This window comes from Mustelus asterias, chromosome 18 (assembly GCF_964213995.1).
Source record: "Mustelus asterias chromosome 18, sMusAst1.hap1.1, whole genome shotgun sequence".
NCBI classification, from domain to species: Eukaryota; Metazoa; Chordata; class Chondrichthyes; order Carcharhiniformes; family Triakidae; genus Mustelus; species Mustelus asterias.
The window spans coordinates 77621858-77693946 of record NC_135818.1 but is presented as its reverse complement, the minus strand read 5'-3'; positions in this window follow the sequence as shown (position 1 = coordinate 77693946).

The following is a 72089-nucleotide window of genomic DNA, read 5'->3' as shown; positions in this document are numbered from 1 at the left end:
TTTGTCAATACATTACTCATAATCAAAGTCAGTAATTCCCAGAATGGTGGTTATTCCATCCACCCACCAAATGATCTTCCAGGTTGGTTCCAGAATATATAAGGGGAATGGGGAGTTCCCAGCATCTCTGTTTTACAGCCAGCATTTATTGAAATTCCCACAAGATCTCCATTTAATAGACAAAAGAAAGATTTATTTTATAATGGAGTGATTTCAAAATTGTAATACGTTTAGTCCAGATAAAACTCAGATCCAAACATGTCTGTTCGACTGTTTGTGTTCGCTCCCATGGCATAAAATTTCTGGTCCACCATTTGCTTCTATTCTCACCTGTCCATCTTTCCTAACTCCTCATGGAGAGCAGTACCTCATCTAAGTGATCATTATTCAATGGCAGTGGAAGCCTGAAAATAAAACTGAATATCATGTGGAAGGAGTAAGCTATAGCCAGAGCTAAGCAATCCCACAGCCAAAAAAAGCTCCATGGTCCTGCCACATCCAGTTACAAATGGTAGTGGACAATTAGCAATGAGAGGAGCAGGTTCTATGAACGTCACCAATTTCAAAGATAGCAGAGTTCAGCACATGATTGGAAAAGACAAGGCTAAAGTTTTCACAACCAACATAAGCCAAAGTATGGAGTAGATTTCTCTTCTCAGCCTCACTGTCTTCAGGGAAATAGATTCACTCCACATAATATCAAGAAACAGCGCACTGAACACTGCAAAGGGCCCCATTAACTTTCCAGTTGCAGTGCTGAAGATTTATGCTCCAGAAATAGCTGTGCCCCTAGCCAAGCTATTTCAGTACAACTAAAACACTGGCACCTACTTGACAACAAGGAAAATCATCCACATATGTCTTGTCCACAAAGAAAGCAGGACAAATCAAATCCAGCAAATTACTGTCTCAATGAATCTGCTCTCAATCATTAACAAAGTGAAGAAAGGCGTCGTAACGTACTCACTGGGTGGAATTTTCCTGTCCCGCCCTCCACGGAAATTGTAGCAGGCGTGGGCGGATCATGAAAAGGTCTGTTGACCACAGGTGGGAATTTCCGGCCTTGGGACAAGCACAGCCGGAAAATCCCATCCACTATGTTATGTCTGGGCTACTCGGCTCAAAACCCCCTCATAGCCTTGGTCTAAAAGTGAGCAATGGAGCTGAATTCTAGAAATGAGTTAAGAGTGACTGCCCTTGACATCAAGACAGCATTTGACTGAGTATGAAATGAAGGAGCCCGAGCGAAATTGAAGTTAATGGGGATCAATGGGAAAACTCTGCCGTAGCAGGGGTGCGGCAGGCCACACAGCAACAACTTGCTAAGGCTTCTTCAACAGCACTTTCCAAACCCATGAATTCCACCATTTAGAAGGACAAAGGCACTATCCCCTAGCACTTCCAGGTCGCACCCCATCCTAACTTTTTTTTAAATTATTCCATGGGGTATGGACATTACTGGCTAGGTCAGCATCTATTGCCCATCCCTAATTACTTCTGAAAAGGCAGTGGTGAGCTGCTTTCTTGTACTGCTGAAGTCAATGCGGTGTAGGTACACCCAGAGTGCTGGTAGGGAGGGATTGGAAACATATCAGCATTCCTTCAGCATCACAAGGTCAGAATCCTGGAACACGCTCCCAGCTGCACTGAGGGTGTAACTACACCACATAGACTGCAATGGCTTACCACCACATTCCTGAAGACGATTAGAGATAGGCAATAAATGTTGTCCTAGCCATCGATGCTCACATCCCACCAAAGAATTAAAAACAACTGTTCCAACTGGTGGGGGTAAAAAATACAGCTCAGTACAATCGTGTCCTTGGCCACTTTTAAAGATCTGCCCCAACGAGGGTTACCTTAGTCGAAAGTTCCCATATCCCTGCCTTTAGTGGGAGCAGTTTAACATCAGTGGTTTTGCACCTTTTCAGAAAGTTATAGCTAGTTCGAGGGTCCAGACTGAACTGCGATCTGCACTCCAAAGATAAACAGGGCAAATCTTTTGCTCCAGTTCACCAGATTTTCTATCTCTTTCCTGCACTGTGTCTCATCATTCTTTGAGATCCGATCTACAACGGTTGTGTCATCAGCAAACTTGAATGGACCTCCCTTGCATTAAGTTGATCTTTCTCTACACCCTGGCTATGACGGCAACACTACATTCTGCACTCTCTCCTTTCCTTCCCGATGTATGGTATGTTTGTCTGTATACCGCACATGAAACAATACTTTTCATTGTATACTAATACATGTGACAATAATAAATGATATCAAAAATCAAAAGTGGCTGTGGGCTACTGATAATTCTTTCCGGAGGACGATCTCCCTGACCAGGCACTTCTTGTCCAAATTCCCTGGCTTCCCTGGAATGCCGGGTATGCACCATTGGTAGGGAATTAAGGCAACCACCTCCAATCCTGGAAAATATTGGGATTGTGGCCTGGACAGGATTTCAGGGTTCTATTATTTTCTGACTTGGTTTTCACTTCAAATTTCCAGGATTTGCTATTTCTCTCCTTTCTGCTTACAGTTCCGTTTGTTCTTTTTATTTATTCCCGGCACCCTTTTGAAATGATTTTGCTTGGGCCATTAATTTTCATTTTCCAATAAAACCGATTCATCCCATTTGCCTCTGTTTTTCCTTTTTATTTTGTTCAATCCTAATAAAGGCCTTACACATCTTCCAGTTTTCCGGTCTGATGAGTAAACCAAACCACAGATTTGTCTTTAACCTTTACAGGTTCTGAGCAACCTGCTGAGTACTTTGAAGCATTTGTTATTTTTCTTCCAAGTATCTATTTGGCAGCTCCCTCGTCTCTGAGTCAGGAGGTTCAGGTTTCAAGTCAGTCCCCCAGGTCTCCAGCACAATATAAACTGAGGCTCCAGTCTAACTCTGAGAGAATACTGCATTCCTGCAAGTGATGTCTTTCAGATCAGCTGTTCGTCCTAGATCCCTTGCCACCATTTGAGAAGAGATTGCTTCTCTAGTGTCAAAGCTAACATTCTCCAATAATCAAAAATAATTTCATTTAGGCCATCAGCAGCAGCAGAATTCTACTCAACCACAATTTGTAACCTCATGGCCTGGCATATCCCCCATTCCACCATTATCACCAATCCTGGTTCAATGAATAGTGTAAGACGTCGTGCCAGTAGCAGAACCAGGAATACTAAAAATGAGTCATCAACCTGGTGAAGCTACAACACAGGTCTATTTGCATGCCAAACAGCATAAACAGCAAGTAATGGACAGAGCTAAGCGATTCTGCAACCAATGTCCTGCCACATCCAGCCGTGAATGGTGATGGACTCACTGGAGGAGGAGGTGCCATTAATATACCCATCCTCAAAAAGGTGGGGTGGGGGTGGGGGGTGCGGAGCCCAGCAGATCAGTGCAAAGTATAAGGCAACAATCTTCAGCCAGAAGTGGCGAGTGCATGATCCACCTTGGCCTCCTCCTTAGGTCCCAGCACCACAGATGTCAGCCTAAAGCCAATTAAGTTCACTCCACGTGATATCAAGAAATAGCTGAAGGCACTGGATTCTGCAAAGGCTACGAGCTGTGAAAATATTCCGGCAATATGCTGAAGGTTTGTGCTCCAGAATTTGCTGCATTCCGAGACAAGCTGTTCTGGTACAGCTACAACACTGGCATCTACCCAGCAATGTGGAAAATTGCCCAGGTATATCTTGTACGCAAAAAGCAGAACAAATGGAACCAAGCTAATTACTGCTCAATCAGTCTACTCTCAATCATCAGTAAAGTGATGGAAGGGTCATCAACAGTGTTATCAACTGGCACTTGCTTATCAATAACCTGCTCACTGGTGTTCAGTTTGGCTTCCACCAGGATCACTTAGTTCCTGATCTCATTATAGCCTTGGTTCAAATATAGACAAAGAGTTGAACTCCACTTGCCTGATTGGTGCAGCTCCAACAACAGTTACCATCCTGATTTGGAAACGTAGAGTGGAATTTTACTAGATTTTTTTTGAAGTGTCCAGCTAGTCTGAAAATGGGAGAGTTCCAAATCAATTTTTCAGGCAGGTTTTCAGGCCCAATCTAATGCACTGTGTCTCTGAAATTTTGGACTAGTCTGTTTCTGGCTACAAGGAGTAGTGGGCAGGGCTTAACTCACCAGACAGCCTGCAGCTTAGATCGGAGCCATAAATTGCGCATGCGCAGATAAAGTGAAAAATAAACCAGCTGTCCTGGCAGAACCCTCCTGGGCCAGATACAACCTCCCCCTCCCCACCACGGACATCAGAGGTCCCCCCCCCCCCAACATTACTGACACCCTCACCCCCAGCAGAACCACTTGCTCATGGCCCCCACATCACCCCCTGGCCCCAATGGCTGCCTGACACGACCAGCTCTCTCTCCCCTACCCCCGATCATCACAGATCCCCCCCGTCTGCACACCCACAAGTGCTGACTTGGCTTCCCCTGCATGGTAACAAGGCAAACTGTACTAAACTTGCTGGAACGGGCACCTGACTCGTCCAAACTGGCTGCAGCTGAACTGCCCTAACAAGGGACAGCTCCACAAAAACCCCAAAGATGGACAGACAGGCAGGCAGTGTCAGAAGAAATGGCCTCCAGGAAGCGATTCTCTGAATCAGACCTGGACAGGTTTCTGGAGGCGATGGAGGCAAGGCGGGACTCTTCCCCCAGTAGGACGTTGTCCCAGGGGAAGTAATGTAAACGCAGCCTAGGAGGCAGTGGCCATGTGTCTCAATGCCACGACACTGGCCCGGAGAACTGGCAAGTAGTGCCAGAAGAAAATGAATGACCAAATCTGGGCAGCAAGGGTGAGTGTTAACCTCATCTAGCATCTTTCCCCTAAATGACCCCCAGATCCCCTCACCCCCAGCACTCTGCATGCTTCCAGCCCCTGACCCCCAAGCACCTCCGTTCTTCACCCCAAGAGTATCACAGCGCTTGCCCTCTGAGAGCCATCTCCTGATACGCTGCAGGGCTTGTGCCATTATATTTTTCATGGCTCCTTCTGTCTCCACAGGAGAAGAATGCCCATAACCGCCTGGAGAGGATGAAGACAGGAGGTGGTGAGCCTGACCTCCGAATCCTCACCCACTTTGAGGAGCGGACGCTGGAGCTTGCGGGAGACGCGGGGATGCGGGCCATTGGCGACAGCATGGTCAGGCTGGAGCATAGAAGTGAGCACCTGCTGATCCTCCACTTTATGGAGAAATGTCAAGTAAGTTGCATGCAGCCCAGATTCCTCTCTCTCCCTTGCACTTTACCTTATGTCCTGTGTTGCAGGAAGGGACCCAACGTTCCTGGGCCAGCTGGCATCATGGCCTCCACTGCTGCCCCACCCATCCAGCCCCTGACAGCTCAGAAAACTCCTCAGAAGGAGCAGGTGAAGGGAGCACCAAGGTTGGCACCAGTTTTGCGCCAGCTTCCATCTCATAACTCACCATCCCAGAGACTCTCACATTGGTGGGTCAAGTTAGTGACGAAGCATTTGGGTCACTCTCTGGCGTGCACGACACATCTGCTGATGTACATCAGGTGAAGGAGGAAATGTCCAAGGCCTCTGGCACGCAGGGTCCTGCCGGAGGCGAGGACTCAGCTGGCCCCAGGCTACATGCTGGGTCACTGCGATCACTTCTCCCTTAGCTGCTGGAAATGAAGCAACAGAGCCAGGGAATGCAGGAGGGGTTGACGGAAACACTGCACCGACTGAGAGACTGTTGGGAGGAACCCCAAAGGTTTAAGGTGGACCAGCTATTGCCTGTCAAACGTGGTTCCCAGGCCAACACTGCGAGGGTTGCATCCTCAGTAGAAAGCCTGGGGCAGGTGATCCTCACCATGAGTGGCAGGTTCCAAGCGATGGCCGAGTCACAGCAGACCACGGCGGACCCCAGAGGGCCATGGCCCAGTCACAACAGGCCACAGCTGAGGGCCTCCACAGGCTTCTCGAGATGCTGCCCATGGCTTCTCAAGATTCAGCCCATGGCTGAGAGGCTTGAGAGCTTGCAGGAGACCCAGAGGGACAATGCTGAGACACAGTGGACTATGGCTGCAGCCTTTGAGAATACGGCCCAGTCGCAGAGGGTCATGGCTGAGAGGCTGCTGAGCTTGCGAGAGACCCAGCGTGCGAGACACAGCAGGCTACAGCAGCAGCCCTTGAGAATGTGGCCCAATCACAGAGGGCCATTGCTGAGGGGCTGCAGAGTGTGGCCCAGTCTCAGAAGGCGCTTGTTGCTGCCATTGACAGGTTGCCCCCGACTCAGGTGGCAATCACAGGGGGCTCGACCACCATGGCTAGAGCGCAGGTGGTCCTCCAGGACTGGCAGTGCCAGGTAATGCTGGAGCTTCTGGAGCTCACTGCAGAAGCACCACCATCCCATGGAGTGACCCAGGGGCCCACAGGAATCCCAAAGGAGAAGGAAGGGCTCAAGCCCGTGCGGGGCCTTCCAGCCAGGAGACTGCAGCTGTGGCTACACCTTCTGACTCCCCCCTTCCTGACACTGGGACATCTCAGGGGCAGCAGGATGAAGAGAGTGTCATGGATACATCCCAGACACCTGGAAGCTGGCCAGGGCCCTCAAGGTCCAGGCCCCCCAGGGGATGCTCTCCAAGGGCATCACAGGCCACAGGGCATGGTAGGCAGCTGGCCACCTCCACCTCCAATGTATATAATGGGGAAACACCAAAACATAGTGGTCAACCACATAAAGTTAGGAAGTTGTAGTGGCACTAAAATAGCATGGGTGAAGGGCAGCACTAGGTAGATAGCATTTATACATTTTAATGTTTCCAGTTCACGTGTTTTTATGTTGGCACTTATCAATGAGACACTTTTATTGTCACCAATAAATATTTTTTCACCACCCACTTGTGACTAATTTGTCTCAGATATGCCTCTAACAGGAATGCTCTTACCCTGATGGTTGCCGGAGGAACCCTTCATGTTGATGTCAGTGGGGGAGGACCCAGAATGCTGTGTCACTGAGAAAATGAAGGCACACAAATAAATCACTGGCTACAGTGGGTGACATGCTTTGGCAGCAACTTGCAGCATCTGCCATGGCATCCCCAGAACACACAAGAGATTCCCTCCCCTTCCCCACCCTACCTGCCTCAGGGCCCTGTATGGGCGTTTAGTGATCCCATAGCCACGACCCAGATGTGGGTCCAGGTGCCAGCATGCATACGGAGCACAGGTAGAAGTCAGAATACTTTACACCAGGGCATCATCACAATGGTGCTTAGCAAGTTGTCATCACCTTTCTGCCTGCCAAAGAATCTCGTTAACACGCCATACCCAGGTCCACCACTCTGGTGTTACAATGTTTCAGGAGATTAGAGGACTTCGGGGAGGGGGGGGGGCAACCATGGGAGGCAAAACTGCCTCCTATTACCCAGAGTGAGAGTTGAACAGGGCCTTCCTCACTGCCCTCATATGCCTGACCTGGCTGCCGCTAGCCCTTAAACGCCGAGGTGGTGTTGCTCTTTCTCCTCCTCCTCCTCCTGCTCGGAGGCCTCCTCCCCAGTGACATCTGGCTGGTCGGCCTCTACATCATCCTCCTCAAGAAGTTCTCCTTGCTGCTGCGCCAGATTGTGTAAGGTACAGCACACCATCACAATGTGGGATGATATCAGGGGGCTATTTTGGAGGGCCCCGCCAGAGCGGTGCAGGGACCTGAACAGCATCTTGAGGAGCCCTGTGCACCGCTACACTATTGAACAGGTAGCAATGCGGGCCTCATTATATCCACCTCAGTCTCAGGCCTCCGCACAGGCGTCATCAGCCAAGTCCGAATCGGTTACTCCATGTCCCCCACGAGCCATCCCTGCACACTGGGCTCCTCCTCAAAGACCTCCAGGATATCCAAACTCCTCAGTATGAAACTGTCATGAACACTGCCCAGGTGACTGGCGTATATTGTTGAGCCAATGGTCACACACCAATTGCACAGTTGTTGAATGGAGGCCCTTTCTGTTCATAAATGTTCCTGAATTCTTGACCGGGGCCTTGAGGGCTTCTTGGGTGCAGTCTATAGCCCCCTGCACATTTGGCATCCCTGTGATGGCTGCGAATCCTGCAGCCCGCACTTCCTGTTGGGCCTGGTCCAGGTCAAATTTGATATACTGGCCATAGGGCATCCGTGACCTCCTTCACACATTTGTGGATGGATGATTGTGAAATGCCACAAAGGTCTCCACTGGTGGTCTGGAAGGACCCGGTGGCTTAAAGGTTTGAGGCGGCCGTCAATTTCACAGCCACCTGGAGTGGGTGCCCCCCCTGTGCCCCGAGGTGCAAAATACTGTAACAAATGGCACAGGCATTGCATTGACTCCTTTCGGAGCTGTGATATCCGACAGTTGCTCGAAGGACACTCGCATGCAGAACTGCCAGGGTCGCCGCTCCCTTCTTCTCCTGTACCACCCCTCCACCCCCCCCGGGTGAATGGCAGCCACATCCTGCCTCCGGTGGTTGACTCCCTCTCCTCCTGCGAGTGGTAAGGCCTGGGCCTCCTCTACCCGCAATTCATCCTCCTATTTCTCCTCTACAGCTCCACTAGCAACCAAAAGAACAGCAAGATCAATGGGTTGCATACCAAAAGTCACCTCGTCAATCTGAAGGGCAGGGGGGGTGGAATTTGGGGAAGGGGAGAGACAGGTGGAGAGGTTAAAGGACTCTGCTCGCCCCACCCCAGCAACCCAGACCCCCCCATTCCTCCCCCACAGTCCCCCAGCAACACAGAACCCTCCATTCCTCCCCCACAGTCCCACAGCAACACAGACCTCTCATTCCCCCACCACAGCCCCCCAGCAACACAGCCCCCTATTCCCCCACATGGCCCCCCAGCAACCCAGACCCCCTATTCGCCACCCGAACACACGCCCAGAGCCCATGCAGCAGTAACCATAAACACTTGAAAAACCTCAACAACATGTCTCTCTTTTCAGCAATATTCAAGTTCTGTATTACCAAGTTTTATATTTCATAAACATAATTTCACTTTGGTCCTTGACTATAATTGATTAAAATGTCCTGTTGTATATCAATTATTGTGATCTCTATTATTTATTCTGACAATTCCTTAATTTCCATATTGTCATTGCTCATAGTTTAAACAATAATATTCAAAAACCAACACAAATGAGGCTCCATCAATAACTTGCATTGTAAAGGTGTTAACCCTGGTAAATTAGAAATGATTCAGGATGCCCAGGTTCAAGTCTTATTCAGTATGACATTTCTTGTCTCTTTCTATGGCAAGCACCTGGGATGTGACTACTGACCTCTTGGCCAATAGAAAGTTCGAATGTTGGATGAGAATAGTGTCAGTCTCAGGTGTTATGTCTTCCTTAGGAGCTTGCTGGTGTCCATTGCAATGAACCCAGCAAGTGGTGGAAATGTTTCTGCTCCTAAACCTGGGTGTAATGGATCACCTGGATATACTTGCCGGAATTCCATTGCCCCGTCCGCCACGGGAATTGGAGCTGGCGAGGGGCGGACAATGGGAAGGTCCATTGACCTCGGGTGGGATTTTCCGGTCTTGGGTCAAGAAGGCCGTAAAATCCCACCCATTAGCTGACCACGAGTATTGGACCATTCGGTCTATAGCATCACTTGATGTTTTAGATCACTGGGAGCATTAGACCACTGGGGCATTAGATCACTAGGACTATTGGATCACAGGGTGCATTGGATTGGCATGGTGGCACTGGGGCAGCACAATGGCACAGTGGTTAACACTGCTGCCTCACAGTGCCAGAGAATCGGGTTCAATTCCGGACTTGAGTGTCAGTCTGTGTGAAGTGTGCACATTCTCCCCATGTCTGCGTGAGTTTCCTCCGGGTCCTCCTGTTTCCTCCTATAGTCCAAAGATGCGCAGCTTAGGTCAGTTGGCCAGCCTAATTGCCCCATTAGTGTCCAAAGATGTGTATGTTAGGGGGATTAGTGAGACAGATGTGTGAGGTTACAGGGTAGACCTGGGTAAGATGCTCTTTCGGAGAGTTGGTGTACACTCAATGGACTGAATGACCTCCTTCTGCACTGCCGGGATTCAATAATTCAATGAATTGTAGAATAAATTCACCAGACTACTGGGAGGAAACCAGAGCACCCAGAGGAAACACCCGCAGATACGGGGAAAACATGCAAATTTCACACAGTCGCCCAAGGCTGGAATTGAACCTGGGTTCCTGGCGCTCTGAAGCAGCAGTGCTAACCATTGTGCCACGATGCCACTTCGTTCTGTGAGAATGAGGCCAGAATTCTCTCACCTGTCCGCCACTGCAATTGTAGTGGGCGGGTTGCAAGCAATGTGAAGACCCATTGACAGTCGGGTGGGAACTTCCGGCTTTTAGACTAGCACGGCTGGAGAATTCCACCCTGAATGTGTTTGTTAGTGTAAGAATGCACTGTGAGTGTATGTCTGAGTGTGTGGGAATGGAGTATGTGTGGAAAAATGGTTCTGTGTGTTTGTGGGTAGGTGCGTCTGGGTGGCTGGGAGATGTGGGAGTTAATGTGCGTGGGAATTAGTGTGTGTGAACATGTGTTTGTGAATGTGTGGTGATGGGATCTTATCCTCACCTTTTCATTCATACTACAGTAATTGTCCAAAAGCACCTCTTCTCCAAACAACTATTCTGGATATTACAATGGGCTCATTCACCTATATATAGAGTATGTTTACTTTTGTCTGTAATTATCATGCATGAAAAATCCAGACAAAAGTTCTTAAGTTACGCCACAGGATCGTTGCCATCAAACACGAGACTCTGCATGTCTCTCAATTCTGAAGCCAGTTCCTGTGTTTTTGTGATTGTTTTTTGGACGGTTTGCAGTCGACAGAGTTTGCTTTCCAGGGCCTCCCTGTAAATCAGCTCCTGGCTCTGTGCACTCCGCCCTCTGAAGATATGTGAAACATTTTAGTTAGTTTCATAACCAATAAACTAGGGAGGTGTTCCAAGGAGTAAGCGGATAGAACGGCAGTGTCCCTCGTTCAAGTACAGAAACAGCAGTCCTGGTGATGTTCGTGTACTAATACGTAGAAACATGAATTGATAGAAAGCAGATCTTCAGACATAGCTTCTGGCATAGGGTGGTCCTGATCAGGATGTCTGGGAGCTTGGAGTCTGTGAAAGACATTTCCTCAGTGGGGTGGAGGTTGGGGGGGAGAGAGGGGGAGTGGGGGGGGGTGGGGGGGGAGTTGCTAAATAATTAAATATTGCAGAGGTTCTCGAGAAAGCCAGGCTGATGTAACAATAGCTTGTGTCACAGAGCACTCAGATGCTGGTTTCCTGGCTTTCTTGGCATTCGTCATCTCACCCCAAACTGTACCAAGAATCACTGAGTAAAAGCCAGACTCTCCTACAAAAGAGGAGAGGGAAAATCATGAGATGAGTAAGCTCCTCCAGAAGCTGCTTTCTCACACTTCCAATGACTTGGAGCTTTCAGAACCCCACGATTAGCTAAGGAGTCCATTCACTTTGTTGGGATTCGTCTGATTAACCTTCATGAGAGAAAGTGTAGAGACCAAAACAAAACAGTTTTAAAAACTGGGGGAAACTATAATTGCATTAAACAGCCCTAATTATCATATAGTCACTTGATAGTACAGAACTTGAATATTGACACACAACAAACAATGTTCTGATCAGGATGCCAATGTCCCAAAAGATAGCTTTGATGTGCTCGATATATGCATCAAGCTTATGATTCACCACTACTTAACCAATGGCAACACTTCAGCCAATCAGAATCAATTTGCCAACCAATCAGCACCCTTTTCTCCAGTAGTATATATTGTAGTGATCATCTGAAACTTGACATTCTTGTGTTTGTCCTTCCTCCCTAACCAGTGTAGGGACTTACTCTGCATTACCTCTGCAGTTTCCATTGTGTTATGAGGTATTTTGACTTGCAGTGATTGAAAAATTCATAGAGCTACATAGAATATACAGCACTGAAACAGACCATTCCTATGTTTGTGTTTCACACAACGCACCCCCCATTCACCCCCCATCCCCCCCCGCCCCATCCCTCTTAATCTATCCTGATCAGCGTAACTTTTTATTCTTTTCTCTGTCATGTGTTTATCCGACTTTCCCTTAAATTCAAGTGGGCTTTTCATTATACAATAGTAGTACTGCTGGCATTTTAAGGCTTGAATCCTATGTTTGGAGGCCTTTTTGTAAACAATGTATTTGGTAAGAATAAAAAGATTATTTGGTGCAATAGGGAGTATCTCATTATGCTGTTATGTGTTAGGTATTTAAAACAAAGGAAACTTTGGTTAATAATGAAGAAATTAACACAAATTAAAGTTAGACAATGGAGGAATTACATAGAGCTTGAAATAAGATGAATTCAATTAGATTTAAATGATTGTCGAGTGAAAAAGTGAATGTGAATTATAATAAATTAATGTGGACTCACAGAAAATTGCTTGTAGATTGTCTGTTGTACAGGAATGAGGATGTCGAAGGAAATAATGTTCCATAGGAAAATGGGTATAATCTGCTGGTAATGACAGAAAGTGAGAGGGTAAATTAATTAATAAAGATTTGTCTGTCCTACTGTCATCGAAACCAACTTTGTCTATTCAGTATCCACTTCAGACATTAATTATTTATTTGTCTAGCCCACAACCTGTAGTGGAAGTATTCGCTGTACAATGAATATTTTTTAAAGTGTTAAAAGCACAAAAGGAACTTAAAAACTGGTTATCTCACATACCAGTGACTGAATCCTAGGAAGGAAGGAATTAAAGGTGACAGTACCATAAGTACAAGCAAGAAGTAATATTTTTTCTTATACTAATCCAACTCCAGCAGATTGCACAACTCAACCAAGTCCAAGTGTGATTTTCAGGTAAAACAAAATTAGAATTGGTGGAGGTAATGAGAACAGAGAACACAGACGTGATTCAAACCCCTTTCTAAAGTGAGACGTGCTGTATCTATTTTTACATTTCCGCTGTAAATTTGAATGTCCACATTTATGAAAGAAACTGCCTTTTGAAGATTGCCACACTGTAATTATTCCCTCCTGCCATTGATGGCACTGTGATGGGAGGAGGGTGTAATTACAGAGCGACAAGTTCACATAGGCAGTTTTCATTATAAATACAGATCTAAGAACTTATAATGGAAAAGGGTTGACAGGAAATGCATGCAGTTGAAAGATTGTCAATGTTAAATAAACTGAAACAACATAAGGGGCTAACAGAAATATACTCCTGAATATATGCTAGTTAATATAAAGATCCAATCTTAAAATATTAACCAGTCCATTCTCTCTGACCTGTTTTTTTGAGAGCTTACAGCATAAATGGTTTGTTTTACAAGACTTATTATGCCAAACTGTCTCTGTCATTGTACTGGGGTCACTTGGTGTTGATATACAGTACATGGGCTACCTTCAAAACAGAAATGGTCTGGACACCGTCAAGGTATTTTCCCTCAAAAGAGAAAGGTAGAGCAAACAAACCCAGAACACCCTGGATGAAAAACGAGATAGAAATCAAGGTAAGGAAGAAAATGTGTGCTTATGATAGGTGTCAGGTAGAGAATACAGTTGAGAATCAAGAGGAATACAAAGGTGAGGTGAAGCACATCAGAGTAGCGAAGAGGGATTATGAGAAAAGACTGGCAGTGAACATAAAGAGGAATCCCAAAGTCTTTTATAGGCATGTAAGTAGTGAAAGAGTGGTAAAAGGAGTAGGGCCGATTTGACCTAAAAAGGAGCTTACACATGGAGCCAGGGGGCATGGCTGAGATGGTAAATGAATACTTTAAATGTCTTTTTCAAGGAAGTAGATGCTACCCAGGGCATAGTGACAGACAATGAAATTCTGTCCTTCTGAAGTGTTGAATAGACTGTCAGTACTGAAAGCTGACAAGGCACCAGGACCGAATGAGATGCATCCAAGGATATTGAAGGAAGTGAGCATGGAAATTGCAGGAGTGCTGGCCATAATCTTCCAATCTCTTCTAGAGTCAGGAGAGGTGCAAGAGGACTGGAGAATTGCAAATTTTACGCCTTTATTCAAAAAGGATTGTAAGGATAACCCAGCAATTACAGGCAAGTCAGTTTCACATCATTAGTGAACAAACTTCTATTAGAAACAATCATTCAGGATATAATTTGTAGTCACATGGAAAAATGTGGGTTGATTAGGAAGAGCCAGCACGAATTCCGCAGGGCGGAACAGTGGCACAGTGGTTAGCATTGCTGCCTCACAATGCCAGGGACCTGGGTTTGATTCCCGGCTTGGATCACTGTCTGTGTGGAATTTGTACATTCTCCCCGTGTCTGCGTGGGTTTTCTCCGGGTGCTCCAGTTTCCTCCTCCCACAATCGGAAAGATGTGCTGTTTAGGTGCATTAACCCGAACAGGTGCCGGAGTGTGGCGAATAGGGGAATTTCACAGTAACTTCATTGCAGTGTTAATGTAAGCCTTGTGACACTAATAAATAAACTAAACTTTGAAATTTTTTAAGGGGAAATCATGTTTCTCTAACTTGCTGGAGTTTTTTGAAGAGGCAACAGAAAGGATCAATGAAGGTAATGCTGTTGGTGTGGTGTACATGGACCTTCAGAAGGCATGCAATACACTGCCTCACAACAGACTTGTGGAAAAATAAAAGGGACAGGAGCAACATAGAAACAAAATTGGCTGAATAATAGGATAATAGGAAGCAGAGGGTAAATGTCAATGGATATTTTTGGGACTGGAGGAAGATTTGTAGAGGTGTTAGCCAGGAGTTTCGCAAGATCCTTGTTTGCCTGCTATATATTAATGGTCTAGATCTTGGTGTGCAGGGAACAATTTCAAAGTTTGTGGATGACACAAAACTTGAAAGTATTGTAAACTGTGAGGTAGATAGTGTAGAACTTCAAAAGGACATAGACAAGTTGCTAGTGTGAGCAGATAGGTGGCAATGAAGTTCAATGCAGAAAAGTGTGAGGTTGTGCATTTTGGTAGGAAGAATGTGGAGACACAATATAAAATAAAGGGAAAAATTCTTTAAAGGGCTTCAGGAGCAGAGGGACCCGGGTGTATATGTGCACAGATTATTGAAGGTGGCGGGACAGGTGGGGAAAGCAGTTAATAAAGCATATAGCATTCTGGGCTTTATTATTGGGGGCATAGAGTACAAAAGCAAGGAGCTAATGCTAAACTTATATATAAGACATTAATTAGACCTCAGCTGGGATATTGTGTACAGTTATGGGTGCCACACTGTAGGAAGAATGTGAACACATTGTAGAGAGTGCAGAAGAGATTTACAAGAATGATTCCAGGGATGAGAAATTTCTGTTATGAGGATAGATTGAAGAGGTAGGGCCTGTTTTCTTGGAGAGAAGAAGGCTTAGAGGAGATTTGATAGAGATGTTCAAATTCATGAGGTGCTGGACAGAATAGGTAGGGAGAAACTGTTCCCACTGGTAAAAGGGTTGAGAATGTGAGGGTATAGATTTAAAGTGATTTGCAAAAGAATCAAATGTGATGTGAGAAAAATCTTTTCACACAACAAGTGGTTCAGTTCTGGAATACACTGCCTAGAAATGCGGTGGAGGCAGGTTCAATTGAAGCATTCAAGAGGCATTCGATGATTACTTGAATAGAAAGAAAGTACAAGGATAAACAGAAAAGGTACTAAACCATGATGTTCATTTGGAGAGCCAGTGCAGACATGAAGGGTCAAACGGCCTTCCTCTGTGCCATAACAATTCTGTGATTCTGTGACTGCAGTATCCAGCAGACAGGCTGGTTGGCAAGCATAAGTATGGAGAAAAGCAGAAATCAATTTCAATCCAGCGCTGACTAAACAGTTGGGCAGTTAACATCAACTGGAGATTTGACCCACTGTTACATCTCTCTGGAATTTTAATCTGTTTTTCTGAATGTCTATCTGAAACCACGAGGGTCCTTCTTTCAATATTGGGCAATAATTTTCTGTAAGAGTGAATCTAATGGCATCTGCTGTTGGTTAAACTTGTCATTGCATTCTTAGATCCTTGAATGTTTCACATGGAAATTTGGTAAAAGGGCAAGCTGATAGAATCACCAGGAGGAAACCTGGATATCTGACATCTCAGAGAACAGACTAATCAATTGTTTATTTCTTTAACCAAACATAAATTGTGCTGTTGAGTTCAATCAATTAAAGGACCAAATTTTGCGCTCTTGCTGGAGGACATGTGCTTAAGCAGGATTGTGCCATACCTGAACTAAGTCACCTTCCCATTTCTGCTCTACTTAAGTTCTGAGTAGGAAGGTCCATGGTCAACCTTCTGATCCTGTTGCTAATTGAGGCCATTAAGTTACCACTTAACCACTTAAGGCCCCATTGCTTCACTGCTGGAATTAACCTTGCTGCCGACAATCTTGTTGTCATGCGGTGTGCATAATAGTTGCTATTTCCAGGGAAAGGGATCCCTTGATCAGGCATTGAGTGAATTTGATCAAGGAACTGGTCACTGGGAAAGAGGGGACACTGCTGAGAGCCAACCCCTGCTCTGGCTTCTCAAGCCCCTATAATCCTCTCCTCATGAATTCCACTCTGTGAAACTCCCACCCCCACCACATCACTTACCTTTGTCCTGGGTCAGTCTGAAATCTTGGCACTCTGGAAGGCCTTCTTTCTGGCGCCACAGCCTCCTCTGTGGTCCTGCTGTGCACAAGAGCTGCGGCCTCTGGTTGGCTGGGGTCATTTGCTAGGCGAGACTTCAGTCTGCAGGGATCTGATTCCAGGGGAGGCCTATCGAATGATATGTTAATCAGGTAGAGGTAAGGCCTGCTGAAGTTTCACACCAGCTCTTCAGCTGGCAGGAGAGACCCTGACATCTCAACAAGGTTCCGCCCAAAGACTGAGGAGATGGTGTCAATTAGAGCTAGTGAATTCAATGACAAATCAGAAAGAAAAATAAAGCGAAGGAAAAAAGGCTGGAACCATAGAATCCCTACAGTGCAGAAGGCATTAAGCCTGCACCAACAACAATCCCACCCAAGCCCTATTCCCGTAACCCCACGTATTTCATCCTGCTAACCCCCCTGACACAAAGGGCCAATTTATCACGGCCAATCAACATAACCTGCACATCTTTGGAGTGTTGTAGGAAACCAGAGCACCCAGAGGAAACCCATGCAGACACAGGGAGAAGGTGCCAACTCCACACAGACAGTCACCCGAGGCCAGAATTGAACCAAGGTCCCTGGCATTATGAGGCAACAGTGTTAACCACTGTGCCACTGTGCCGCCCATGGAATGTGGAAGATAGATGGGAAAACAAGTGTTTTTAAAATGTATATTTGGACAAACTGCAACAACTAAAACCTGAAGGAATGAGATCCCACATTTGTTAATTTTCAATGCTGGTGAGGGTAATTGGCAGTAATTAACACTCATCATAACATTAAAAACATACTTAGACTGAAATGACTATGATGAGATGAGTCCTTATTAACTATGCAAATATAGCAGCTTCAAACCATTTAATGCCTTTCAACGGTGAACCAGACGATGAGAAATAATTCTCAGGAAGCTTGTGACACAGCAGTGCTTCACAAACAGCAACTTTTGGATTTTCATATTTAGCCACATCTAGCCTGGCCTGAAGTTGTTGGAGTATTTGTGCCAGCACCATTAGTCTCACTGTTCTTTTGATTGCAAATAATGGCTCGTGGAGATCAGAATGCGATAATGTTATTGCGAGTCAACTGCTATTTTAAATGGTTGCTTGTGCAGGAAGCTGTTGTGGCTTTTTGGGAGGTAAGATCAGTTGGAGGGAGTTTGGAGTCTAGGGGCGAGAAGGTGGGGGAAGTGCAGGTGTGGTGTATGGTCAGAAGAGACTCAAATAGGTAAGGTTTGGAAAAAAAATGCATAATTTTCCTTGTAAGGCTAGGAGCAGTGGGATTGCTCCTTTGTGCTTGAAACATTAAGTTTTAGCTTCCTCTCAATTGTGGTAAAATTCCCAAAATACCCTTCGCCAGACCATTTCTTTCTTCAACTCCAGCTAGTGACCTCTTGTCTGGCACTTTGTTGGATTTGGTGCTTGAGGCAGCACACCCCATCACTGCCCTGTCCCCATCTCCCCACCCCCTCCCCCCCTCCCCTGCCAACCCCCTGATCTGAATCATAGAATCCCTGCAGTGCAGAAGGAGGCCATTCAGCCCATTGGATCTGTACCTAGACCCTATCCCCATAACCCCACGTATTTACCCCGCTAATCTTCCTGACACTAAGGAGCAATTTAGCATGGCCAATCCACCTAACCTGCACATCTTTGGACTGTGGGAGGAAACCGGAGCACCCGGAGGAAATCCATGTAGACACGGAGAGAATGTGCAAACTCCACCCCATCATCCGAGGTCGGAAATGAACCCGGGTCCATGGCACTGTGAGGCAGCAGTGCTAACCACTGTGCCACCTACTTGATTCCTGTTCTGTGTTAAAATCAGGGCAAAGAGTGTAATTATCTTAGAAGTAGTGTTGAAAATAATGCACCTCGCAGCAAACTGATGGGAAACATAACAGGAATATCTCTCAAAAATGTCTTCTATAAATTCACAAACAGCATCAGCCAGTTTTTGTATTTCTGATGGTGTTAGAGAAGGGAGGAATGTTGTCCCAAATACCAGGAAAGTGAGCTCCCTTTCATTCTTGGAATAGTGCATGAGATCTTTTACCTGAATGTGTAGACAAATCCTTCGTTTTAATACTCGATATTTCTGATAATGCAGTGGCCCAGCAATCCTGTATTTAAGTTTTGGAGTGAGCTTCTGACTTAACATCAAGTATGCAGCCATCTGTCCACATGCTGGCTTTGCATCTGTTTACGTGTCACATGAGATGAAGCACCATTTCAAGGGTGAAGTATCTTTTTCAGAAATCGCAAATGAACTGTTGACATCCACTCTGCGCATGTGTCAGGAAACAAAAGAGGTGGATCAGAGCTTACACAATGAGGCTGAGCTCATAAGGGAAGTGCCTGCATTCTTTGTACATTTTGTGAATTTATCAGTAACTCTTTGAGAAGTCACAGATACTTTTTTCTCTGGGTCCTGACACTATCTCTACTGCAAAATTGCTCTACCCTCTGCCAAGGGCTGACAGAAACCTGCTGATACACACTCAGATCAGCAGCCCATTCCTTGTTAACGAATGCAGCATGAGTTCCATCTTACAACAGGGGCCACAATGCCTTTGGCTGCCCTGCCGTGAGGGTCACTGCTATTAAAGTAAGCCCTGTACCCGCAGGCTGAGATAGTGCAGGAATCGAACCTCTGAACTCTGCTGCATTTCAGGAATTAACTCTAAGTGGCACTTTTCATAGCCGCACCTGTATCCAATTTGCACCCAGTAACTGGAGTAAGTGAGGGAGGAAGATGCCACGAGGTAATAACATTTCCACAGGACCTAATCCCTGGATGATTTCAGCAGTGAGACAGGTTGGATCTGTGATCACCCATTACTGGGCATCATCAACACAAATCATTTTGAGTGTCATTATCCTTTGTTGCATGCCCTTCAATCCTTGCATACTTCAAGTAAATCATCATTAGTCCTTTTACATCGAAGAAATTAACCATGATATAAGCTCCTCTTTCTGATGCAGTTTTGATGACTTGTTGGGAATGAGCATAACCAGAGGGAACAGTCAAACCCAGGTACACCAAGTTGGCCACTTTGTTTTTTTTTCCAGTCAGGCCTTCCTGAGCTAATGTTTCCATTGAGTATCAGCAGTGCAATGGGTAGTTAAATACTTCCCAACAATGGTGCATAGTGTGATGTGTGGCAGTAATGGAATGAATCACATTATGCTGCATTACTCTGGATTCCAATACTTCCTCCAAGTTGAAAACAAGTTGGAAACCATTAGCCCAGCCCAGAGGTCTTCAATAATCGGAAAATAAATTCTGACCTTGGTATAGAAAGTGTCAACAACTACTATTTGGACAGAATAGGAGCAGTCCTTTGTAGAGAGTCTTGTTGAGCCTTATCACTCAAAATGACTAGTGGAAGCATTTTTAATAGTAATTTACAAAGGGAATTTGATAAATACTTGAGAAATACTGCAGGAAAAAGTAACATGTTGGGATTATTTGTGTAGCTCTTTCAAATAACCAACAAAGACACTTTGGGCTGCAGACTCCTTCTGTACTGGATGTTCTATAATACTGTGGAAGGGCCTTGACTAAACAATGGTATTTAAGAGATTTATGATGCAGATAGTTAAATAGGGTCTTGTAAAAGTATGCACTTATTTCTCAAACTTCAAGGTAATACATTAGTGGTTGCAAAGTAAAATTGAAAGGGACAATTTGGATTGTCCTCATTGAGTTTCTAAAATTGAGTTAGTATTTAAGGGCATGTTCCTATTGCTGCTTTTGCTGTCTCTTGGAACAGGATTAAGCATATGACTAAACTTCCAGCAATTCACTGATAAGGTTGTGTGACAGAAGGGGATACAGGGAGATGAATTTTACATTGGGGTGGGGAATATAAGTTGGGGATGAGCCCACTTGTAATTGGTCAGCTTGCCGCCAGCAGCCATTTAATAGCCGTTGAGCCTTTAATTGGTTTGAGGAGGTGATTCAAAGGAAGTTCCACCTGGAACACCCCCTAGCTCAGCCACAATGCCACAAGGTGGAACTTGAGCACTTGGCATCAGCCTCACCCACTGCAGGGAATATGGTGGGAGGAGGCCCTTAAGTTATCAGTAAATGGCCCACAAGCAAGTGGGCTGCTTGACGACACCCTGCCATGGGGAAATACCTGCAGGGACAGGAAGGTGATGGGCATGACACCAATGCCATGGTGCCCAATTTTACACCCTCCTCCTGCCCCGCAATCCATCATCATTCCACCCTGGGGCAGAGCGTTAACCTCCAGCCTGAGAGTAAGTGTAACCTCTGCAGTATAGGAGTCTGGTTATGTCAACTGTACTGTACAATAGGACTGTTGTTGATTTGCAGAGGTCTTTGTCATCAAACACTCACCGACAGTTTGTAGAAGGCTGACCCAATTTTGGATCTCCTCACGAATGGTGGCCTTTTGAGAGAGATGGTTGCCATGATATGTGAAATATTCAAAGTATTCCAGAGTCCCTCTTTCAGCACATATTGGGGTGGGGTTGGGGATGGAATATTTGGCTGAACAGTTATAGGTTGATATGTGAGTTTTGTTTCAGCAACATTCAAGGACAAGTTGAGATTCTTGTCTGCAGAATTGAACAGAGTGAGACTGGCTTGCAAATCTGGTGCAATGGTACTGCAGTTATCTGTGTTCTGTAGATTATGTATATCCCTGGTGGCCAGTTTAGTTTTTGTCATCGAGGCAAATATGGTTAAAGAGTTTTCCATCTAGAAAGTATTTAATAGGACATTTGAACTTTGATGAGGTGAATAGTGACTGCCAAGTGGATAACTGTAAAAAGTAAGTGATCTATCACACAGCCTTGCTTGACCCCGGTCCACATTTTGAAAGCATCGGTTTCAAATCTCCCACTCAAGTTTATCTGTTTTTGGTTCATGTTATTTCAGAGAAGATGACACTGAGCACAAATGGGAGAGTATGTGCAACAGACAGTGTGAGGGAGAACGCTGAGAGAAACAGCTGAGTTTGAGGAATAGAGAGTGGTCATCTAACTTTGTCTCCAATTGCCACAGTGACACAGCTGAGATCAGCGTACTTCTTCGTGGGAAATTGTAGGTGCAATTCTATGTTCTATCACTATGCAATGGTAACCTCTTGGAGCACTCAATGGCCAAAGGTGTGCGTTTTTGGAGATCAGCAGCTTTGCAGAAAGTTTACCAACATTCTGCAAATACAGGGCTATAGACAAGGAAATAGTTACTCATTGTGAATGGAAATTCAGGGGGTGATTCTCCAGCGCAATGGACTGGGAGAATTACGCGGGGGGGGGGGGGGCGATTCACGGGTTTCCCATGAGTGTTCGCACCCCATTTGGTCTCCTAGTGCCAGACTTCCGGCGCAGTCTGCTCCATGTTAGAAATCAGCGGGGAGGTGGAGCTAATATTTAAATAATAATTTAAGTATCATGTAAATGCTATTGGCGGGCCTGGGATTGAATTTTGCAGGCCCGATAGCCTTTCCCACCCTGCCAGGGTGTTTCACTCCAGCGGGATTAGGAGTAGCTCCCCACTTTCAGGGAACTAGCGGCCTGACCCCGCTGGAGTGAAGGGCAATGGGGGCCCCATAGTGGGTTGAGTGGCGGGAGGATGGTGCCTCGTGGGCATGGGCACTCTGACAGTGCCAGCCTGTGCCCCGTGGCACTGCACAAGAAGCAAAGTGGCAATGCCCAGGAGGCACCTTGTCACTGCCTATCAGGCATGGGGCAGTGCCAAGGGGCGGGGCCTGGGGGCAATCAGTGGGGGTGGGGGGGTTCCTGCTGCCACTCTGCATTGGGATCGACGGGGGCAGGCAGGAGGCCAGCATCAGGGTGGACTGGGTGGGGGTGGGGGTGAGGGATTGGCACTACGGGGGGGTGCTGGTGATCAGGGCATCAGGGCAGTCTGGGAATGGTTGGGGGCGTCGCTGCAATCGGGCTATGGTGGAGTTGGAGGTGCAGCATTTGTGGGCATCCCAGGCTGCCCAGCGATACAGCTGGCCAACAAATGGGTGGCTGACAGTTCGGGACCACTGCGCATGCGCAGAGGCACGCTGGTTTCAGCCTCCCAGGCGGGAATAGGCTCTGCCCCCTAATTTTTAATGCCATTCACGCTGGTGGCCTCTGCATTGCACAGTGTGTGGGCTATTCTCGTGTGAACTTCCACTGAAAATACCAGCGTGAATTACTCCAGTTTTCCCGCAAATTCAACACTTAGAATATTTTTGGGAGAATTCCGCCCTCAGTTTTCAACGTGAGTTTTTAATGACATTTCCCCAGGTCACAGCAAATTTCAAAAACTGAACTGCTTTAGACAGTTTTGGCTCTGAGCTGGGTTACTGGTTTACAGTATATCAAATTCGATTTTTATTACAGTACATTACAGGACTTTTACAAGGTGTTTGGAATACTGCATTCCGTGATGTTTTTCTGTTTATGGTTTGTGGTGGCTGAATCAATAAAAAATTCAATTTTCATTAACTAGGATGCTGAGATGTGTCTGGTATTTGGTGATCAATCTGTGTGCAGAAACCAAAGGTTATTGTTCTTGACTGCATGTCCAGCTCAGCATTGTCAAAAAAGGGTCTAATAATTGAACAAGATTGCCAGGGTACAGATATCCAACATTTTGCCATTTCAAAGGTGCCACTATTTTTTGGAGACGAGAAGGTAAAGAAAATTTGGCTGTAACCCTGAAACATCATTCACCATTTTGACACATGCCAGGCCACATATACAAACTCAGCATAGCAATCATGAACCTACGTGAACTACTGTATATATCATGCTTGAATAATACATCAATTTGTCAGTTTTTCCACTAATGTTATGCCAGTGTATATTCCCTTTATCAATTTTTTGTTGTCGCTATAGTTAGTCAATAGGACATGTAACAGAAGGGGCAAAGACAAACCTGATGTGTTGATTTGTTTGAATGCTTGCTTCTTGTTGTGTTACGTATGTGGTCATATCTTTTGACATCATTGGTTGTATATGTACAAAGGTTGCTTCATTGCTTCAAGAAATATAGGAAGAGGAGTAGGCCGGGTCAAACATGGGCTTTAGCTGTGTCTTAGACCTGTAGCCAAAGAGGTTGTGGATTCAAGTCCTGCTCCAAAGGCTTGAGCACAAGATCTCAGCTGGTACTCTGAGTTCAGTACAAAGGGAGTGTTGCCAGATGGGATTTATCCGAGGATTCTCTGGGAGGCTAGGGAGGAGATTGCAGAGCCTTTGGCTTTGATCTTTATGTCGTCATTGTCTACAGGAATAGTGCCAGAAGACTGGAGGATAGCAAATGTTGTCCCCTTCTTGAAGAAGGGGAGTCCCCTTGTCCCCTTGTTCAAGACGGGGAGTAGAGACAACCCTGGTAATTATAGACCAGTGAGCCTTACTTCTGTTGTGGGCAAACAGAATAGGATTTATAATCATCTAGAAAGGAATAATTTGATTAGGGATAGTCAACACGGTTTTGTAAAGGGTAGGTCGTGCCTCACAAACCTTATTGAGTTCTTTGAGAAGATGACCAAAGAAGTGGATAAGGGTAAAGCAGTTGATGTGGTGTATATGGATTTCAGTAAAGCGTTTGATAAGGTTCCCCACGATAAGCTATTGCAGAAAATACGGAGGCATGGGATTGAGGGTGATTTAGCGGTTTGGATCAGAAATTGGCTAGCTGTAAGAAGGCAGAGGGTGGTGGTTGATGGGAAATGTTCATCTCGGAGTTCAGTTACTAGTGGTGTACCGCAAGGATCTGTTTTGAGGCCACTGCTGTTTGTCATTTTTATAAATGACCTGGATGAGGGCATAGAAGGATGGGTTAGTAAATTTGCAGATGACACTAAAGTTGGTGGAGTTGTGGACAGTGCGGAAGGATGTTGCAGGTTACAGAGGGACATAGATAAGCTGCAGAGCTGGGCTGAGAGGTGGAAAATGGAGTTTAATGCGGAAAAGTGTGAGGTGATTCACTTTGGAAGGAGTAACAGGAATACAGAGTACTGGGCTAATGGTAAGATACTTGGTAGTGTGGATGAGCAGAGAGATCTCGGTGTCCATGTGCATAGATCCCTGAAAGTTGACACCCAGGTTGATAGGGTTGTTAAGAAGGCGCACGGTGTGTTAGCTTTTATTGGTAGAGGGATTGAGTTTCGGAGCCATGAGGTCATGTTGCAGCTGTACAAAACTCTGGTGCGGCCGCACTTGGAGTAGTGCGTACAGTTCTGGTTGCCGCATTATAGGAAGGATGTGGAAGCATTGGAAAGGGTGCAGAGGAGATTTACCAGGATGTTGCCTGGTATGGTGGGAAGGTCTTATGAGGAAAGGCTGAGGGACTTGAGGCTGTTTTCGTTAGAGAGAAGGTTAAGAGGTGACTTAATAGAGGCATATAAGATGATCAGAGGATTAGATAGGGTGGACAGTGAGAGCCTTTTTCCTCGGATGGTGATGGCTAGCACGAGGGGGCATAGCTTTAAATTGAGGGGTGATAGATATAGGACAGATGTCAGAGGTAGGTTCTTTACTCAGAGAGTAGTAAGGGCGTGGAATGCCCTGCCTGCAACAGTAGTGGACTCGCCAACATTAAGGGCATTTAAATGGTCATTGGATAAACATATGGATGATATTGGAATCGTGTAGGTTAGATGGGCTTTAGATTGGTTTCACAGGTCGGCGCAACTTCAAGGGCCGAAGGGCCTGTACTGCGCTGTAATGTTCTATGTTCTATGTTCACTGTGAGTGGTACTGTCTTTTGGATGAGGTATTAAACTGAGGCCACATCTACTCCCTCAGGGGCATATAAAAGAGCCCATGCTACTAATTTGATGAAGAACAGGAAAGTTACCCCTGACGTCCTGGCCAATATTCATCCCTCAATCAACATCACTTAAAAATAAAAAGTTTATTTGGTTATTAATACATTACTGTTTGTGGGATTTGTTACATACAAATTGGCTGCTATGTTACAACAGTACATCACACAGTGCATCATTAGCTGTGAAAAGTTTTGGGATGTCCTCAAGACGTAAAAAATGTGTAAATGCAAAAGTTTCATTCAGCCCTCTGTGTCTGTTTCATCACTTAATTAGATCATAGCTCATTTGATTTCAAGGTTACTGATACAAGTTGGTTTATATAACCAGGATGTTTCAACTTGATATGAGAGGATGGCAGAAGAACCATTCGGTATTTTCTGTTGGTCGAGCATCAGGATGCAGAATGCTGATAGCACAATGGATGGCTCGCTGCCTTCTAGTGGATTGTATAGAAGCATGTGACCAGGAATCCAACATAATGACATGGATACTGGTATCAGCTCTTCTGTTCCTGACCCCCATTCCCCAGGCAACTAATAGTTAATACCTATTTCTGCCATTAGGGGCCGTCTAACACACATTCATAAGTTGAGAGAAACATTCCCTCATTGTTGACTGTGTTCTCACAATTTCATTACCAAGTTCTAACCACTGGGATAACTCCCATGTGATCCATGTATTATGTTACATTTATCCATTCTTATAATGTTTCCTACATTACAGCAGTGACTATGCTTGAAATGTACATCACTGGCCGCAAAGCACTTTGATGGGTTTGATGCAAGTCTTTCTTTTCTTTGCTTCATCATTGGGTCATTACCTCCTGTTGGTAATGCAATGCATTCCATAAGTCAGAACAAGTGGTATCTGTCTCTCTATGTTCTATGTTCACTATCTAGTCTTCCCAGCTTCTAATTCGCTACAGTGGGGACTGGGCCAAGATGTCAAAGATGTCTCAATGGTGCTGCCACACTCATGCATCAGTGGTAGCCCCACCACCTCCATACATCCTTCAAGGCTGCGCTATCAACTGCTCATGAAATTAGAGAAGGTGCATAACAGGTGGTCGACCCAAAGTCTCCCACACTCCCACCATCCTCACACTCGCACCATGCAAAGTTGAAAGTTCTGGCCTCGGTTTCCCTTGCTTGTACCTTCTCCAGTGTGGCCTTAATGAATGGAAGTGATGAGTCCTCCATGTTTGTGAAAAGGCAGATGTTTCTGAAATTGTGCTGGTGTCTGAATTAAGAATCCATCTGGGATCTCATAGAGTTCAAGCAACTCTTGCTTTTTAAACTACTAAAATATCTTCATAGCAGAGCTCTGGCTGGGTGAATTAAATTCCTAAAAAGTGACCAACACAAGTTCTCATGGACTTAGAAGTTGTGCAAATGCATAAATGATTGTTCATTGAAGCCCCAAATGAACAACGACCAGAAACGCCTCATCATTCCAAAGTATTTATTTTAGTTCCTCAAAGGGATTCTGCTGAGAAAACAATCCCAAACCTGTTGCCAAATAAAGCTGAAGAAAAAATGTTATTAAAGTAACAGCAGATCTTTCATGGTGATGCTCATTGGGCTGGTTAAGGCTTGAAGCAAGACTATGATGTTTATCTTCAAGTGCGGAGCTGTGGCCTGTTCCTCTAAGGCCACTAGCCTGGTGTGCTTTGTGAAGAAGAGAGCACAAACTTGTCTACGAGAATCTAAAACAATATGAGGAAAAAGTTGCTCTTGAAGGGAGCTGGCATGGACACAACAGGCTAAGTGTCCTCATTCTATGCTGTAACCATCCTTTGATGCTACTCAATCCAAGTTTCTGAAGCATCTATCTCAGACCCACAGGACATCTCAAAACATTTCACAGCCAAGGAATTTATTTTCAAGTTGCCATCATTGTTGTTGTGATCAAAAAAGCACATCCTGAGATCAGTCATGTTAATTGTTGAAGGAACTCACTACAGATTGGCAGCTTCTCTCTAAACTATGGCCTTGGGCTGAGGCCAGGTTAAAAATGTCAGAAAAACAAGAAGTAAATGACTGGTTTTCTCCTTTTTCCACTTTTGGCACTTTGAAGTCAGATGATTGAAGAGTGACAGACATGTGTTAGATGCATGAATTTAATACAGACAGATTGACTGTCCTGTGTGTTTGGGCAGTTCACTTTATTTCTGCAGTTTCCTGTCTCCATTGAGTGCAAAAACTTTGTTTCAACTGCAGCATTCCTCATTTGGACTGGCAAACATTTCAGAGTTTATTGCTTTTGAAACTAAATGCAGCCATACTTGGGAAATAAACTTAACATTCTTTTTCATTTTGTTAACAATTACTAGAGCCGCTTGAAAAGTAAAAAGTGGGAGAAAAATGATCCTGGTTGATCACAGTTGACTGAGTTAAAAGTCTTGTTCTATATTGTCAAATGCATTATTTAAAGGGGAAATGCCTTTGACAAACATTGTGGAATTTGTTTGCAGATGACTTAACAGTGTAAATCATGTTGAGGCACTTAGAGTCCCACATGCAAGTGTTGTAAAGAAAATAACACTTTCCGTTTCTTGTGACTCCTCCTTCACACCAGTCAAGAAGAGATAGTTTAACAAAGTTCTTGCTTAAGGCTGGTAACCTTTTAAATGTTGGCTTTGTTACAAAGTCCAGAAAAATGTGTTTCTTATAACCGATCACAACAAAGCCATTTCCTAGTAAGTTGGTTCGCAAAGTTGCAGTTTGTCACAAATCATATTTATAACACGCATCTCAGGAAGAACAAAATTACCGAACAAAAGTAAGTCTGTTTGCCAGAATCATCAGTGGTTTGTAAAGTTTCTAATGGGCTGTTCACTGAAGAATATTTCAAGTGATTTATTTGCTTGGGTCGATGTCATTGACTAATTGCCTCTTTGAGGGCATCATTTTGAATGAAATGCTGATTGGTCTGGTGCTGCTGACTTGACACCAGTATCTTCAATTGTATTTTCAACAGGGATTTTCAGTTACTGTTTTGTTTTTGCCTCAAATGGGCAGAGAAGTGGCAGGTGGTTCTTCACCCCGAAACATTATAACATTTAAGGATATGGGACAGGTGCTGGAAAATGGGATTAGTGTGACTTTAGTGGTAGATATTTTTGATACAGACTCGATGGGCTGAAGGGCCTTCTCTGCGCTGTATGACTCTATGACTCAATAACTATCTAGCTTTTTCTATTATTCAGGGCATCACGCCTTAGGTCAATTGTGCACTTGCCAAAATTTCAAGCAGGCCACATTTGCTTTCTCAGGTGGACTTAAATAAATCCCTTGGCACCATTTCTAAGGAGAGCAATGGCATCCTCCTTCACAAATATTTATTCCTTGACCTACATCACAAAAATACATTATCTGGTCATGATCACATTGCTGGTTTTGGGACCATGCTGTGAGCAAATTGGATGCTCTGTTTCCTCTATTGCGACAGCGTTTACACTTCAAAAGTACTTCATTAGCTTTAAAGCACTTTGGAATCTTCCGAGATTGTGAGAGGCACTATATAAATGCAAATGTTTCTTTATTTTACAGTTGACAATCAGTTATTGGATGGTCGAAAACATCTATTTAATATTTCTTACAGGCAAATGTGTATTTCTGAAGTAAACGTTTCTTAATAATGTGCAAAAGTATACAAAGGTTGCAGATATGACTGGACTTTAATCATCCCATGAAAAAATTCTCTTGCCAGATGTCAAAGCAAAGTGGAAAAGAGGCATCTGCCCAAATGGACCGCCTACACATTCTAAAAGGAGAGTTCCATGCACTCCTCGCAACAGGTATTCGACATATGAGGATGTCAACAAATATTTCCACAGTACAAATTCCCGCATTTTATTTATCAGTTTTATTTTCTTTTGACAAAATAATTCATTTATATGTGTATTTACTTATCTAACTTGTAGGCTTGCTTGAGTTATTCAGCATTTTCACTCACCTTCTCATCACAAGCTTCTTGCCTCATGGAACATGTGGCTTCTGCATTTTTGGCTTTGATGTCGAACACTTTGATCTTCCAACATCTGTGTGTGTGTGCGTTTCTTTTCCAGGAGCTCTTCCTCCTCTTGCCGCAAGACAACCTTCTCCTCCCCACCCCCCATTCTTCCTATTTATGTTCCTCATGGTCAAGTGCTGACTGATTTGGTATTTCTGGAGGTTTATGACCCCCTGCCTCAGGTTACCACATGGGGCAATTTTGATCAGCGGTTTCAAATTACCAATAACTTATCAGGGCAAAAATACATTTTCAAAGATTCTCTAGCTCGCTTTACATGGGTTTAATCATGTAACCCTCTCTTACATTGAGATTATATCGTAAGAAAAATGGATAATTCTAGTGCATACATGTAATTAATGCTTTCATTGACAAGTTGCGTGGTGTCAGAAGGTCACTCGATTCATTCCTGCAGGAAAGCACCTAGCCTCTGTGAGGCACCTTGCTCCCATCCCCCACTCTCCACATCCCACCAGAAGAGAGATTTATCATAGCGCATTAAAATAATCCAAACTAATTCAATTTGTTTACTTTAATTTTGATGCAGCCTATACTCTGTCAAATGTCAGCTGGAGAGAGCAGCAGCACATTGTCAGTCATATACACCATGTGTATGTGTTCTTGTTCAACCTGTTTACGCTTAGAGTGAAAGAATGATTCAAGCAGGCTGTGGATAACGATTTACAATTACGGTTAACTTTATCTCTGGAAATCCTGAAAGAAACACAACTTTGCCTGCGGACAACTAATGTTTTTTTTCAGGTGTAATGTATCTGCTGAATGGTAAAAGGTGAGACTGGCCGCATAGCACTTCAATCAATCTCCAGCACATCTTCCCTCCAATACAACCTGGAAATACTTTCAAAAAGGTAGACATTGTATTTATTTCCTGGACAATCATTTTTATCCCCTTGCTCACTCTATCAACATATCGTAGTCAATAACTTTGATCTCACTAAAAATGACTTGCATTTATATGTCATCTTTCACAAACTCAGAACATCACAAAGTTCTCACCAGCCATAGCTTTGCATTTTTCCTGAATTACTTGGGAACTTGAGGAGTCTATAGTTCCGCACGGCTCTCTCCATGGCAACGCCATGGTCAATCAGCACTCTTTTCTCCTGTAGTGTAAATTGGTGTGATTATTTAAAATTTGACATTTTTGCATTTGTCCTGATGAGTCGAAGGCAAAAAGCTTTGGCAACATGTCTCTCTTTTCAGCGATTCGAAATTGAGGTTGTTGGTGAATGTCTTTATTGGATTAAACAATTGTGCATAACAGTAGGAAGGGATGTAGCCAGAGGGTGGAGCATGAATGAGGTTAATATTGAAACCACAGGTACAGCCACATAGGCAATTCAATACTCATACTATAAACACGGTGTCACCCGCACACTTGCATATACAGCTCTCTCTATTCCTTGATCCACATCATTAATATATATGTGTTGAAAACCCAGACCAAGTACAGGTCCTTCAGTAGGAGTCCACCAAGGAAAGAACAAACTCAATGGGTGAGATCTTCCGGTCCCACTGAAGTCAATGGACATTTGGCTGGATCGCCTCATCCATCATGCTGGGATCAGAACGTCCTGGCCTAGATCCCTAAACTCTGTCCCCTACGTCCCAACAAGGTTATATCCAATCCTACGTATTCTAATTTTTGCTAATTATCTCATGGACTAATCCATTCATTGCTAAGCCAACTATGTCTGTGCTGGCTCGTCTGGCAGAATGCTAGCACAGTGGCTAGCACTGCTGCCTCACCGCGCCAGGGACCTGTGTTCGATTCTCAGCTTGGGTCACTGACTGTGCAGAGTCTGCACATTCTCCCTTTGTCTGTGTGGGTTTCCTCTGGGTGCTCCAGTTTCCTCCCACAGTCTGAAAGACACGTTGGTTAGATGCATTGACCATGCTAAACTCTCTCTCAGTGTACCCGAACAGGTGCCGGAGTGTGGCGAATAGGGGATTTTCACAGTACCTTCATGGCAGTGTTAATGTAAGCCTACTTGTGACACTAATAAATCAACTTTAAACATGTTCATCAGATGGATGACTGCTGCATAGTGTGGTGAATTGGCTGTGTGATATGGGTCATGACCTCCTGGGCACCCATACCTCTGCTGTAAGGATACCATGAAGGTAAAATATGAAGATGATGGACATTGGGCAGGATTTTCTAGCCCTTCCCAAAGGTGAGATTTTCTGGTCCTGCCGAAGGTGACCCCTGCAGCAGGTGGCAAAATGCATGGGCCATGCAAAATGCTGAACGATCCCACCGGCAACCAATGGCAAGCTGCCTCTGCACCGAAAGCTCCCCACGGAGTGACCAGGAAATCCCATTGACTCTGATGACTGATCGCTGAGGGCTGTGACCTCTGGAGGCTGACTGTTTAGAAGGGGTGTTGGAAGAGGCGAGCAGAAGCAGAAAACTCAGTTAGCTGAGATGACGGCCCAGAGAAAACAAAAGCTGGAAAATCATGCACCTTCACAGCGCACTGTCTTCCTCTATATCAAATGGGAAGATAATGCCATACCAAGGTCGGACTCCTGACCCACACCAGGTGATAAAAGCAAATTACTGCGGATGTTGAAATCTGAAATGAAAACAGAAAATTCTGGAAAATCTCAGCAGGTCTGACAGCATCTGTGGAGAGAGAACAGAGCTAAAGTTTCAAGTCTGGTAGGCTCTTCATCAGAGCACATGATGCTTAAGACAAAGTTGACCACCATAGTGCCAACGATTGTCTCACAAGATTAAAGGCTGTGTTTATAATCTTGTGTAGACCATATCAAACACCTTCTGGAATTCCACATGGACAACATCCATAGACACGCCCCTCATAACCATACTAGTGACCTCCAGAAAAAAAATCCAACTAGATTATTCAGACATGATCTACCCTTCACAAATCTATGCTGATTCTCTTTGATCAATTGTTCAAGTGCTCAGTCACTAATAAGACTAATAAGTGTACCATTTCCTTCTTATCCATTATGAGCCATATAAATATTGTGGCTACAAGAACAAGTCAGAGGTTGGGAATTCGGCAGTGAGTAACTCATCTCCTGACTACCCAAAGTCTGTCCATCATCTACAAAATACAAGTCAAACATGTGATGGAATGCTCGCCTATTTCCAGGCTCCAAATTAAGAAGCTTGCCAGACTTCTGAAATAGCTATTGTGTCCTGCTGTTTAAGCTGAACTTATGTTTATGACTCACTTGTTTTATTTCTTATGCTTCTCCTGTTGAGCAGAGCAGAAAGCAAATTATAGTGTGACCCACAAGTGGTGTGTGAGGAGGGTTGGTATAAAAGAATATCGATAATGACTATCGATAGAACCTAAGAACCCTTAGGTTCTTAAAATTATATAATTAATTAACATTAGAGCTGATCAGAGTTTGCCGCAGAAGGCTGTGGAGGCCAGGTCATTGAGTGTGTTGAATACAGAGATAGATAGGTTCTTGATTAATAAGGGGATCAGGGGCTATGGGGAAAAGGCAGGAGAATGGGGATGAGAAAAATATCAGCCATGATTGAATGGCAGAGCAGACTCGATGGGCCGAGTGGTCTAATTCTGCTCCCATGTCTTATGGTCATATGGTCTTATCAATTATATTAGAAACTGAGTGTGTACGATGATGCCATGTAGAGTGACAGTGTGTAACGCACAGGGTACAGGGTGGGACTGTGTAGCACAGTGCAGTTGAATTGTGTATCAAACGGGGTGTGGGGACAGTAATATGTGATTATCCCACGCCTGCTCATTGCAATTCAATCAGCTGTTAAATTAATGCTGTCTGGTGTTTTAATTGATAGTTGTGTCCAGTTAGCACCAGCCAAACAGGTCAATTGAAGATACACATCAGTGAGAAGCCCAGCATTGTGCACTACTTGAGGCAACTTAGGGCTCTTAAATTGGAGGTACATTAGGCTGGAAAAAGTGCAGGAGGCTCTTTGTGAACTGAATCTGTGTTGTGAAAAATTGAAACATACAAGAGTATGCAACAATGCTTGCCAATAATGGACTGGAGGCCTTGGTGAAAGACATGAAGAGAAGGACAGATATCCTATATCGGTGGAAGATATAGGAAGCTTTCCATACATATTTTTAGGAGGTAGTGTGAGGTCAATACCTTGTAATGGCCAGGTTGTGCAGCATGTAGCAACTGCCACAAATCACAATACACCCTTCGTTGAATAGTGCAGGGTTCCACCAGAGCAGTCCAGGCAATAAGAGCATTGCTTGACACTACCAATGGTGAATTCCACAATGTTCCTTGTGGCAACATGGCTCCCATTACAAACCTGCTGTGCACATGTGCATGGGTTTCTAATCAGTGTCATAAGCCATGCCATGAGTGAATAACTCTTGTTACCCAGTAGCCAGCCATTGACTTGTGATCGTGAATCAATTATAGCTGTGACACAGGACTGCCCACAGAATGACCGAATTATGAGGACTGCTCGGATAATAGGACAAAATACGGAAATGCTGGAAAATCTCAGAAGGTCTGACAGCATCTGAAAGAACAGAGCTGACATTTTGAGTCTGAGTGACTCTTTGTCAGAACTGGCCAAACACCATGAGGGAAATGGAAAACAGTGAAGGTGGTCAGGGTAAAAGAGACAAATGGAAATCCTGTAGGAGAGATGAGCAGTACTTTCTCAGGGTAGGCATTCCTGGAAGAGGAGTGGCAGCAAATCAAACACTAAGATAAAAGCAAATTACTGCGGATGCTGGAATCTGAAACAAAAACAGAAAATGCTGGAAAATCTCAGCAGGCCTGACAGCATCTGCGGAGAGAGAACAGAGCTGGGAATTGATCTGCATAATGCACTGCCTGAGATCGCACACCAACTGCACATTGACGGAATACAATGCTTTTTGATTTATAAAAATGGCATCTTGAAAGTAATGTGTGTGTATTCTGCACCATGGGAAGCCTGCAATCCAGACAAACATTTGTACTCGCTCTGCCTTTTTGTCTCCAGCAAGGAAGAATGAGATGAAAACTTCTCTCTGTATAGAGAACCTGAGCTTGTACGGCATTGTACTATGGATTAAGGGATGTTGCTTCTATCTCTTTACCCTGACATATAAAACTTAACAGCAACAGTTGCCATGACAGCCATGGACAAATTATTCTTGCCCTGCTTTGAGGCTTCAGTTGTGGGTCAGCAGTTGGTTAATTTCACCTGTGGTCTGTTTGTGAAGAAGGGCATCTCATACATTGGTCCTTGCTGAAGTTCAGGTAAGAGAATTGTTTTCTGAAGACCCTGAGTATAAAGGGCTTCCTACTCACTGCCCTTAGTTCTTCCCCTCTGCCTGCTCCTCCCTCTTCTAACAGCTTGTCCAGCTGTGTACACCCTCTCTTCATCCCCAACAATGTTCAGTTCTCAGAGGAAAACCTACCAAGCCATTCCTTTCAGCACAAGATGTTAAATGACTGAAGAATAATGTCAGCTACAGCCAGGTCACTACCTGAAGACTATTCAAACTGAAGCCAACTATGGCAAAACTCCAAAAATGCATACAATTGCAACAGGAGCCAAAGGAAATATTCAGTAAATAACCTGTAGATAGTTCATGATTCATTTAAACAGGTTGGAAGGTCCTTCAATTGTTTAATGTTGTGTTCAGCTGGACAAGGTAAAGACGGTGGGGGGGGTGGTGTGGGGGCGATTCTCCCAGCCCACTGTGGCCAGGAGACATCAGCGGAGGCCATTTAGCGCCGGAGCCATCGCACATCTCTGGGGCTAAGTATTCAGAGTAATCAGCTCTACACTGGAAATCGGCGTAGAGCTGATTTAAGTATTTTAATTAACATTTGCCTATCATTAGGGGGCGGCCCGGGACTAAGGTTTCCGGGCCCACTAGCATCTCCCCATGCCAGGAGTGGTTCACTCCAGAAGCGTTTACTCCTGCTCCCCACTGACGGGGAACAGGTGGCTGATACCGCTGGGGGAAACAGAGGCCATGGAGGCCCCCCCAGGAGGTCGGGGGCATTGGGGGGTTGCCCCCTGGGGAGTGCCAGCCTGGGCTCCTGGCACTGCCCAAGGGGCAAACTGGCAATGCTCAATGGACACCTTGGCACTACCCAACAGGTATCGGGCATGCAAAGGGGGCAGGTCCTATATGGGCAATCAGTGGGGGTGGGGGGAGTTCCCGCTGCCACTCCGCATAGGGATCATGGATAGAGGGAAGGAACAGTGATCACGGCTGGCCATCCGGGTTGGGGGATCAGAGGGGTCGGGGCTGTGGTGGGGTTGTGGAGATTGGGGCAGCCCGGCGGTGGGGGGGGGGGAGGGAGGGGAACAAACATCGGAGCTGGCCTGGAGAGGTCTGGGTGGCCAGCGATTGGGGATGGGGCAGTCGGAGGGCAGCGATGCGGGGTTGTGGGGCTGGCCAGCGATCGGGAGGACAGCAGTGCAGGGCCACTGCGCATGCGCCGATCACTGCTCTGACAGATCGGCACATGCACAGTGGCCCGCTCAGCGCTATGCTGCCAACCTCTCTAGCAAGACGGCGATTTTCAGTCTGAATCCCGCTAGGGCACTCTTCAGTGGAGAGTGGCCTAGTGGTATTATTGCTGGACTATTAATCCAGAAACACACCTAATGTTCTGGGGACCCGGGTTCGAATCCTGCCACGGCAGATGGTGTAACTTGAATTGAATAAAAGTATCTGGAATTAAGAATCTACTGATGACCATAAACCATTGTGGATTGTCAGAAAAATCCATCTGGTTCACTGATGTCCTTCGGAGAAGGAAACCTGCCTTCCTTACCTGGTCTGGCCTACATGTGACTCCAGAGCCACAGCAACATGGTTGACTCTCAACTGCCCTCTGAACAAGGGCAACTAGGGATGGGCAATAAATGATGGCCCATGTCCCACAAATGAATTAAAAATAAGTGTGGGAGATTCATTTTGAAAATCCCACTGAAACAAATCAGCGGGAGTTATTCCAGTTTTTATACAAATTTGGCACTTAGAATTTTTTGGGGAGAATTGCCCCCAGGATGTTGGCTGGTTGGTGAAGTTCGAAAGTGACAGTGATGGTTTCAAATCAGCATTGCACAGTGATTCACAACATGATCTCATCACTCTGCATGCTGCCGCTAGTTGTTGGATACACACTTTTACCAAAATGGTGTCCTGCATACTTCCCATTAAAAGTGTGAAATGCATCTCATACCCTATAAATGGCATGTAACACTAAAAAACAAACAGGTGCAACACGACACAATTTAGCCCCTCTATTATGTTATGTGAGTGTGTAAATGGACAGTGTGTAACAGTGTATAAGGTAAGTGTGTAAGATGAACTGACAGTGTAATCTGGGCCAAGAACATGGTCAGATGTGTGAACTAACCATGACAGTTTATTTTGGAGAAGTAAGGTGTGGAGTGCCTTTGATTCTTGCTGTATTAGATTAATGTGGTAGAAATTTCCTGCACCATATGGATAGCTTCATCCCTACAGAGAAGTTAAGGTCAGGATTTCCTGTATTAAACCATAAATCTCTCTTTTCTTCCCAAAGGTAAGAGAGACAATATTTGGTGAAGGGACCACTGAATTCTATAAATATTTATGGGGCTAGATTTTCCTGTTTAACACACAGGCATGGGAGCTCAGCAGACCAGACATACTTTACAAATCGCTGACAATACGTTACTCACAAGCTCTTATCCATTAACGTGGACGATAAAGTGTGAGCAGCTGGTCCCCCAACTTGTAATAAATGCTCCTGCTCATTTCAGCTCTTACACCCAGTTACTGTAGGGGGAAATATACCCCATCTGTGTACATATGGGTGTGAGAGCATGTGTGAGAAAATGTTTCTATGCGTGTGTGTATACGAGAGTATGTGTGAATATCATTGTGTGTTTGCTAGCACGATAATCAATGTTAGTGGATGTGTCTGTGTATGAAAGTGAGAGTGTGTGGCTGTGACTGAATGTGTGTATGTGTGTGTGCGCGCGCGTGTAAAAGAGAGAAAATGAGTGTGTGTATGAAAGTATATTTGACTGTGTGTGATTCAGTGTTACTGAGTATATATAATATATATATTATGCATATGATATGGTGTGTGTGTGGTGAAAGTATGGGAAAGCATACTTGTGACACATTCTCACATTCTAAACTGTTAAACTGGTAGTATTTGTACTGTGCATGGGCTTAGGTCCAGGATTTCTTCAGGCCATATGAACGTTTAGTAATTTGTTTTTTGGCCATGAATAGAGAATAACAAGATGAGTGGATGAAGAACTGTGGATGTTATTAGAGTGTCAGAAAATGCCAGGTTTTAATAGCTGACATGATTTCAAAATATGGTTGTAAACAGATTTAATCTATTGTCCACAGGCTCATGAAAATAAGGATTTTATATCACATTATTCCTGGAACACTGTGACTTTCAAATCCCTCATTTTAAGTGTATATTCCCATGAAAATGATTTAATCACTAAATGGTTTAGTATTTAAGGGAGCAAGGATAAGGCCTCACAGGCCCTGCACATTCAGCCAACAATGGCTAGGCCTCCTCATTAGGGAGTGAGAGCCAACCTCACAATTAACTGGAAGCGGATCCCTACCCTGCACACACTGCTGTCCCCATTAATGTGGGGAGGAGAGGCCGGAACCCATCATATAGCTAACTTGCACATTGATGACATACATTTTTTTGATTAATTCACCACTGGATTTGTTGCCCGTCCCTAATTGTCCTTTAATTGAGTGGCTTGATCAGCCATTTCAGAGAGCATTTTAACTGTCAACCACATTGCTGTGGGTCTGGAGTCATGTGTTGGCCAGACCAGGTAAGGATAGCAGATTTCCTTCCCTAAAGAACATTAGTGAATCAGATGGGTTTTAATGACAATTGACTAAAGATACACAGTCATCATTCGACTTTTAATTCCAGATTTTTATTGAATTCAAATTTCATCATCTGCCATGTGGAATTCGCACCGGGGGCCACGGGTCCCTAAAGCATTACCCTGGGTCTTTCAATTACTAGTCCACTGATGTGTGGGTTAGGTTGATTTGCCATGCTCAATTGTCCCTTAGTGTCAGGGAGAATTAGCAGGGTAAAAGAGTGGGCTTATGGAGCTAAGGCCTGGATGGGATTGTTGTCAGTGCAGGCTTAATGGTTCAAATGACCTCTTTCTGCACTGTAGTGATTCTATGATACAAACAGGTATGATATGATTGTGATTATGGAGACATGGCAGCAGGGTGATCAAGGCTGGGAATTGAATATCCAAGGGTATTCGATATTTGGGAAGGACAGGCAGAAAGGAAAAGGAGGTGGGGTGGCATTATTGGTTCAGGGTGAAATCAGTACAATAGTGAGAGAATATATTGACCCAGAAAATCTAGATGTAGAATCAGTCTGGATGGAAGTAAGAAGAAACAAAAGACAGAAAACATTAGTGAAAATTATCTATAGGCCTCCAAACAGTAGTGGTAGGGTAGGGGATGGCATTAAACAGGAAATTAGAGATGGATGTAGCCAGAGTGCTACAATAATCATGGGTGACTTTAATTTACATATAGAGTGGATAAACCATGATGGATGAATTCCTGGAGTGTGTACAGTTCTTTTAGACCAGTATGCTAAGGAATCAACTAGGGAACATGTAATACTAGATTTGATATTCAATGAGAAGGGATTAATTAATAATCATGTGTATGACACTTAAGGGAAGGATGACCATAACATGATGAAATACTTCATTAGGGTGGAAAGTGAAGAAGTCCAAACTGAAACTCCTTTTCCAGTGTCTAATTTGAAGTTTGTTTAATGCCTGTTGGCTATAATATCTGCATTCTAATAGCTCTTCTGATTTCTTCCAAGAATGGCACTTCATTTGCATCTTCAGTTTCTTGAATGCTACTTGCTTTAATTGGTTTTCTTTAAATTTATGAGTATATAGCTTAAAATGTCCTCTTTTCTTACAGGAATGACACTTTACATTTCTGGTGGGGCATCTTTCTGCCAAAGCAGCCCTTTCCCACCACAACAGGAATACTGAGTAATGGCAGTTAATAGCCCTCTTCACTGTTTCCCTGTTTTTGAGTAGGTGCACTGCTATGTCTGTGTCTACAAACCGTAGAACACAGACAGTTATTTTTCTCTACAAATTCTTCCTGTCACCTTGAATAAACACACAATTTTGCTTTCTCACTTCTGCCTTCCTTATTAACTGCACAGCTTTTGGTAGCATTAAATCCTCCCTCGACGGTAGAAAATCTGTAGAAAAGCCTCCTCTACAACAATGTTATCCTGATTTATTTCATCTTTCAGGTTTCCATATTTGCAATTCTCAGCTAGTTGATATAAATTGTTAATGAAGGAGTCTATGCTTTCTCCCAATCTTTAGGTGCATATATTGAACTTCACCCTTTCTATGATTGTGTTCCTTTTAAGGCTGAAATATGAACCAAAAGTTTTCATAACATTTCAACAGTACATCAATTCTTCATTTATGCCCTGTCCGGCCAATATGTCATCTGCACTGCCCCTATAATGTAGAGGAAGGTACTAACCTATTCCTTGTAAGGCTTCTCTTATAGTCCTGAAGCACCTGGTAAACCAGTTCTACCCCTTCTCAGCTTGGTCTGGGTCTTCCATGTGTGCAAAGCACTCCGCAAAGGATAAGATTTTCTTCCTGACTTTTCTTCACTCTAACCTTTCTTCATGTTCTATTGACATTTTTTCCATGTTTAACTTTCATAGAATCCCTACAGTGCAGAAGCAGGTCCATTGCGTCTGCTCCGACTCTTCGATGGTGCATCCCACCCAAACCCTATCCCCGTAACCCCATGTGTTTACCCAGCTAATTTCCCCCCTAACCTACACATCTTGTGGCATAAGGGGCAATTTAGCATGGAAACTTGCACATCTTGCGTTCATTTTACTTACTGCTTTTTCAACTGCTGGGAATTTTGCCTTCGGCTTTCAGTCTAGCTAGGAATTTTTACTTGATATTTTTCCCATTGTCTTTGCTGCTACCATCATGTGTTATCATCATTGTGGGTTTTAGCTAACCTTGTCCTCATTTAGAATCGATAAAGAGGCAAGGCTGTTGATAAATTTTACCTTTTATTAAACGTTCCTCTATACACAATATGAGGCTTGGCACGAGGCGTCACGCACAACCATCCCTCTGTAAGCTCTGTTGTCATGTACTTTTACATCACTGATGATGTAGACTGTCTATTTACATCTTTAACATTAACCTTTTACACTACATGGTAAACCAGTTTTTCTCAGTTTTTCACAGGGCGGCACGGTAGCGCAATGGTTAGCACTGCTGCTTCACAGCTTCAGGGTCCCGGGTTCGATTCCCGGCTCGGGTCACTGTCTGGGTGGAGTTTGCACATTCCCCTCGTGTCTTTGTGGGTTTCCTCCGGGTGCTCCGGTTTCTTCCCACAGTCCAAAGATGTGCGGGTTAGGTTGATTGGCCAGGTTAAAAATTGCCCCTAAGATGAGTAGGTTAGAGGGATTAGCGGGTAAATATGTGGGGGTAGGGCCTGGGTGGGATTGTGGTCGGTGCAGACTTGATGGGCCGAATGGCCTCCTTCTGCACTGTAGGGTTTCTATGATTTCCCCCGTCTCTATTTCTATTTGATATGTTGTATACGTTGATCTACCTCTTCACTCGTTGTACGTTATATGTTGTACTCCTCTCTCCTTCTTCATTACCAGTTTATTATTTCCTGCTTGTCTTTCATATAAAAGGAAACATTTGTGTTTCTATAGCACCATCCAAGACCTCAGGATATGCCAAAGCATTTTATGGCCACTGAAGTATGAAGAGTAGTCATTGTTGAGGAAGTTTGAGGAATGTCAAATAATTAGGAGCTTTTTATCTTCCACAGGTAATAATAATGCCAGTCACAGTAATCACCACTTTGTGTAAACATTATACCGAATCCTACTTCAATCATATTCTCTTACATAAAATACTCACATTATTTAGCCATGTGTATATTGATTCAAAGCTCCCACTGAGCTTATTCTAAAAATCAAAAAGGAAAGTTAAAAAACTATCTAATCCAGGCCTGTGTTAGACTGAATTGCCAAAAAGCAGGTAACTCAACTAATGGAAGTTCAACCTTTTAGAAATTGTTTAATTCTTATGTGGTAGTTGCCAAAACTATTGTCAGTAACCCACATTTCCATTTAAAACCCAAAATCTCTGGCTTTGTCTAACCTTCCTGTCTTCTGTGCTACTTTGGAGATGTGTAAAGGGTTCTCATAAGCTTTAACTCTTGAAATGCTCTCCTTCATTTCCCCCAAGCCAAAGTCTTAAGATTTATCCTTCCTCGGCACTCCCAGAGCTGTGAATGTCAATGTGAAAATGGAAGTACTGATCAAACTGCACCCTTAACCATTAATTCCACCCTGAAAGGAGAATGAAAAAAAAAAGACATCCCCAAAGCACTTTACAGCTAATGATATGCTTTTGAAGTGTAGTCATCCTTTTAAGTTGTTAACCTTGATGTTGAACTATAACTGCCTCACCAGTCATACAAATAAAACCCTATAAGTTGTTGATATCCCAATACCCATTGCTCTGTACTAATGTTGATATAGTGATGGATCTCCAATTGCTCAGTGTGGAAATGGATCTATCTTTTTCCTCACCCCATTTCCCACGCTTGGACCCTCACACCTTCTCCTCCTTCCCAGAACCATGATACCATCCCCCTTGTCCTCACTTTCTACCTCACAGCCTCGACATTTTACATCATGTTCCACCATTTCTGCTACCTCCGCCACAATACCACCATTGAATTCAAATTTCCCCATCTGCCATGGGGAATTCGCACCAGGGGCCCCGGGTCCCTAAAGCATTACCCTGGGTCTTTCAATTACTAGTCCACTAATTTGTGGGTTAGGTTGATTGGCCATGTTCAATTGTCCCTTACTGTCAGGGAGAATTAGCAGGGTAAATGAGTGGGCTTGTAGGGCTAGGGCCTGTGTGGGATTGTTGTCAGTGCAGGCTTAATGGACTGAATGACCTCTTTTTGCACTGTAGGGATTCTATAATTCTATGATACAAACGGGTATGATATGATTGTGATTATGGAGACATGGCAGCAGGGTTATCAAGGTCTTCCTTTCTCCTGATTACTCAACATTCTGAAGGTACAAATTCCTCCACAATGCTCTAACCTACTCCTCCATCAACACAACACCCTGTCTCACCCCCACGATGATGGTATTGCTGCAACGGCCTCAGTACTCAACGCCGTCAACTGCCAGTTTCCAGATGCAATTCTACAACTCATCCGCTTCATCCTGGACCACAATGTCTTCACCTTCAACAACCAGTTCTTCATCCAGACACACGGAACAGCCATGGGGACCAAATTCGCACCTCAATATGCCAACATCTTCATGCACAGGTTCAAACAAGACTTCTTCACCGTACATCGATGACATTTTCTTCCTTTGAAGTCATGGTGAGCAATCACTGAAACAACTATATGATGACATCAACAAGTTCCATCCCACCATCAGACTCACCATGGACTACTCTCCGGAATCGGTTGCATTCTTGGACACACGCATCTCCATTTAGGACAGTCACCTCAGCACCTCACTGTACTGCAAGCCCACGGATAACCTCACGATGCTCCACTTCTCCAGCTTCCACCCTAAACACGTAAAAGAAGCCATCCCCTACAGACAAGCCCTCCGTATACACAGGATCTGCCCGGATGAGGAGGATCGCAACAGACACCTCCAGACACTGAAAGATGCCCTCATAAGAACAGGATATGGCGCTCGACTCATCGATCAACAGTTCCGACGCGCCACAGCGAAAAACTGCACCGACCTCCTCAGAAGACAGACACCGGACACAGTGGACAGAGTACCCTTCGTCGTCCAGTACTTCCCTGGAGCGGAGAAGCTACGGCATCTCCTCCGGAGCCTTCAACATGTCATTGATGAAGACGATCATCTTGCCAAGGCCATCCCCACACCCCCACTTCTTGCCTTCCAACAACCGCGCAACCTCAAACAGACCATTGTCCGCAGTAAACTACCCAGCCTTCAGGAGAACAGTGACCATGGCACCACACAACCCTGCCCCAGCAACCTCTGCAGGATGTGCCGGATCATCGACACGGATGCCATCATCTCACATGAGAACACCATCTACCAGGTACACGGTACCTACTCTTGCAACTCGGCCAACGTTGTCTACCTGATACGCTGCAGGAAAGGATGTCCCGAGGCATGGTACATTGAGGAAACCATGCAGACGCTACGACAACGGATGAATGAACAACGCTCGACAATCACCAGGCAAGACTGTTCTCTTCCTGTGGGGGAACACTTCAGCAGTCACGGGCATTCGGCCTCTGATCTTCAGGTAAGCGTTCTCCAAGGCGGCCTTCATGACACACGACAGCGCAGAGTCGCTGAGCAGAAACTGATAGCCAAGTTCCGCACACATGAGGACGGCCTAAACCGGGATGTTGGATTTATGTCACATTATCAGTAACCCCCACAGCTTGCCTCCTGGACTTGCTGGCTATCCTGTCTGGAGACAATATACATCTCTTTAACCTGTGCTTAATGCTCCCTCCACCCACATTGTCTGTATCTTTAAGATCTGGTTGGCTGTAGGGATTCGCATTCTAATCAGTATTCTGCAACTTGATTTTGTGTCTCTGTGCCCTGTTTGAGAGCAGACTTCCACTCCATCTGACGAAGGAGCAGCGCTCCGAAAGCTAATGGTATTTGCTACCAAATAAACCTGTTGGACTTTAACCTGGTGTTGTTAAAACTCTTACTGTGTTCACCCCAGTCCAACGCCGGCATCTCCACATCATGTATTCAGTTGGTCAGCCATTTCTTTGTTCCCCATTATAAATTTCCCTGTTTCTGACTGTAAGGGACCTACGTCAGTCTACACCAATCTTTTTCCCCTCACATACCTATAGAAACTTTTACAGTCAGTTTTTATCTTCTCTGCAAGCTTACTCTCGCACTCTATTTTCCCCATCTTAATCAGTCCCTTGGTTCTGCTTTGCTGAATTCTAAATTGCTCCCAATCCTCACGTCTGTTGTTTTTCTTGGCCAATTTGTATAGCTCTCCCTTGGGCCTAGTACTATCACTAATTTCCCTTGTAAGCCATGTTTTGGCCGTCTTTCCAGTTTTATTTTGTGTCAGACAGGAATAAACAATTGTTGCATTTCACCCATATGCTCCTTGAATGTTTGCCATTGCATGTCCACCATCATCCTTTTAAATAACATGTCCCAATCTATCATAGCCAACTTGCGCCTCATATCATTGTAGTTTCCGTTATAAGATTCGTGACCCTTGTCTCAGAATCAACTACGTCAGTCTCCATCTTGATCAAAACTTCTATCATGTTATGGTTGCTCATCCCCAAAGATCTCGCACAATTAGATTGCCAATTATTCCTTTCTCATTACACAATACCCAATCTAGAATGGCCTGCTCTCTCGTTGGTTCCTCAACATATTGGCCCGATGTCTATACCAGTGGATGTAGGGGATTCATTGTTCAAAGCTAAAGTGAAGAGTGGATGGGAGAGTCAGGTTGAGGCAGAAGATCAGCAATGATCTACTGAATGGTAGAACTGGCTCGAGGGGCCATACAGTCTACTCCTGCTCCTATTTGTTATGCTTTTATAGCCTTATGGGAAGATAATTTCATTCATTCACAGGTTGTAGGGGATCATTGTCTCTCCCTTATTGGTCTTAAGAAGGTGATGATCAGCTTGCTATGTCATTTCAGAGGACAGTTAACAACATAACTATAGATTTTCAGTCACATATAGACCAGACTGGGTAAGGACAGCAAATTTCCTTCCCCAGATGTTAGTAAACCAGATGGAGTTATACAGCAAGGTGGTAACTTCATGGTCACCATTACTGAAACTGTTCTTGTTTACTCCAAATTTATTTTTTTATTTAAGTTAATTTAAATTCCTCAGCTGCCATGATGGGATTTGAACTAGATGTTCCGTCTAGACCTCCAGATTATGGTTCCAGTAACATAACTACATGCTCTCGCAGCTGTCAGGTACAACTCACAATGTAAACATTGGGTGTGTGAGTTGGCTCTTTCTAAGTTCATGTGTACGGTGCATTGATAAATAGACTATTGGACCCGTTTCTAACTCAGTGCAAGTGAATGGATTTTGATTGGGTTAAAATATTGCTCTATGTCTGGTACATTGCTGGTTATAAACAAGATGAATACAATCCCCAATGAACCAGACCCATTCCGTCATGAAAACGGGATGATGAAACCTGGAGCTTGTCTGGTCAGAAAGGAGCGTGGTGAGAGGAGACATACAAAGAACCTTAAAACATCTGCAGTGATTTAAATCTCTTTCCCTTTGAATAGTAAATAAGACTGTTTTTCATTAGGGTTAGTACTGTATTAAGATTAGATACTGAGAAGGTAGATAAATGTCATTATACATTTTAAATGTTTCTACCCTGCTGGGCTAATCTGAAAAACATACTGAAGAATGGTAATGCTTGACTGCATCCATTCTTATTGATAGGAAAGAGAAAATAGGAGCTGTTTCATAGCAGCCATTGAGTGGGATAACTAATTATACATTAGGATGCTGCATAATACCATTTGTACAAAAGACAAATGATTCTGATGTTAGATTGCATGCAAAACTCACTTAGGATATTTTTATGTCCAACCATTGGATTTTACCTCACAGCAAAAGAGAAACAAAATATTTTAGTAAGACATTTTAAATCAGTGAAAGTTTTCACTATTCAGCACACTGAGTCAAGCTGACGGTATGAGAGGTTGGAGTTCAATTTATTGTCTTGGTCAATATTTATCTTTCAGCCAAAAGCAGTAAAAACAGATTGTCTGGTTATCAACATATCGCTCTTAGTGGGAACTTGCTGTGACCAAATTGGCTGCTGTTTCCTACATTAGAACAGTGACCGCACTTCAAAAGTATTTATTTATATAAAATGGACTTTGGAACATCACAAGGTTCTAAAAGGTGCTATATAAATGCCAGTCTTTTTATTTTTACTGCACAGACAGAACAGGGTTTGATGGCTGTGTTGAATCTGATTGACTGTAGAATGTGGAGCTGGACTAACTGTATGCAGTTTGTTCCATTTGAGTGGAACTAAGATGCTGACAGAGTTTGACTGACTGCATATTATGCTGAATTAGTCTGAAGACATTTGATGCTCAACTCACACCAAAAATGGACTGGATTTATCGGTTTATTCAATATAATGGGAGTAAATATGGAAATGTTTGATATGTTTTCATTCTGTACTTTAGGAGTGACTGAGAAGTACATTGGTTGAATGGATTTCAATACAGTAGCAGAGATAAGGAATGATTTAGTTTATTTGGATTCTATACGATGGAAATCAGTAGAGAATAGTTTGGATACACAGTAATTCTATACAATGGGAGTGAATAGAGAATGTTTGGAAACACAATGCTATGGTTCAGGTCAGAAACTCCTAAGTGTTTCATGGAGCCTGTCTAGATTATAAGTTTTGCATCTTGAATTTGGCTAGGATAAACATGATTGATTTCAATTCAGGTATGATTCAAATGACCCACTAGGGAGCTTTTATAAAACAAAGTTTATTTAAGAATATAGTTAACATGTATGGTAAGAATATTAGCCACAACTGCTATCAATTACAAATAACACAAAACAACCACGATAATGTATTACCCTTAACGAATATAGGAACTGTCCCAATCAAACCAATCCCATAAACAAAACCCTTTAAACAAGTTCAACACAGCATAGACTAATGCTCATGTGATACTGGAATTGAGTCCTTTGGATGAAGTCTGCAGTTCCCAACTTCCTTCTTTCAGAACCTAGCAGTAACTGCCTGCTTTTCCCTGTAAGCTTAGCTCCTCCCCTAAGCACATGACTGTCTCTGTCAATCAACCTAATCAAAACCCTACTCTGAAACCCCAGGGGGAAACCAAATAAACAAAACTGCATCACCTCAGATTAAAACAAACACATCCCTAGCTAAAATCATTCATTAGTCTGCATTCTCAGCATGTGAGCTGCCTGTTTTGCAGACAAATTGGCACCATGTAAAACAGAGCTAAATTGTAAACATACTTTTCACAAGAAACATGATACAAATATATTAAAGGCACAATATCATCACAAGAGGGAATGTTTGGATACAAAGTAATTCTACACAATGGTAGTGAATGGGGCATGGATTGGGTACTAAGCAATTCTATACTATGGGAATGAATTGGGTACAAAGTAATTCTGTGCAATGGGTTTGAATAAGGAATGGATTGGTTACATTGCAATTCTATACAATGGAGTATTCTAAGTCTGCCCTTCATGTCCATTCTCATGTGTGTACATTTTTGCACACTACATACCGTACGATTTGTTCATGTTGTGAGTGTGAGCTCCTGTATATTAGCAGTTGCAGCAGATGCAAGTGAATTGACATTTTTCATTATGCATGTACAGGATGAAACATGTTAATTCGCAGACATCTGCTGCTGTGTGGTTTCTTTGTATCTCTGTTCCAGGTTGTGTGCATAAGTCATGCACAATCTTTCTCCCCTAATACCACAGCAGCTGATTATTTGAAGTCAAGGCCACTCATTTTGCAACATCTCTGGGAAAATGGACAGAATCAGAGTACAATTCCGGAAACACTTCTGAATATCCAGGGAAATTCTGTAATGCTGAGTAATAAACAAAGAATTTGTCTTATTCAGTCACCATAGCCCAGTTGGCTGGATTATAAACAGAATTAAAGAAAATGATGCCAAAACATGGTAAAAATATTAGAATTCCATTTTATAAGAACAGATTTTAGTTTTTTTCAGTCACCCTACAAGGGTGGCTTGTTCAAAAGCTTTTAAAGCTGGATCATATGCAGTGATAATGGAAGAGTCAGTGTTTGTTTAGGCTCTGGCAATCCCTTATACACTTAATAGATATTATTACAGCAACTTGAAACCTCAGTTTCAATCCCACCCTGATAACAACAGTCATTTGTGTCCAATATAGACTATTTACTAAGCAACAAAATAGCTCAGGAATCCTTGCGGTATAAAATTAATTTCACATTGGGTTTGCTATTGGTTGTCCTGCCCTCCCATAATTCATCCATCGGCTGGCATTGTGACACTTATGAATGCTGTCAGATGGATCTGTGCTGATTATACTTGAATTGACCATTTTATTCACCACTGCAGGAAATATATAAAAACAGAAAATGTGGGAAAAACTCAGCAGGTCAGGCAGCCTGAAAAAGAACTAATGTTTCAGGTTGATGACCTTTCATCAGAAGATATTAGAGCTTTAACAGTTTGTCAGCAAGTACAGAGGCAGGGGATGGAAGGAGTGGGGGGGGGGGGGGGGGGGGAAGCGGGGAAGAATAAATGAGATGGCCAGTGATAGGGTGGAGAGCAGGTGCGATTAAATTACAAAAGATATGATGGTGCCAGTCCATCCTGCAACATCCAACCATGAATAGTGGTGAACAATTAAACAACTCCACAAATATCCCAACCCTCAATAATGGAGAAGCCCAGCATATCTGTGCAAATGAGAAGGCTGAAGCATTTGTAACAGCCAGAGGTGGCGAGTGCATGATCCATCTCGGCCACCTCCAGAGATCCCCAGCATCAGAAGTGTCATCAGTCTTTAGCCAATTTGATTCACTCCATGTGATATCAAGAAATGACTGAAGGCACATGATACTGCAAAGGCCCTGACAATATTTCGGCAATTGCATTGAAAATTTGTGCTCCAGAACTTGATGTGCCTCGAGCCAAGCTGTTCCAGTACAGCAACAACACTGGCATCTACCAGGCAATGAGGAAAATTGCCTCGGTATGTCCTGTACACAAGAAACAGGAAAAATTCAATCCAGTCAATTACCATCCCATCAGTCTACTCTTGATCATCAGTAAAGTTATGGAAGGGGTCATTAATAATTGCGCTATCAAGTAACACTTACGCAGCAATAACCTGCTCACGGATGCTCAATTTGGATTCTGCCAGGTCATTCAGCTCCTGATCTCATTTTACAGTCTTAGTTCAAACATGGACAAAAAAGCTGAATGCCAGAAGTGAGGTGAGAGTGACTGCCCTTGACATCAAGGAGCATTTGACTGAATATGTCATTAAAGGGCTCTAGAAAACTGGAGTCAATGGGAATTGGGGGAAAATTCTCCACTGGTTGGAGTCATGCCTGGCAGAAAGGAAGATGATTGTGGTCATTGGAGGTCAATCATCTCAGCTCCAGGACATCATTGCAGGAGTTCCTCAGGGTAGTGTCCTATGTCGAACCATCTTCAGCTGCTTCATCAATGATCTTCCTTCCATCATAAAGTCAGAAGTGGGGATGTTTACCGATGACGGCACAAAGTTCAGGACTCTTCCATTCATGACTCCTCAGATACTGAAGCAGATTCATTTGTATCACAGAAGTGCCAGGCAATGATCATCTCCAACAAGAGAGGGCCTAACCATTGCCCCTTGTTATTTAATGATATTACCATTGCTGAATCCCTACTAACAACATCCTGGTAGTTAGCATTGACCAGAAGCTGAACTGGACCAGCCATATAAATACTGTGGCTACCAGAGCAGGGCTAGAAATCCAGTGGTGAATAGCTCACCTCCAGTGAACAGAAGTGAACAGAAGCTGGTGTAGAGTGCCGAGACATCAGTAACCCCCACAGCTTGCCTCCTGGACTTGCTGGCTATCCTGTCTGGAGACAATACACATCTCTTTAACCTGTGCTTAATGCTCCCTCCACCCACATTGTCTGTATCTTTAAGATCTGGTTGGCTGTAGGGATTCGCATTCTAATCAGTATTCTGTAACTTGATTTTGTGTCTCTGTGCCCTGTTTGAGAGCAGACTTCCACTCCATCTGACGAAGGAGCAGCGCTCCGAAAGCTAATGGTATTTGCTACCAAATAAACCTGTTGGACTTTAACCTGGTGTTGTTAAAACTCCAACTGAATACATACAGCCCATCTGCTTGCTGTACCTGCAAACTAACTTTTTGTGTTCCTTGTCTTGTACAAGTACACTCAAGCCTCTCAGAATAGCAACATTTAGAAGTTTTGCACCTTTTAAAAAACACTCTGCTTTCCTATTCTTATTACTAAGGTGAATAACTTCCCACTTCCCACATCATAATCCATCTGCCACCTTGTTGCCCTGTACCTATAATGCACTCATAATCCAAGTAGTAATTTCCATGTCAAGAAGCGAACTCTGTGGACTCCCTTGTCATTGCCCCAAGACAGAACCTTTACTATTTATTCTTGTTTTCATGCATCCTATTACTATCCCCGTTTTCAATTCCATTAACTCAATGAGCATTAGCTTTCCCTTAAATAATTCTAATGAAGCATGAACTACGGGATGCAAACCTTATTAAACTTTGGAATCCTTTTACAGCTCGAAGTTTACAATAAATTTAGTGTAAATGTTTTTTATCTCTAATGTTAAAACCACAATATAATCTCACCTTCTCCGATTTCAGGACCACCCAAGGCAAAAGTGGGTGACCTCCTCTAATGTCAGTCCTGACTCCAGGAAGTGTGTAAAAGTGATTAATTGATAACGATCCATTTGAAGACCTGTCAAGTCTCCCCTACACTTCCCGGGGAATATATGGTTTTCACTTCACAACTGTCTTCTCCCCACCCCTAAAAATGACACATCAAAAATAGGAACTCACCAGAGAGGGGTTCAAAATCTGTACTCCACCAAGCTAGTCTGACGCACAACAGAGCTTTCCCTCCTGTCTGTTTTAACCTTTAGATCGTATTTAGATAGAGTTAAAACTGTATAAATGAACATTGTGACATGATTTGCTTTGAAAATAATTCAGTGGATTTGAGATTTAGACCAACAATCAGTGCTTGCTTCCCCTCTCTCCCATTCAAGTCACGTGACATAGGCATAGCACTTCCAAAGTAATTCACATCTTGAGGCTCTTAAGATTTTGACAATGTGATAAGTTGCTAAGTAAATGCAAAATGCTAATGGAGGAAAATGGGGAAATTGGAGACATAACTATTCTTTGAGTTATGCAGCAATTTAGAATTCAAACCACTGCCTGAAAGTTAACTGAAATCAGTTCTCTTTTTGCTTTATTTCTTTCAAATTGTAAATAGATTTTCATTCTTTCAGCAATCATTTCTATTCTTTAAATGAAAGAAAGTATGAATCACACCCAAACCAATGGAACCTTCCTGCATGCACACACTCCTTTCTATTCCAGATTATCACCAATTGCTCTTGATGATCCATTGTTTACAATTGTCATCCTTCTTTCATCTTCCCAATGAGCCATTTTTGCTTCTCGCCAATTGTGAAAAAATTGTACAGAGCAAATGCTGATGCTATAATAGGGGATATGGCACAGGAGACATACTTTGAAGATACTTTGGCAAAGAATAGTAGTTTGTGCATTTACTGATGTGATGCTTAGATCATTCCACCTCCTTGTGACCAGTTACCAAGCAAAACTGACAGAAACCCCAGAACCAGATTTCTCATCTATACATAACTTGTCCATGACTGTTCTTGGCGCCAGTGGGTGAAATAAGCCTCAAGAGGTGGTAGAAAAATCTTTTATTACCCCAAGTCACACTAGTTATTTCTGTCCATGTGGAATTCATGTTTTATTTCAGCAGATCAAGGGTTAATATCAGAGCGCACATGTTGCCCTTTATGTCACGTTGAATCGAACTTGATAAAACCCAGGTGCCTCGAATTGCCAAAATCACTTTACATGAGTACAATCCTTACTTTTCCAAAATTGCTTTGTCTGACCCTGGGACTGAACATTTAATCCGATTGGAATCACAGGAAATAATTACTGCGAGACTCTAACTGTTGTCTTTGCCTGTTTGCCAGTTTTTTTTAGCCTGATGCCTTAACTGCTGTTTGCATTAAAAAGGCCCTTTGACTCTTGAGACTGCTTGGCTGGCTCTCCACGAAGAAACCATTGTCCTTACTATGTTTTTAAATGAAGGTGAGTCTACACACGCAAGTGAACTCCCTCTTCCTTTCAATGTCACTGACGTCTGTAACTCTTCCACTTATTATCAGCAGGATGATGGTTTCTTGCCCAAGCTACCAATGGGCATCAATTTCCATATATTAATGTCACATTGTGTGTTTATTGTCCATGGGAAGAGCCATACTGACCCATTCCTGCTGATCAATTTAACCTCTTAATATGTTCCCACCCTGTAGGTCCAACACAGAAGAATTTGAAAAGTAAATGGCATTACCAATATTACAGATACTTCTTATAAGTGTCATGTTAATGTAAATACATAAAACAAAGTTAGGAGAATTCAGAATATTTTCGTATTAGTTGGCCAATCATAAAAAGGACATTTGTGAGCCACCAGACATTTATATAAATTCAACAGTTTCATGGTCACTTTTATTGCTGTCAGCTTTTAATTTCCAATTTTCTTTTAATTGAATTCAAATTCTTAACTTGCCATGGTGAGACTGGAACTCAATCGGCTCCATTTTACAGCCCTCCCGCCAGGCATATTTTTGCCAGGGTGGGGAAAGGGCACTTAAAATATGGCAGTTGGCCCACCCACCATCTTCCTGCCAACCCCAACCTGGTCCCCATAATATGATAGGTGGACAGAAGCCAAAATCAGAACCCTGACCACCATTTTAAAATAAATATTTAACATGCCATTGAGCTTGTTAACAAGCCAATACAACTGAAAACATGCTCTGGATGCCATAGAACAGTTGGTGTGGTCAGGCAGACAAGATTCAGGAGGTTGTTTTTTACATAACTTTGTGGAAAAGATGGGAAGGACAGCATGGTGCTTCATTTGGTGCGGATGCCCTGTCCCTGTCAGGGACCAGGCCCCCAAAGATGCTACCTTCTCCTTTGGTCTTTCCTGACTCGCCTTGTAAACCTACCCCCAATCCTCTGGTTCCCTAAAACCCAGGATTGAGTTTACTCCAGGATCCTTCGATCTTCTCAGTGAGCCTTCTTGCTGTACCAGCAGTGCACGCTACTGAGTTCTGGGACTGCCGTAACTGCTAGATCTGACAACCAATCAAATTGGTTAACAGCTCTCGAGGACTCCCACTGTGCAGGACTTTGCCCCGTCCATAAAATTCAACACAATCTCTCTGGATTATTGCTGAGGTCTTTAGATTACCATTACCTGAACCTTCGATGCTTTAGGCACACAAAATGCAGCAAAATTGAGTGGGGAAGAGCTCATGTTCTTAACAGTTCACACAAGTTACTATCCATTGGATTTAGAATAAAGTCAGGCTGCATTACATGCAAGAGATCCTACACACCTGATTCCCCAACTTTGATAAGCGCACACCATTCAATAGTTTTCACAGAAATGCGAAAACGTGCCTCTGTTAGTTTCACTGGAAATCTGTGAAACTTGAGAGGTCTGTAGGTTCTGACATTACTCTGTGGGATAATAGCCTTGGAATGCTGAACAGATCGGTCTGAAAGTACTCTCTCCAACATCAACAACAACTTGAGGACAAAGAGGCGGAGAGAGAATTAGAGAGCGATCTTAGAGCTTAGGGAGCTAAAAGCACAGTGGCATGTGAACTAGATGTTAAACTACTTGGAAATAAGTGAGGTGGTGCTGCTGTAATGACAGTGTAGAGAGGATTTACAAACAGTGACAGTCATATATTCTTAACTTACAACTTAATCTCCGTGATTAATTATCAGTATTATTACATTCTCATTCCTCTCATCTATAGATTGTTCTTTCTCTTTAACAAATTGCTAGTTGTAAAATAATACTTCTTCTTAGTCTTGGCTAGGCCAGCATTTACCTCCTATCCCCAATTAGCGTTGAGAAGGTGATGGTCAACCAACTTCTTGAACTGCTGCAGTCCATGTGGTGTAGGTGCACCCACAGTGCTGTTGGGGGGGGGCGGTTTTTGACTCAGAAAGGTGATACATTTCCAATGTATGGTGTGTGATTGAGACCAGAATTTTCAGAGGTGGTGATGTCTCCATGTACCTGCTGCCTTTGTCCTTCTAGCTGGTAGAGGCTCACAGATTTGGAAAGTACTGTTGCAGGAGCCTTGCTGAGGTGTGGCAGTGAATTTGTTTAGATGGTGCCCATGGCAGCCATGGCACATTGGTGGTGGAGAAAGTGAATGTGAATCAATGAAAAGTTGGAAAATGTGCAAATTGATTCTACTATACTAATACATTTTCAAAGGAAAAGTACAGCTCAGATGCTACCATATTAGTAATAACCACTGATGAATAAATCTAACCATTTTCTGTGATTCTTTCTTTAAAATATGTATCCCAGCTTTTATGATTTCAACTGATTTGTAATCTATTTCACCATCTCCTTATCACCCCGTCAGGTAGAAGAGAATTAAAACAGTTTGAGATCCTATATGGAATGGATTTTAATGAAATTTGGATTCCGATGATCAAATACTCTATGATTCCGTCATGTTGAGTCCATGTAATCTGTGGCATCCATACAATGCAGATTGTAATGTTAGATTTGCAGTCTGGATTGGAATTATCTTTGTGAAGTGATGTTAACAGCTCCAGCATTATGTTTCCTTTGGCATTGATCCTCTTCCCTGCCTTTTCAATGTTGAAATAAATCAAGCTCTAATGGCTTAGCTTGGAGTAACTAAAACACCGAATTATCCAATTACTGAGGTTGTGACAAGCTGAGCTGCTGTTTTCTTCACGCTCCATGGGCATTACAACAGGGAATTGTGGGTGGAAATTGGTCTTCAAATAACAGGAAAGACAACTGGGTGGATGTAATCAAGGCTGCTGATTGGCTACCACCCATTTTGTGCTATTATCCAAGATCAAACTTTCCCCCCAAGTGCGTCGTTGCTTGACTAAAGCTTGTGTGAGTGTTCAGTTAAATATGAATACATAGTGACTTATTACACTGCAGAGAGCTATTAATATCAGTACATGCAATCTCAAAGGACTACAAAGTAATGCCTACATTTTTGAAAGTGCCCATTTTCAGAATAATGAGCAGAATTTATACCCCAACACATCAAACAAATACAAAGAAACTAAAATAGTAGAAGCCATCAGGACATCAGGGATATTCCCCATCCTCATATTCTAGGGGTTACCATTGATCAGAAACTTAACTGGACCAATCGCATAAATAAACCAAATACTACGGATGCTGAAATCTGAAACAAGAACAGAAGCCACCAAAAATTCAGCAGGTCTGCCAGCTTCTAATAGACCTGCTGAGTTTATCCAGCATCCTCTGTTCTTGTTTCTTTGGTTACAAGGGTAAGTCAAAGGCTGTGTATTCTGTAGCACATAACCTACCTCCTGATTCCTCAAAACCTGCTCAACATCTACAAAGCACATATCAAGGTGTATGATGGAGTACACTCCACTTGCCTGGATGAGTGCAGCTCCAACAACAGTCAAGAAGCTCGATATCATCCAGGACAAAGTAGCACACTTAATCAACAACCCAACCATAAACATTTACATTCTCCACCACCAGCATACCATGGCAGCAATAAGTACCATCTACAAGGTATGCCACGGCAACTTGCCAATGTTTCTTTGATCTTCCAAACTCACACCCTCTATCAGCTAGAAGAACGAGAGTGACAGTTACATGAGAATACAACCACCTGTAAGCAAATCTGCAAATCACTCATCATCCTAACTTGGAAATAATTCAGCATTCCTTTACAGTCAATGGGCCAAAATCCTTAAACTCCCTTCCTAACAGCTCTATAGGTATACTAAATGAATCTACACCTGATGAATTACAGCAGTTCAAGAGTTTGGCAAACCACCACCTTCTCAAGTGTGTTATGAACAGATGAGGAGGGGTAGAATGGCACCTCTTTTTTCCCACTCCTTGTTTAACTGCAATAGTTTTTTTAAGAATATATTTGCCAGTGATAGCGCTCACTCCAGTGAGTGTTCACTGTTTAAGTGCTGTGACCATGAAAGACAAACACAAACAGGTTTCTTTGTAAGTTTTTTTAAAAGAAAAGAGAATGGTATTTATTGTACTTAACAATGATCTATAAAGAATAAAAACGGATTCTTACTCACACATACATTCAAGAGCACACATGCACACACACAGACACAATTTGGTTAGATGCTATTTCTGGATTCTTTGTCGAGACAATTTAAAGAATGGTTGGTTTATATCTTTCCTTCTGAAGTGAACAGCTGCTCGGTTGATCATTGAAGCAACTTGCCTGGTCAAGCAACAGACTGGGTTCAGGCTTTCAGGGTGGATGGAGAGAGAGAGAGAGAGTGCGAATCTGCCAGGGGACCTTCTTCTTCCATGTCTCTACTGTCCCATGGTCTGGGAAAAAGCAGTTTCTTAAAAACACAAAGAAAAGTTGATTTGTTCATCCCATGATCCCCTCTCACCAACTCACCAGTTGCCCAAACATGGGTGTAACATGTTGATTCCTGGTCCCTGGTTTAGAGATGATTGGTCGGGTGAGTTCATTTTTCAGCTGGGGTCTATTGTCCCAAGTGATTGCATCGAATGTCTGTTACCCACATAGTTGAATACACAGGTGCTGTCTGGGTGTTTGTAAATGAGTCAGGAGTTGGCCTCATTGACATACCTCTAAGGTGATTGTCTTTGACTGGTTCTTGTAGACAGCCTTACTTTATTTTAATGGTTTTGTAATTTGTAGATTACAGTTATGCAAATGGTCCACCATCTTAGAAGCTGCTGTTTTAAGTCACTGAAATGCTGTTGTTCAGTCTTTTAAACCCAACCAGTGGTTTCAGCTCAATAAATAAAGTAATTCTTTATAACATGGCTTTATAACAAGGGCAACTAGGATGATCAATAAAGGTTGACCTGATGTTCACATCCCATGAATGGATTTTTAAAAAGGTCTTGATGAAACCACAAAGTGCTTTTGTAGCACATAGCAGCAACAGCCAGTTCACATTTCTAAATCATTTTTAACATTGTAAAACATCAACAGACACCACATAGGGGTGCTATCAAACAAAATGTTGACACCAAGCCACATATGGAGATATAAGGATAGATGGCCAAATACTTGATCAAAAAGGTAGGTTTTAAAACGTTGAACTCCGTGAGAGTTGACAATCTCTCAGTAGAGGAGGTCAAGTGTGCAGATGAGAGGGAAATGGCAACATTCGATTGCCTGGATGGACTCCTCCACTGTCTAAACTTGAGTATGGATATGCTTTGGAATCTCTGCCAGAGCTTGACGCACCTCACACACAACCTCCAGCTTCTTCAGGGTAGAGTCCAGTCAGGGTAGACTCCTGACAGGGTAGACTTTAATCAGGGTACAATAAAGTCAGAGTAGACTAGAGTCTGGGCAGACTACAGTCTGGGTAGACCACAGTCTAGGTAGACCACAGTCTGGGTAGACAATAGTCAGTGTAGGCTCCAATGAGGGTAGACTACAATTAGTGCAGACCACAGTCAGTGTGGACTCCAGTCAGGGTAGACTGCAGTCAGGAAGACTTTGGCCACAATTTTGGTACTAGCAACCCATAAAGATGGTGCCAGCACATCCACTGGTGCCAGCTGAATTGGCAATGCTTGGCCCTGCTGACTGCTGGCAGTTAATTTGCAGATATAGCAGTGAAATCAGGGGTTGGGACGTGAATGCCAGCGTCACCCACTTCCGGCCCCAATGGCTGTAGCTTGGCTTTTTTCAAAAAATCCTGGCACAGCACCCAGGACTACCTTGTACATAAAACACTTTAATAATTCTTGTTTCTGTTTTGCCTTTCTAAAGATATTTATCCCTTCAAAAGAAAAGCTATTGGATATTGAAATAACGCAAGATATTTTGCTGAACATGTATCCAATTAGGTTCATCTTTGGGCCTAAGCCAGTTCCTACTCACGCACAAAGTCAAATGCAAATACCATTCAATTTCATGGTATAAACTCATTTGCATAATTTGTCACAGAACATGGTGTTGAGTTGGATAGGTCTAGTGGGATTATGGGGGTGGGGGTGGATTTGAGTTACTTTAGTGCATACTTTTGGGTGGAGTTGAGGTGCAAAGGGCCTCAAAATATAGCAGCAATAAATTCTGCCTGATTTCCACCTCTGTTCCTGGACGCTTACCCTTTCCTGGACAACTTGATGTGGGAGACTCTCATCCAAACTGTGTGGTAAATTTCTGAACATATTGAAGCCAAGCTAAAATCACGAGAATGGCCGCACATATTTACTCCTTTTAGCTGCCTGCAATGCAGCTTCTTGATTCTGCTCATAAAAACAGTCGTGTTAGTACCTCCACTTCACTTCAAGATACGCTTCATCGTCTGTAACTCACTCTGGGATGTCCTGAGATCACGAAAAGTGATATATAGATACAAGTCTTTCTTTTTTAGTTCAAATCAAGCAGCAGATTTGGAACGGGACAATTTTTTAAGAGCTGGCACTCAATAGCAACTAGCTGTTGTAACTTTTGTTCTTGACAAGAGTGTTCCACTGATAAATGCAGGTTTCTCTATGTGAAAGGGGCTTTACAGATATAGTTCCTGTAGGATCAGTGTAGCTGGCATTATCCTTGGCATAATGGCATTCAGTATCGTGCATCGGCTTGAAGACAGAGAAGAGTGGAGTGAAAACTGGATGCTGCTCATAGTTCAAGACATGGGAGAAGATTAACTCACACCCAGACTTACCCTCTCCCAGCCAAGTGTGCAAACCATGCCAAACATTCCTGCACTTTAACTGAGCGGCATGAGGAGACTATGCCTCTCCAGGGAGCCAGTGAAAAATCTGTACCGTCTTGCTGCCAACCTCTGAGGCAATCACAGCACTGCCTAATACAGGAGAGGTCACTGCAACCTCTGAACTTTCTTGTTGCTTTGGCCCTTTCAGACTTCACAGGGGACCTTAATAATATTAGCTGATCTGCAGTCCCTCCAGAAATGAAGTGGGTCAGTTTACTAGAACAAATACCTTTACTGTTTTCCACATGAATGTCCAGAAACAGCAAGGAAGACCTCCAGGATTGCTGGAATATCAGGGTGTTACAAATTGCACATGCTTCGACTTCACGAATTGAAATAAATTCGACTCTATCGGCACGCAGCTATCTGTGATCATCTGCACAGGATAATGCTTGCCTTGCCTGCAGCTGCTACACCAATCTTCTATTCCCTCGAGGCAACGAAGTGTAAGGTCGGGTCGGTGCAGGTTCCACATGCACCTGCTAAACAGAGCTGCAAACGTGGTCGCTAATTCTACAAGAGCTATTGTTGAACATATTACAGTACAATGATTCTTGGTCCTTAGCATGGGGGAGTGGGGGGGACTTCTTCCATAGATCCAGAGTGCCACACATTATTGGGATTTGCTGTATGCTGAAAAATGAAGATTGCAAGTGGAGTTGCCAGGAGATCTTACTAAGACAAACAGCACACAAAATACATAGAATAGTGGCTTTTCCCACAGCCGCCGCTCCCCCTCCCCCCGCCCCCCCCCACCCCCTCTCAGAAACTGCCACGATCAAATTAATGAGCCCTTCATCTCATGGTTTTCCCAGCATTCCTGTATGAACGGTTCTCCCGACCATTAGTCTCAATTCCTGTAACCATGTGCACTCCACACTAAGATAATTTGTATGAAATGTGATGCCCTCCCTCGTGGTGTGTTTGGTGGCAGGGAGCATTTAATCAGGAATATATGGGCAATTAAGCCAACTCAATAGCCTTATCTCACCACCGCTGATATTAACACAGCAGTGGGCAGGGCATTCTCCATTCAGGGAAACATGACAGCAAACACTGGCGTGTTTACTAGTGGCCTCATTGAGGTTAGGTGAGCATCTGTCATTTTTATAGCACTTGTTGCAGGATTAAAGAATAGAAAGTGATGGCACGTGGGTTTTGGGTGTAGCAACAGAACATGTTTATTAGTTGGCTGTTAACTCCACAGTGGCTGGATCTACGAGCCTACAAAGTAGCCGATGACATCACAAACTGACCTCGTGACCAATCCCTTAAAGGGACCATGCAACACACAATGGCCGGAACCTTACCACTGTTCATGTCGGTATGATTTTCCCATCCCACTGCAGTGAACGGAGATTTGGTTGGCCGCCAAATTCTCCGACCTCGCTCCAGCATGAGTATGGTGTGAATGGACGATAATATGGCACCCAGTTACTCTAATATGTAACAGTATCCACTAGAGTTTGGAAAAGTAAAAGATGACTTGATCAAAATCTTTAAGATCGTGACGGAAATTGACAGGTTGGATGTGAAGCGAATGTTTCCTCTTGTTGAAGAATCTAGAACTAGGGGATCATTGTTTAAAAATAAGAGGTCGTTCATTGAAGACAACAATGAACATAGAACATAGAACAGTACAGCACAGAACAGGCCCTTCGGCCCACGATGTTGTGCCGAGCTTTATCTGAAACCAAGATCAAGCTATCCCACTCCCTATCATCCTGGTGTGCTCCATGTGCCTATCCAATAACCGCTTAAATGTTCCTAAAGTGTCTGACTCCACTATCACCGCAGGCAGTCCATTCCACACTCCAACCACTCTCTGCGTAAAGAATCTACCTCTGATATCCTTCCTATATCTCCCACCATGAACCCTATAGTTATGCCCCCTTGTAATAGCTCCATCCACCTGAGGAAATAGTCTTTGAACGTTCACTCTATCTATCCCCTTCATCATTTTATACACCTCTATTAAGTCTCCCCTCAGCCTCAGAGAGAACAGCCCTAGCTCCCTCAACCTTTCCTCATAAAGCCTACCCTCCAAACCAGGCAGCATCCTGGTAAATCTCCTCTGCACTCTTTCCAGCGCTTCCACATCCTTCTTATAGTGAGGTGACCAGAACTGTACACAATATTCCAAATGTGGTCTCACCAAGGTCCTGTACAGTTGCAGCATAACCCCACAGCTCTTAAACTCCAACCCCCTGTTAATAAAAGCTAACGCACTATAGGCCTTCTTCACAGCTCTATCCACTTGAGTGGCAACCTTTAGAGATCTGTGGATATGGACCCCAAGATCTCTCTGTTCCTCCACAGTCTTCAGAACCCTACCTTTGACCCTGTAATCCACATTTAAATTAGTCCTACCAAAATGAATCACCTCACATTTATCAGGGTTAAACTCCATTTGCCATTTTTCAGCCCAGCTTTGCATCCTATCTATGTCTCTTTGCAGCCTACAACAGCCCTCCACCTCATCCACTACTCCACCAATCTTGGTGTCATCAGCAAATTTACTGATCCACCCTTCAGCCCCCTCCTCTAAGTCATTAATAAAAATCACAAAGAGCAGAGGACCAAGTACTGATCCCTGTGGCACTCCGCTAGCAACCTGCCTCCAGTCCGAAAATTTTCCATCCACCACCACCCTCTGTCTTCGATCAGATAGCCAGTTACCTATCCAATCGGCCAACTTTCCCTCTGTCCCACACCTCCTTACTTTCATCATAAGCCAACCATGGGGGACCTTATCAAACACCTTACTAAAATCCATGTATATGACATCAACTGCCCTACCTTCATCAACACACTTAGTTACCTCCTCAAAAAATTCAATCAAATTTGTGAGGCACGACTTGCCCTTCACGAATCCATGCTGACTATCCCGGATTAATCCGCATCTTTCTAAATGGTCGTAAATCCCATCCCTAAGGACCTTTTCCATCAATTTACCAACCACCGAAGTAAGACTAACCGGTCTATAATTACCAGGGTCATTTCTATTCCCTTTCTTAAACAGAAGAACAACATTCGCCACTCTCCAGTCCTCTGGCACCATCCCCGTGGACAGTGAGGACCCAAAGATCAAAACCAAAGGCTCTGCAATCTCATCCCTTGCCTCCCAAAGAATCCTAGGATATATTTCATCAGGCCCAGGGGACTTATCGACCTTCAGTTTATTCAAAACTGCCAGTACATCCTCCCTCCGAACATCTATTTCCTCCAGCCTATTAGCCTGTAACACCTTCTCTTCCTCAAAAACATGGCCCCTCTCCTTGGTGAACACTGAAGAAAAGTATTCATTCATCACCTCGCCTATCTCTACTGACTCCATACACAAGTTCCCACTACTGTCCTTGACCGGCCCTAACCTCACCCTGGTCATTCTTTTATTCCTCACATAAGAGTAAAAAGCCTTGGGGTTTTCCTTGATCCGACCCACCAAGGACTTCTCATGTCCCCTCCTAGCTCTCCTAAGCCCCTTTTTCAGCTCATTCCTCGCTAACTTGTAACCCTCAATCAAGCCATTTGAACCTTGTTTCCTCATCCCTACATAAGCTTCCCTCTTCCTTTTCACAAGACAATGAGGATAATTTTTTTCTCTCAGAACCATGGTTTTCTGGAACTCTTCCTCAAAACGCAGTAGAAGTAGAATCTTTCAATATTTGTAAGGCTGAGCAAGGTAGATTCTTGATTAACAAGGGTTTGAAAGGTTATTGGTGTAGGCAGGAATGTGGGGTTGAAGTTACAATCAAATCAGCCATGATCTTCTGTAATGGCAGAGCAGGCTCGAGGGATCGAATGGCGTACTCCTGCTCCCAATTCGTAACTTTGTATGTTTGTACATATCAAGGCCCCCATAAATAAAAACACATTGTATGTTCAATATTCCGTGTGTGTGGCCGGTTTCTTTCAGGGAGTGGACCCAGGCAGCTACCCACATGCAATATATAACAGAACAAGCCCTGCATGGTACCGTCCAAGCTGCCATATGACCGTACACCCACGCAATTTAGCAGGAATATATGTGTCAGGACATATCTGACACGAACAATGGACAACATGATGGCAGAATAGTTAGCCCTGCTGCTTCACAGCACCAGGAACCTGGGTTCAATTCCGGCCTTGGGTGTCTGTCTGTGTGGAGTTTGCACATTTTCCCGTGTCTGCATGGGTTTCCTCTGGGTGCTCCGGTTTCTTCCCACATTCCATGGATTGGCCATGGGATATAGCAGGGGAGAGGACCTGGGTAAGACACTTTGGGCCCTATTTCACCATTTTGATTCTAAGTGCTGGGCAGACTTGAAACTGGGAGTGTTTCAGATCCGACTTTTAGACCCGTTCTGAGGCACCCCCATATGCACTCTGCCTGAAAAAAGATCAGCGAGTCTGAATCGTGCTGCACAAGCTTGTGGGCGAGCTTAACGCGCCCAAAATCCTGCAGTTCCGATTGGCGCCTCCAACTGAGTATGCGCAGAAAAAAAATGATAGAATGTTGCTCCCCTGCCACATCCCTCCTGGGCTGGATAATGCTTCGCATTGGCCTTCACAGACATTGCCCCACCTAACATTACTGACCCCCCTTATCGCCCCCATCCCCCTGTCACCCACACCGATCCTGGGCCTCTCCACCCCCCCCCTTCTCCCCCCCACCGATCTGAGGCAGAGTGGCAGCAGACCCCCCTTCCCCTCCACTAATCTCAGGCAGAGTGGCAGCGGACCCCCCTTCCCCTTCACTGGTCTGAGGCAGAGTGGCAGCGAACCCCCTTTTACCCCTACTGATCACAGGCAGAGTGGCAGCGGACCCCCCTTCTCCCCCACTGATCTCAGGCAGAGTGGCAGCGGACCCCTCCCAACCTTTCTCACCCTCCCAACCCCACCAATATCAAGCAGAGAGCCATCGGACACTAGTCACTTACCTCCTCACTAACATTCACTGATGGAGCGCCCGTAACGGACTTATATGGAGCATGTCTGTTTTGCACCAATTCCAGAAGGGCGAACGCTGTGGTAAAGGGGAAAGTGGTGGTAAAGTTGGGCGTGCAGCTCATTAAGTCAATTTAAATGCATGCAAATGCATTTAACTGGCTGTTGTGCCTGTTTTGGGCGCGGTCCCGACCGTGGCCATTTTTGGGCCTTGGTAAAAGGAGAACTGGCGCAGAGACGGGCGCAGATCGCACTACTCACCTCAGCCCGACTTTACCAAGTTTTCGTGCCCGAAAACAGACACAACGTGATGGTAACATCGGGCCCTTTGTTAGAGAGTAGGTGCAGATTCAATGACTTGAATGGACTCCTTCTGCACTGTAGGGAGTCTATCGCATTCTATGATATCTGAGTGGAATCACACTGTGCAGCAAATAGCTTTGTTGTGAGTCACCAAGCACTCCAAGTGAAATATTAATCCACTAATGAGAAATATCTGCTTCACAGGAATTAATTAAGAAATGTTAATGCCTTTTCTGTGCCAACATTCTAAACGTTGCACTTTTCGATCCAGCTAGAGAGATTTATGGCAAATTTCTGCGATGACAATTTTGATTAGTTGACCCTTTGTATTATTGGAAAGTTCTTAAAACAATTATAGCATTTTAATGGCATAATAATTGTGTATTTTAAACAAAGGAAAACATGTAATATGAGAATTAGTTTGTGCAGAGGCAATTCATAAAGGCACTGTTGTCTGGGCCACTTCGTCAGGGCTGTAATTGGATAAATAATTCAATCAACGTTGTCACCACATTTTCCCCCCGGAATGTATTGCAAAATATATTCCTATAAATCTCTCCATGGCCTTGCCCCTCCCTATCTCTGTAATCTCCTCCAACCCCACAATGCTCTGAGATATCTGCACTCCTCTAAATGTGGCCTCTTGAGCATTCCTGATTTAAATCAATCCAGATTTGGAGGCCATGCCTTCATTTGCCTAGGCCCTAAGCAATGAAATACCCTCCCTCTCCGTCTCTTTGCCTTACTTTCCTCCTTTAAGACACTCTTTAAAACCTACCTCTTTGACCAAGCTTTAGTCACCTTTCCGAACCTAATATCGCCTTCTGCAGCTTGTACTGTGAAGCACTAAGGGCGTTTTATTATGTTAAAGGCGCTAAAGAAATATAAGCTTTTGTTGTTCATATGCATTCTCAGTTCTTCATGTACTGCATACTGAAAGTGCCAATAATTTATTTAAATCATATGGCCTTGTATTATAGTTCAAAATCACAGTTATATGCTACAGATGCATGAAGTGTTCCCATGCCTTGGCACCATACTTTCAATCTCCTTTGTGTCTTACCAAGGATCAACCACCCTCTTTTCCCTTTCTACATCCCCCCACCCCTCAGCTGAGAAAGCAGGAAATCCTGCCAACCTCCTCCAACTGTTCAGCTCGGAGCACAGCCTCTTTGTTGGCCAACTGCCATTTTGTTCTCCCAAGTAGCTGGCGATTGTGATGGTTGAAGGCAATGAATCAAGGTCTCAAATTCGTCTCAGAGCGCTCTGCTGCAGCTCACGGTGACAACTGGTGCCGGGTGAGTGACTGATGGCAAGGGGGCAATTTAAGAAATGCCACTTGACAACCTGCTTATCTTAAAACAGCCATTTTTATGTATCTTAGAACATGTCTGTAAACAGGCTCTTTTACCTGATACTGCCACTTGATCACTCCACTACTGTTGTTCCCTCACAGATTCCATGCCCAGTTTTGGCTGATTTTGGCCTCAGTCCTGGTTGGGTGTACAGTTGTTGTCGCAAGTTTTTATGCTTATCAGGAATCTGCAGCAAACACTGAATAGAATGGGCACTGGTGGGAACTGTTAGTGTTAGATTTACAAATCTAACACCATTAAAAAAATTACTCTCTTATCGGAGATTATACTTTGATATGATCTGCTGTGTTTAAAGAACCAAGTACAATGGGCATGGATAAGAAATATTTTGTTTTTTTAGTAAACAAGACTTAACAAGAATGAAAGTAACCCTTTGGAGGAGTTAGTAATCTTGCAAAAAATATACGTTTAACTTGGCGCCTGTGACTAATTCATTATTTCCCCCACTCCCCTGCAATATTTAAATATTTCCTTGTTCCTTGATTATGATGAGGGAATTGAAGAAATGTCAAAGGCATTTATTAATTCTTTGATGAAGAAACCTAAGCCAGGAATTGAAGAATGTGATTAAAAATGTTCTCTCTCCCCCTCTTTCCCCTCTCCCACCGTTTCTGACCCTCACAATTGTTCCTATCCTGCCCAGCAATTGCCACAGGATGAAGAAGTCTGTGATCTGAGACTTTGGCTGCATTGCAAAATGCCCCTTATGTGAGGCCTCAGTTGCCCTAAATGGCTGCCCATCTCTATGGTGTGGGCAGCTAGCCTTGGTCCCTGCTCGGCCTTTGGAAAGTTCACCAAGGTGGGACTGTGTCGAGGAAGCACCCTGACATTGCATAACCCTTATTTTTGCAGACTCTCCCCAGCTCCAACCTCATCTCCACATAGGGCCGGGAAACGATCAAACTATGCGAATGCGTTTTTCGGCAGCTGTTCATATTACTCTACCATCAAAATTGGTGGATAAGGCTGATGTTAGTTAGCCTTTCTGACTTGCATACATGAAGGGGAAACTTACACAAGAAGAGAGATGTTATGCCATTGTTTGTTTTGTGGTAAATACTGTTCAACATGGAACAGTTTGAACTTGAATTCCTGTCTGCCTCTTAACGTAAAGCATTAATTATGCAAAGAATAACACAGCGGTTGGGAATTACAGACAAGAATAACACAGAGGCTGGAGGCCATTAGCTACAAGATAACACATAAAGGCTGAATTCCTCACATAATGCATAACACGCAGGCCGGATTGCATTACATATATAGACACTAATATAAGGCTAGAGTGTGCTAAAGTGTGGTATATAGCTGTAACATTTTGCAGGATTCATCAATACCACCAGCTCAAGTGTTCTGCATTATCTGTAACCCAAAATTCATTACATTCTTGAAACATATGCCAGTCTCTGTGTTGATCAGCTGATGGAGTTAATGGGTCAGTTAGTTCCATTTTCAAGCTTTGTCATTGCCCACCGTTAGGTGCCTAGATTAACAGCAGTAGATAGCAGGCTCGCTTGTTGAATCCCATGATAGTAATTTTCAGTCATTAAGATGTGAATGATGGTATAGATAGCAGATTACTGAGGCTTCATGCTAACTGCTTTTAGAACCATTTCCCATACGTCCCAATTGAGAGTGTCTCATCCATGTGATATCTGACAGGTGATTTGTTCAAATCTCTTCCTGCTGTGGAGAACACTTTAACACTTTTGAAATAGACTCGTGCTAAGCAATGAAGCACAGTGTTCGGTAGCATTGATGTAATGTCATTGAGCTAGTAACCTAGAGGCCTGGACTAAAGATCTGGTGATATGAGTAAAAACCCCACCATAGCAGCTGAGGAAACTTAACCTCAGCTAATTAAATAAATCTGGAATAAAAAGCGAATGTCAGTAATGGTGATAATGAAAACACAAAATTGTCATGGAAGCCCGACTGGTTCACTAGTGCCTTTTAGGGAAGGAAACCTCCAGTCCTTATCATTCAGTCTATGTTACCCATCTAATTGCGGTTGACCTATAGGGCCTGATTTTACCATTTTCATTCTAAGTGCTGAATCTGGGCGCAATTCAGATCCGACTTGGGAATCTGCGTCCAGGCGCCCCCATACGCACTCAGCCTGAATAAAAAATTGCGAGTCGGAATCGTGCTGTGGGCGGGGCTTAGGGTGCCCGAAACGATCGGAGTTCTGAACTGCGCATGTGCAGTTAGAAATAAATTTGAAAAAGCGCGCCCATGTCAGATCGCTCCCGGGTCACAAAAAGTGGAGAAAGCGGCCCAGGACGGAAAAGTGGGAGCGATGGCCCCCACAGACATCACTGTCCTCCTTATCCACCCACCCCCCCCGCTACCCAGACCGATCACGACCCCCTGCCCTCTTCCCCCCCACCGATCGCCCACAGAGTAGCAGCGGACCCCCCTGCCCCCCCTCCCCCCCTCCACCAGAGATCCATCTGCCCCCCCCCCCCCCCACCAGTGAGCGATCGGGCCTCCCCTCCTTCCCCCACCAGAGATACATCTTACTTGCCTCCCTACTTCCCCCCCCCCTCAGAGAATGATCTGGCCTCACTCGCCCCCCCATCCCCCCCCCAGAGGAACATCTGACCTACCTCCTCCTCCCTCCCCACCCCCTCACCAGAGAATGATCTGGCCCGCCTCCCTCCCTCTCCCCACCAGACAACGATCAGCCCTCCACCCCCCCACACTACCAGACAACGACCGGCCCTCACTCCCCCTCAACCGCACAATGATCGGCCCTCCTCCCCCCCAACCAGACAACGATCGGGCCTCCCTCCACCCCCCCTTCCCCACCAGAGAATGACCTGACCCGCCTCCTCCTTCCCCCCAACCAGACAACGATCTGGCCTCACTTCACACCCCCCCCCCCACCTCCAGAGAATGATCTGGCCTCACTCTCCTCCCCACCCCCCAACCAGAGAATGATCTGACCCGCCTCCCTCCTCCCCCTCACCACTGATCTGAGTCAAAGAGCCGTTGGAAGCTCTGAACTCACTCTTCAGCAGCTGGAGCGCCCAATTCAGACTTTTATTCAGCAGGTTCATTTCGGTGCGATTCAGGATCGGCGAATGCGGCGGTAAAGGGGGAAATGCTGATAAAGTTGGGCGGGCAGTTCATTAATTCAATTTAAATGCATTTAAATTGCCGTTGTGCCCATTTCAGGCGCGAATCGGATCACGGCCATTCCCAGGTCTCGGTAAAGTGGCCATCTGCGTGGACGCAGGCGTAGATCACGTTAATGGTCTCACACCCGATTTTACCACGGGCGCGACGCAATGGTAAAATAGGGCCCATAATCTTAATCGCCCCAGCAAGCCATTAGATTGTATAGTGAGTGGGCAACAAATGCTGAGCTTTCCAGGGGAAAGGTGGACAGCCAATTGGGACAACTGAGGTTCCACTTTAAAGGCATTTTGCAATGGAGCCAAAAGCTCAGATCACAGTGTGCAAGACAGAGGGCAGTTTTTTTCAGCTGGGGCAATTGCTGGGCAGGGTAGGAACAATTGTGAGGGTCAGGAACCGTGAGAGAGGGGAGAGAGGAGAAGAGAGAACAGTTTTGATCATGTTCACATCCCATGAGTGAATTTTTAAAAATCCAAATTATGTTTTCCCTATTCATTCATGGAACATGTGTGTCACTGGCTGGCCAGTATTTATTGCCCATCCCTAGTTATCCTTGAGAAGGTGGTGGTGAGCTGCCTTCTTGAATCGCTGCAGTCCATGTGCTGTGGGTTGACTCACAATGCCGTTAGGGAGGGAATTCCAGGATTTTGACCCAGCGACTGCGAAGGAACAAGCAGTGGTTCTGAAGCAAGTCACTGGACAGGATTGCAGTCTTCAAATAACAGGTTTAAAATGAATACATTTCACCAGAGACTAAAGATTAGATTATTGTTCCCGCTGTATAGCAGATATGTGGATAACAGGCATATTAACAATTCTGCTCTGCATTGATAAGACTGGGCTTGATAAGCACTGACATCGATATAGACTGAGATGAACAAATATTCTTCTGCTGCTCAGGCGAACAAGTGGAAATACTTTCCAGAGAAAATAGCAGTTTAGGTTTGGATGGTGGAGATTTGAGGAAGGTTGAATATTAACAATCACATTTGGGTATCAGAGAACATTTCCACATAATGCTGCTTTAGAGATGGAATAATTCCCCAGGATTTTTATTGATCTTCATTTACTTTTTCTTAGGTTGTCCCCATTCCTAGTTACCCTGCGCCTTCACCATTATGTTAGAACTGAGACTGTTTAAGTGTCACAAATATGCTAGACCACTCAAGGGTGACAGATTTCCTTCCCTAAATTTCATGAGTGATCCAGTTGATTTTTTAACAATAATTCAGCAGGTTCATAGCCACTTTTTATCCTGGGTTTTTTAAATTAAATTCAGATTCCCAAAAGTGCCATGGTGGGATTGAATTCCTATTAGTCCAGGCCAAGTAATGTAACCAATACATTACTGTACCCAAGTAATAGGATGGAATTTATATCGTCTGTGGAATGAGCACACATGATGCATTTTCTTTTTACATCATTTATCAAGAGCACAATACCAGAAATGAAGAAATTGCATTTTCCATAGAGGCTCTTCAGGAACACTCTCTGTCACAGAATCATGTTCCTGCCTGAGACAAACGGACAAGTCAATCAATAACTTGAAGTTACTTGACAAGGTCAAAGTAATGTAATAAAAAAAGCTGTAGAAACAGCCAATTACTGTTAAACATAATGGGTCATAGTCAAATGTTGTGATATTTACATGTGTTTCCTGTAAGTCTCAAGTAATTAATTACCTTTTTTTATTAATACATCTCTCATGGTTGACATAAACTATTCTAGATATATTTATACATCATAAAACAGGCAAGATATGTTAAAATGCAGGTCAGCTGGAAGATTTTAGTTGCAATTTCTTATATTAAGATTGATTCATAAAATAATCCATTTGCCAAAAATATTTGAACTGCCATTTAACAAGTGTCGCTGCTGTTGAAAGTCGAAAGAGGGCCCATCTTTTATTTTATTACTGAAAGGAAACTGCAAATCTTAAACCATTTTTTAAAAAAGGAATCTAAAATTTACTTTCAATTCTCAGTTCAGTGGGCTGGAAAATTGGTGGAGGCAGGGGAGGGGGATGTGGGGATAGATTTTAACCCTCAAAAGCGGCCTACTTGCATTGGATGCAATGTTAAATTTTCAAAACTTGAACCCTGTCATAAAACCATCTTTAACCCACCCATTTCAAGTTTTAAAAAGATGAGTAACCAGGAAGTTGTCTGGCAATTTAAATATCATAATGAGGTTGCATGCCACATGTTTAATCTCATTTACATAGAAACTAGAAGCAGGAGTAGGCCATTCGGCCCTTCGAACCTGCACCGCCATTCATTTTGATCATAGCTGATCATCAATTTCAATATCCTGATTCCCCTTTCCCCCCTTGATACCTTTAGCCCCAAGAGCTATATCTAATTTCTTCTTGAAATCAGACAATGTTTTGGCCTCAACTACATTCTATGGTAGTGAATTCCACACATTCCCCACCCTCTAGGTAAAGAAATTGCTCCTCACCTCAGTTCTAAAAGATTTAACCCTTGTCCTTAAACTATGACCCCTTGTTCTGGATTCCCCCACCATTGGGAACATTCTTTCTGAATTTAACCTGTCTATCCCTGTTAGAATTTTATGAGTTTCTATGAGATCCTCTCTCACTCTTCTAAACTCCAGTGAATATAATCCTAACCGACTTAGTTTCTCCTCATATGACAGACCTGCCATCCCAGGAATCAGCCTGGTAAACCTTCGCTATACTCCCTCTATAGCAAAGGCATCCTACCTCAGACACCAAAACTATACACAACACTCCAGGTATTTACCTCAAGTTAGATGAAGGGGAGAACCTAATGGTGGCAATGGGGGTGTGTAATGATGCACCTTCAGAGACTTAATTTGGAAAAACCAAAAAGGATTTATTAATAAGAAAACTGCAGCCTCATGGCTGCACCTAGCCCCACCCCCTGAAGTGATTAGCACTCTGAGTCCCCCCAAGCCAGGTGACCCTTACTCCTATGTGTTGCCCTTAAAGGAATAATCGCCACAAATCATTATATCCCTCCCCCTTTATCTCCCTTACACAACCTTTAATAACTAAGTTACTGAGTCCTAAATTCTAAGTAAACATTATGTACATGAGTTG